Here is a 72,089-nt window from a genome sequence, read left to right on the forward strand (position 1 = left end):
GTGCGCGCTTAAGAGATGAGCTGGCAATTTAAAAATAAGAATTAAACGAAATTTTTGTAAGCCAAGTTTGTGCGCTGGGAAACGCAGCAGTGAAGCGGCCTATGGCCAAGCGTCTAACCGTTTGTTCAATTACAAAATTGATTACCATTGAAAATTGTAAATTAAGTACAGTTTTGAGTTTTCAGCATAATTGCAGTTGATTGGAAGAGCAAGAGGAAGAAGCAGAAGAAGCTTGCAGTGTCATTAGAAGCAGCACTTTGATTACTGTTTGTTTGCTTGTTTGCCTGTGTATGTGTGTGTGTGTGTGTGTGTGCGTTTGGTACTATAAATGATTAAGTGAAAAAGACAAAGTCAATTGTGTGCGCCCCAAACAGGCAACGCGGCCTCTAGAGAACCAATCAAGCCGAACGTCAGCTTAATTTCATTTAACGTTTCAAGTAGCATTATATACAACAACAACAACAATAGTATTAATAGCAATAACAATAAGAGGCAGCATGCTAAGTTGGACGCTGGCCAAGCTAATGGCAAAATACCAAAAATAAAATAAGCAGCAAGCAATACTTAAAACTTGATTAAGTTACTAATACCCTGTGAAGCGAGCAGCGCCAAGCAATAAAAGTAAATTGTTCAAGTTGTTTGGCTTCAAAACTAAACGAAGAAGAAGAAGAAGAAGAAGCAAGAAGTTTGCTTTGGCTTCACTTTACACTGAACTATGCAATTACTTTATAAGCGGCTATATTTATTATAGCTAAGCAAGCGCTCATTAAAAAGATTATTATTAAATCTTAATTATTGTAATATATTTAATTTGTATATAAGCTAATAATAAAGAATATAAATGAGTCATTTAATTTTTAAATTAATGATAAATACGTTTGCTTTTTTGTGAAGTCAGTTTATGCTTCAATTTTGTCATTTATTCATAGAAAAAATATATATTTTAATAATTTTTCAATTTAGTTTTAGGCATTTAGTGTCGAAATTAATTGTTTTTACTTTTTGAATTTTATTTTATTTATATTTTAATTCATTTATAAGCGGCTAAATTTATTATAGCTAATAATTTTAAATCCTAAGGAATTTATTTGGTTTATTGTAATAAATGCAGTTTATAATCAATAAAAAAAAGATTTTTTGTTGTCTATAATTTAAATTTTTTGTGCTTTGTTTTCTCATTTATTTTACAATTTAATGCATTGTAATTATTTTAAATTTTTAAAAATTTTTTTTTATTAAAAGGCACTTATTTTTATATTAATATGTTTTTCTATAATTTTCCAAAGCATTAATTTTAATTTATTTTTATTTCAACTGTTGATTCGAACTATATTTTGTACTACTTATTCTCCCATTAAATTAATAAATGTGCTAATAATTAATTTATTTTATTTATTTTTATATTAATTTGTATTTAATTATATAATTTTTCATAATATTAGTTTTAATTTATTTCAACTTCTACTTCGAGCTTTTGTGCTATTTATTTTCACATTAAATAAATATATATTAATAATTTATAGAGTATATACCTAAGCACGAATCAATTCGCGAGTCAATCTAAGCGTCAAAAGCACAGGCAAAAATCTAAATTCGTTTTGCATTATTTCGTTTCGTTTCCTTTGCTGTTTAGGTTCTGCTGTTGATTTGGTTTATCATCAATTTTATTGTCACTAGGCATTTACGAGCGATTATTTTAGTTGTTGGTTTTTATGGCCGTTGCTGTTGCTTGTTCTTGTTTGTGTTATTGGCTATAGCCAGTGGTGCCTGTGATTATGTCTGGTCGCCAGCTCTCTAACTAAAAATAGCTCTTGGTGGTATTTAATTTATAGTTAAACCGAAAACGCCAAACCAAATTTGATTTATTGGTCAAAAGGTTATTGACCATTATAGCTGCTTGACTGTAATAGTTGTTGTTAGTGCTTGTCAAACAGTTTGTTGAATCAACACAATTATAGGCATAACATTGACAATTTTCAGCAGTCCCAGACTAAGCATTGTTTGAATTGCTGTTGTTGTTTGTTGTTGCCAATAAATTTGCGAGCGCTAAATGCATTAAAATGTTTTACACAGCCGCAGACAAAGGCTATAAATCAATGCGCTTTGAGCATAGAAAACAATTGTTTTAATTTTAATTTGTTAACACTAAAAGCAAGCAAATAAACAGGCTAAGAGTTTACAGCTGCTGCCTTTGAAATTTAAATAAATTTAATTGCAAGTTATTAAATTGAAATTAAGACATTTAACAATATAAATTAAATTAAATTTATAAAATATTGAAAAGAATTCACAAAAAGAAAGCTAAACGTTTTAATTAAATTTTACTACCAATAAACTAGCTGATTATTATAATATTAAGGCAGCCAATAAACAAAATAAATTAAACTAAATTTATAAAATTTAAAAAAGCTATTATAAAATTCAAAATGAAAGTCAAAGCTAAATTTAATTAAATTAAAGTCACATAAAAAGTGTTAGCAAGACAATTATTAAATAAAATTTGTAGCTGCTGCATAAATTTACTAAAATTAAAAAATTTAAATAAATATTTTTAACTTTTTCAAAGCGCATTACTTGATTTTTGCAGCCACTAATTAAGCTGCAGACTAATCCAAATGTGTTGCTGTTGAAAATGTATAAAAAATTGCTCTATACACTTTGCTTACACTTTGCATACACCCCATTTGCCATACACAAAGTGTAGCACAAAAAAAAAAAGATTATACAACAATTTGAGGAATTGAGCTCTCTTGTCTTTATTGCTGGCTCACAACATAAACTTAATTAAATTGGTAGCATGTGAGCAGTGAGTAGAGTGCAGCTTAATTAGCTGCATAAAAGCAACTCTCATGACACACTTCTGATTTATGCTCTCTCACTCTCAAGCAAAGTGTGTTGTACACACGAACAGCAGCAGCAGCAACTGCAACATGCAGCAGCAGCAGCAGCAGCAGCAATTGTTGTGCATTTATGCTTATGATACGTTGGCACATTTCTTTAGCTGCCAGGCAACGAAAAATTCTGAGAGAGATTGCGCTGCTGCATGAGAATTTAAAGGCCCAAACCGACAAGCACAACAAAAAAAAATAAGTAAGTCGCTTAAAGCAACTTGTAGATACACTTTGATTAAAGTAGCAAACACGCGCAGTATAGATGCGCATAGTACAGATTTTACTAGTGTATTTGTTTATTTGCTGTGTTGTTGGGACGCAAAAAAATTGTTACAAAAATACAAGAAATTGCGCTGGAAATAGTAGAACTGATATAACAAAATTGGTTGCGCTAGCTTTTATAGTTTCTGAGTTCTTGTTGCTCATACAGACGCACATGACTATATCATTTGCTGATCAAGCGCATAAGTCATTACACAACTTGCTGCTACCCTTTGCTCTTTTGCTTAACAAAGTGTATTAAAAAAAACACGCACAGTTGCATGCAAGCAATGAATGTGTTGCTGCTGCTGCTCAAAACGGTAAAATGCGTGCTCGCATGTGGTCTCTGGAGAGTTACAAAGAGTCTCAGACTGGGAAGAACAGTCTCGACTGGGAAGACTCTGAAGATTTGTTGTGTATGTTTAAAGAAATCGAGTCAAACATACACACAAGCGGTAAACTTTTGCTTATTTAACTGTTATTTCTTTATATGCAGACAACAAAAAAAAAAAACAACAATAACTGCAGCCACTTAGAACGTTATAGCTGCTGCTGCTGCCACGCAGGCGCTACAACAACCAACAACTTGCCACAGTTTATTTCATCTTTTTTTTCTTCTTTTCTTTTAACTGTCAATGCTGCCATAGTAGTTTACTGTAACAACAGCAACAACTGCTGGCTTAAGGCGTAGATTGTTAGTCAGATTGCTGACTGACTTGAGCTGCTGCTGCTCACTTGCTCTTTGCCTGTTGCTGTTGCTGTTGAATTGTAACACCGATACAAGTGCATTACATTTCTACATCAACGCTTGTGCTGCTTACAGCAAATTATATCCAAATCAATTTTCGGACAACCAACATGAGTAATATTGTTGTTGTTGCTGAGCATTTAACTTAAGCCGATTTACGATTTATATGGCAGTCAGACAAGACCAACAAACAGGCAGAAGCATACACGCAAAGAAAAGAATATATAATTAAAGCGTAGCTTATAGTACAGTTATGCATTTAAAATATATAAAAAATATTATAAATAAATATATTAAAGTTACAAATGTTATATATTAAAATTGTTAGATTAGTTATTCATTTAAAATATATATATATGTTATATATTAAAATTGTTAGCTGCTGTTTCCGCTAGTTTACTGCTGAATTTAATTTTTAAAAAATAATAATTTTCATTTCATTATCTAATAGATTAGTCATATGAAACGGAATTAATTTATCTGTAATAATTATATATAGTAGTTAATTGTAATAAGACCTTTTGCATAATTCGTCATATTTTTTAAAATCAGATCTGAGGTTTGTAGAACAATTTATTAATTATTGGTAGTATTTAATTTATTTTATTTAATTTTTGTAATGTAAATAAATTGGAAATATTTTTTAAGCAGCTGATTTTAGCTGAATATTCGACATATTTCATTTAACCATATCCAAAGTATACTTTAGAATAATGTTTAAAAATAATGTGAATAAATTTTAAATTTTTTGTAAACTGCTGATTTTTATAGATTTTTATGTGGATTATTATTTTTCAAATTTTTCATTGACTATTAATAAATAATTAATAATATAAATCAATTTTAGACAATTTCTTTAATATAAACATATGAACATTACCATGGATTTATTTAAAAATAAATTGTACAAAATATTTTAAAATATGGTACAAAATATTTTCAAATTGTTTGCTCTTCTACAGAAATATTTTTTCATTTTGACATTTTGTTCAAATAGTTTGTAAATCAATTTAAGACAATTACTTAAATAAAAAATATTTATAAAAATGTACAACTACATTACTCGTGGATTTATTTAAAAATAAGTGATAAAAAATATTTTAAAATATTGTAAAAAATATTTTCAAATTGTTTGCTCTACAACTATTGTCTTGAAATATTTTGTAAGTCAATTTTAGGCAATTTCATTAATATAAAATATTTATAAAAATATTTTATAAATTCTACAAATTATTTCACGCCCTTTGCTTATAATTTCTTATTCTTCTACAGCAATATTTTGCACAGTGTATACCTAAACCTGTGCCGTCTGTATTTGCCCAGTCGTCTTTTGTATCTGAATCGCTTTGTCTGCGCTTAGTCTGCTTGTTGGTGCGGCTCATTAGCATGTGGGTGCTGCCAATGATTATGCTGGCCGCACTCTGTTGGTTCGTCCGTCCGTCTGGCTGGCTGTCTGTCTGTCTGCTTGCCACTGATAATAATGATGACCAAGCTGTTTGTGTCAGAGAGTTGGGGGCTTAGAACTCTGCCGTAGTTACAATAATAATAAAACTTGAAGCTGCTGCGTCAGCAGTTGTCAGAGTCTAAAGTTTCAAACAGCAGCAGCCGCCGCTGCATGCAACTCATAACGGTGCATGCAACGGTATTAAAGAGAGAGAGAGGTGTGTGTGTGTGTGTGTGGGAGTGTATTATCAGACATTAGCACGCATTATCAGATGCGTTGAGTTCGCTCAGAGCCAAGCGCATGCATATTAAATGCACATCCATTATGTTTGGCATGCCTTTTGGGCAAAAATCCAATTATCTGCCACACGCGAGTGGCAACTAACACTGAGGCAAGCAACATTATTGGGCAAGCATTGGGCTGGAGCTGGTCAACATGTTATTATTGACAAATGGAAATGTCAAAATGAAAAATTAACTGAAAATCAACAGCAGCAGCAGCTCACACAAATGACCAAAATGACAATTGAAAATGTCAAAATTCGCGCAGTAGCAACAGCATCAGCAGCAGCTCGAGGTAATGGCCAAAATGCGCATTTTAATGCTAACCGAAATGGCCAACAATATGGGCGTAATGGAGCTCCCAGCAGCAGCAGCAACACACAAAACACCTGACCCAAACTCCCAAAGCCACCCCCCACACACCCCCCTTTAGCTGTATGTGTTAAAAGTTGCGCCAAACAAATTGACAAGCAACAAGCAACAACACCAAAGGCGCAATGTTGTTGTTGTCGTCGTCAGCGACATTTGAATGCAACAACCAACGCCGCCGACGTCGCCGCCTGCCACTGTCAACATTTTGAGTGTTGTTGTTGCTGTTGCTGTTATTTTGACCAAAAACACTTGATAAACGATAAATTAATTGAGTACTATTGCCAAACAATCAGCATTTGTTTATAATATGCAAAACAGTTGCTGCTGTTGTTAGATCTAAGCAGAGCTGATGACACAAACAAATTTTGAAAAATGTTAGATTTATCAATTCAGTAATTTCTGTTATTTTTTAAACAATTTTTTTTTACTTTTTCAGCATATTTTATTTGTTTGATTAAGTAAATTAGCAAGAAATTTATATATAAAAAATACATTTTGTAAAATAACTCCAAAATGAAATTTATATATAAAAATAATTCAGTTATTAATTAAGTAAAATAAATTCCAAAATGAATGAAATTTATATATAAAAATAATTCATTTATTAAGTAAATAAACAATACAATTAAGTAAAATAAATTTTAAATTAAAATTCCAAAAAATGATATTTTTATGATATATTTTTTAAATAAAATAAATAAAAAAAGAAAAAATAGCAATTACATTTTAAATATATTACCAAACATAAACAGTTTATTACTTATTTATTTATTTAATTCCAACTATAGACAGGCAAAGATAAAAATTATATTAAAATATTTAAAAAGTAAATGATAAATTACAAAACATAAACAGATTATTACTCATTTATATTTTTAATGACAACCATAGACAGACCTAGCTAAAAAATATATTAAAATATTTAAAAAGTAAAAGATAAAAAATGCCAAAGTGTATAAAAATGTCTATAATAGGACAATATATTTATTTATTTAATGACGACAGGCAAAGGTACAAAAAATTATAAAGAAAACAAAAATGTATAAATTTCTATAATAGTTTTTCTATCTCCAGATCCACCATTTGTTGCCTTATTAAAGGCTCGTTTATCTCATTTAATTAATAATATTTATTATTATAATATTAATAACATTATCCCTTACTTGATTGCGTTTTGTATTTTCCCAAATTCCAATCAGATTACTTCCAATATACACTTTTAATTTAAATATGTAATTAATAAACTTAATTTGAATTATTTGTAAAACGTTTTGTTTTTTTCACCGACTAACAATATTAATTAAATAATTAAATATGCAGCACTGAACTCTTTCTTCTACTTGGCTCACTGCAATTTATTTTAAAACACAATTTAAAGCGCAAAGCAATTGACATTCATAAATAAACATTTGTTAACTGTACAATTCCCCATAGCGAGCTTTAGCTCAAAAGTTAGCGTATGCACACTTTGTTAGTAGCAACTGCAGCATTTAATTGCATTTTTACTTTTTAATTTAAGAGCAGAGCGTGGCAAAAAAAAAACACACAGAAGGTTGTGCAACTTTAATATGTGTACTTAACTTTTGTGCTGTGTGACGTCAAGGACGTGTGGCTGCCACACGCTGTGGCAAGCGCAGCGCGCACACTTAATTAAAGTACAAATAATTGCAAGTTAATATTTAAAAAAATACGCGTTAAGCTGCTGTTAGATTTATATAGCTGAAACTAGAAAAAGGAAAGCAGCGATAAGCAAATGTGGAAATGATGTGGAAAATTTCCACACTCGGGAGAGCAGTGCAAAGCAAATTAAAACAAGACTAAATAAAAACGTTGATACACAAATATTTGCATAACACTTCATGTTTAGCAAATGGCAAAGCAAAATATAGTGAGAGAGAGAGAGAGAGAGAGAGAGAGAGACAGAGAGAGAGAGCTACAGACACATGTGCACTTAATGTGGCCAAAAGTTGCAACAGCCAAGCTGCTAAATGTTGCTTATTTCCACAAGAGTGTGCATAAGTGTGTGTGTGTGTGTGTGCGTGGGCGTGGTGGGTGGGCAATGTGTGTGTGTGTGTGTGTGGAAAATAAAATCAACAGCATTGCTAAATTGTTTAATTGAATTTACCGCAGCTGCGCTTAAGTTGGCAGTAATTTAGCAAAAGCTATGTTGCATAGAATAGTTGCAGCTAGCTCAGCATGTATCTGTATCTGTATTTGTATCTGTATCTGTATCTATAGCTGTAGCTGTAGCTATATCTGTATCTATGGCAGGCACATGGGCTCAATTGTCATTGCAATACAAATAGCAGTGACTACAGCTTGTTATATATTCACACACACACACACACACACGCATACATAAGCACAGCTTGATGCACAGAGAAAACTAATTTCAGTGTTTGTCTTTGCTTGTCAAATTCATTTGCAATGACAGGACAAAGTTATAGCTGCAGATTTCAAGCAGCAACAAAATTTGTTTTTATATAAAGTTTGCTATTTAATTAAATAGCATATATTTGCAATAATTATGCAATTTGAGCTTTAATAGTTTAATATTAAAGACAGTAAAAAATGTCTTGTATTTTCTTTAATTAAAAAATAATTCTATTGATTATTCAATTGCACAATTTTATAATTGACTTTGCAATTTAGTACAGTAAATATTCTATTATATTCAACCATTACACATTTTACTGTAGCAAGCGCTGCAACAAATGCACTAAAAACGAAAATACAGCAAAGCAAATATAATTCACACAATTTAGAGTAAGCGAAGATTTGAAAAAATTGTAACCAATACGTCTGTTTATTTATATTTAGTCATATAAGCCAATAATTTTAGTATAAACTAAAGTGAAATTGTGAAAATTGAAATCAGACGCTTCAATTTGCAGTTTTGAAACAATTTTAGTGAAAAATTTGTAGCACTAAAATGTTATATTATGATTTAAATCTTATAGTTGATTAAACTATGACTTTTGACTGCTATTTTCTAAGTATATATTTTTGTATAAGCAACTTTTTTGAACAAATAAATTTAGTTCAATATATGAAAGCTTACTATATTATTAAATAATTGAAAATATTCTATCTATTATTTATAAGCAAGTTCTTAACCTTAGTTGAAATATCAAATTATTTAATACATTAGTTTGTATTCTTTATTTTTATAATAATAATAAGTTATTGTAAATATTACTTTTACTCTTTTATTTATAAGCATGATTCTTCACTTTAGTTGATATATCAAATTATTTAATACATCGTCTTATTAAATTATGGCAAATATTATATTTGTTATTTATAAGCAAGCTCTTGACTTTAGTTGCAATATCAAATTATTTTATACATTAGTTTGTATTCTATATTTTTATAATAATAATAAGTTATAGTAAATATTATATTCTTATAAATGCTTGAACTCTCTTATATAAATAAATAACTATATCAAATTATTCAATACCTTGTATTATTAAATTATTGCAAATATTATATTTGTTATTTATAAGCAAGTTTTTGACTTTAGTTGAAGTATAAAATTATTTAATATAGCGTATTTTGTATTGTATATTTTCTTTACTTTTAAATATTTATTTCGCAACTATTTTATATATTTATTAATGGGCTTAGCCCTAAGCCCTTATTATATAAGCAAATTATTTTAAATATTACACTCACCATATTTAGCTATTATATAAATTTGTTTATACGAATATGCTGTAAATAAATAAATAATAAATATTATATGTGTATAAATTCATTTTTATTAACTATGAATTTCTTTTGTATTGCAGCTTTTCTTTATAGCCAAATATTTATTTACTAACTTTAAGCTATTGCTGCATAGGCGTAGCTGCTTTTTTAGAATTTAGCAAATATTTTTTCTACTGTGTAGAGCTAGAGAATGAAAGAAAGAGACACAAACAACTAAGCACAACAAGCAATGCAATGCCATGAAATGAAATGTATCTAAATCTATAAGCTATACCACAAGTCCATCTAATGTATGCATGTGTGCGTTTGCGTGTGTGTGTGTGTTTGCCTGTAACTATGCATTAAATTGAAAATGGCAAAGAAAGTGCTACAGATAGCTATAGAGACAGACAGACAAACAGACAGACAGCCGCACGGACAGACATTAAATTGCTTCGATTGCTGCTCAGGCTGTGGCTCCGGTCGAAGCTTTAGCATTGGTTCTAGATTTCTCCCGGGCACAATTATGCTTTCATTTCTCAATTGGCCAGTTGTGTGGCGTACGTGTTGTGTATTATTTTTGCAACTGCTGTTGCTCAATGGGTCGCTTGTTGTTTGTGTTATTGGCCAACTCTGATGTCAGAGTTCGCTTTTTGAATTTAGCATTTAGCATAGCCAGTGTCGATGGCTAATTAATTTGTCGCAACGCGTTTCAGAATGCCACAAGAGTTCACAAAGGTTGCAGCTTGTTCTGAACAGCATCATTAGTTAGCATTGACAGCAGCAGCAGCAAATTGTGACGCTCTTAAGCCAAGTTAAGAGCGCATGCGCAACCGGCTTAAGCGTCGACGACTCGCTCTTCGCTCTTTTGAGTTGGCGGCGCAACTTCATTATGTTGTTCATCATCTTGACCATTTGTATTGCCGCAGAGCGTGTTGCTGGCTTGTTGTTGCTGCTGTTGGTTTGAAGCGACGACAACTTTTCTTTCTTGTGTTGGCTTCTTGGTTACTTTCTGTCTTTAAAAGTCTTTTGGAAGCGCCAAAAGCACAGTCAGTTCGCTTTGTACGCTGCAAGCGTTTGGTGCGTTTTAAACGGCAGCAGCAATTGTTAAAAAAATATATAAAAAAAATAATAAGGATAGCTAAGTGCACGTTATTAATTAAAAAGCATTAAAATAAAAATTGCATTGTGTAAAAAATAAAATAAATACAATATAAAAAAAACGTTGCAGCGACGCGTGTGGCACGCAGTTATTTGTTTATGGAGTGTGTGTTATATTTTTGAATAACAACAACAAAAAAACAACAACAATTTGTTTATACGCTTGCAGTTGCAAAAGTGTTGCACGTCAACAGGTAAGCCCCAGAGCAAGGATTAACTTTGCTTAAAAACTAAAGCGAGCGAGAGAAACTAGAAAAAAACGCAAAGCCAATGGCCACAGGCGGCAGTTGCTGGTGTCGACAAAAGCGGATTACTATAAAAATATTTACAAGCAAAGCAAATTATGAGTGTGTCTGTGTGTGTGTGTGTGTCCTGCTATAAATTGTTGCAACCAGCAACCAGCAGCTGTGTTGCAATCAACAATGTAAGTTTTTTTTTTTGTGGCACACTGCTAAATAGTTAAAGACACACACACACACACACACGCAGGTGAAAAGAATGAAATGAAAACTTGTCTTTAATTAAAGAAAAGGAGCAGCAACAAGCAAAAGCAAAGCCGCCGCCGCCGCATAAAAAATAAAAACAACAACAACATCAGCAGTGGCAGTGGCAGCAAGTGCTGCAACAGCTAAAACAAGTAACACACACACACACACATGTGTGTGTAAACAAGTTAAAAATGCCACAGCTACATTTGGTCAAGTTTACATGACTTAAGCCAAAGGCATACAAAGAACAGAAGCAGCAGCAGAAGCTAAAAGCAGCAGCAACAACAACGCAAAGTTTTAGCTTTTAGTTCTTCTTGCTGCTTGGGAATGTGATTTTAATGAAGCAGCAACAGAACAGAACAGCGCCTAGGCATAAACTTGCTCAGCTTATTTAGCATAGCTGCCATAATATACTATTAAGTTATATAAAAACGCGTAGAACAAAAGCTTAGAGCAATATTTATGCAAAACAAGCGCAAGCAACTTTTAGATACACTTTGGACTAGCAGCAACGCTCAAAAGAATGTCAAAGTTGTTGTGCAATTTATTTAAGATTTTTAAGATTTTTTTAGTGCATTGAACAAATATTTCAAATATAAAAAGCGTAGAGCAAAAGCTCTGAGCAATATTTATGCAAAACAAGTTCAGGTTGAGCGCTACCAAATTTTATGTACACTTTGACTAGCAATAAGGCTTAAAAAAACTGCAAAGCTTAACTGCAATTTATTTCAGATTTTTTAGATTTTTTAGTGCGCGTAATTTGATTTTCAATTTTTTGAATTTGTATGACAGCAAACAATATGTCAAAATATATGCGAATTGCTACTGCTTAAAAAAGACCTTCATAATTTATTATTAAGTTCATTATAAAAAGTTAAAGTTGAGCGCAAGCAACTTTTATTTTAATCCACTTTGACTAGCAGTTGGCAGCAAAAAATGTCAAGACTTATGCGAAATTTATTTCAGATTTTTAAGATTTTTTAATGCGCGTAATTCGCTATTTTTTGTTATTATATTAATATTTTTATTTCTGAAAATAGAAGAACTAGAAATTTATATAAAAAACGTAGAACAAAAGAGCGCAGCCAACTTTTATATACAGCAACGCTTAAACAAACTCCTAAGCTTATGCGCAATTTATTTTAGATTTTTAAAAATTTTTTAATGCGCGTAATTCGCTATTTTTTGATTTCTGCTGCATGTGCTTGAAATAAATGTTTCAAAAATATAAGCGAATTATTGCTGCAAATAGAAGAACTTATATACAAAATTTGGTAGCTCTAGCTGCTATAGTCGCTGAGTTCTTGCTGCTCATACAGACGCACAAACTGTTTATTTTGCGCTAATCAAGAATATATATATAGCGTGCTGTTTGCCACGCCCACTGCTGCCTTTTGCACAACTTAATGCTACCCTTTGCACATTTTCTAAAGTGTTTAAAAACAAAACACAGTCTATAACTGCGTCTGGGACTTTAGACTAACTGTCTGTCTAGCTGTCTGTCTTTAGCTTTGACTTACACAGCTTAAGCCGACAGCTTGGCTATAGCCGAGAGTCTGAGCTCGCTTTGAGTTACTTTCTAAATAGCATTGGATGCTGCTGCTGCTGCTGTTGCTGCTGCTGCAGTCGTGTTCTTATTGTGGTTGCTGCTGCTGCTGCTGCTGCTGCTGCTGCGGTTAAGTAAATAAGACAGTCAGCAGCAAATTATAGAATGCGTTTGCTCTGCTGCTGCTGCTGCTTTCCAACCCACTTCCTTTCTGGCCGCAAACTAAATGTTATTGTTGCCATTTATACTTTGATTTTGCAGCAGCAGCTAATAATTGCCACACACACACGAACAGCTGTAATTTCAGCTCTTGCCACAAAACGTGCAACTTTTCACAGCTAAGGCTTGGCTGCTGCCGCTGTTGCAAGCAAAATGCCAGAGCGACTTCTTCAGCTGCACTTATGACATAATAACCAGTTACTTTTACTACAGTTAACCATAGGTCAAAGTTAGCAACAAATTGTTGCAAATTGCCCGAAAAAATTTCCAGCCCGCTTGACATTATGCCCATATTAAGTTTTTGTAAACTGTTTGTTTTGATTTTTTGACTGCATAATTCAAAGACATTTGCATTTAATTTTGTAAAGTTGCATAAATATTTTTCTAAACAAATTTGGTAAGCAAATTGTTTGACTATAATAACAATATTTAAAAATTAATATTAGAAATTTTTCATGCATAAAATAAATGTAATTTTTTGTATTAATTTGCATTTGATTTTTAATTTCAAGCAAATAATTTTTGTAGCTTTATATAACATTAGAAATTTTTCGTACATAATTTTTATAGTTTGCATTTGACTTTTGCTAATTAAAAATATTCTTAAAAATTTTTTATGCATAAAAATTAGCAGCAAATTTAATTCTAATTAATTTGTTATGTGGTTTTTACAAATTTCTTTCAGCTGATCGACTTTATGTTAATTTCGCTATTGCTAACTGTTTCTGTTTTGCTTTTAAACAAAAGTTAATAACCTTAAGCAAAAGCATTTTATGCGTTGCTCATAAATAAAACTAAAAACACATTTGCCGTCACGACTTATATTTTATAATAAAGTCGCATGAATATAAATGGAGTGGAGAAGCAAGACAGAGAGGCAAGAGACTCGCTTAGCTGTGGCAAAGTTAAATATTGTGCCACAGCCTCATTGTCGTTGCAAGTGGAGCAACTTTTGCTGCTGCATGCAACCAGCAGCAGCAATTTTCTTATCTGCTGCTGCTTCTTTTTTTGTTAATTAAATGCAATACTATTTATTAGTGTGCTGCAGACACACACACACACACACACAGCGAGACTTAAATTCTGAGCAGATCTGAGATCTTACTGCGCTATAATTGGCGCAAAATTATTTAATTATTATTAAGTGCCGAGCGAGAGCTGCAACAAAAAGTTGCCTACTTGCTTGCCAAAGCGAAACTGAAGCTCGCTCGCTGCTTGTTTTTGTTTTCATTTGCTGGAGCGCAAAAGTTTATACAGAAAACTGTCAACTGGGTTGGTTCCTTCAAACTATTGCCATAATTAGACAAAAATCTAATTTGGCAATTGCCAACAACCAGCAGCAGCAGCAGCAGCAGCAGCAGCAGCTCTCTCGGCATGCGAGTCGACAAAACTACAAATCTGCGAAAAAGCATTGAATAATAATATACTAGAGCTGCTTGAGGCTTTGCTGGTTTACCGACTTTTTTTTTGTGTGTGTATTTGTTTTTTAGCACCCGCTACTTTAGCTGAGCGCATCGTGTAATTAATTTGTGCCGCGCATTGTTGCTGACAGATGAGCGTGGCAGTTGCTGTTGCAGTTACAGTTTGCTGTTTGTTAACTTGATTAATTAAAATGCAGCAGCTTTTAATGGCGCCGCACATTGCATCGCATCATGAGCAGCATATTTGCCATCAGTTTTTTATTTCGTTATGTGCCAGCTTATGCAATCTATCTTAGCTGTTGATGCTGATCAGCAGCAGCAGCAGCAGCAGCAGCGCTGCATACAATACAAACATTTCTGCTTAATTTTAAACCAACTACAAAACCTGTTTCCAAAGAAGTTTCTAGTAAAAGCATTTCTAGGGCGAAAGTGGTCGAAGTGGAAAAAGCCAAAGCAAATTCTTATGCTCTTGGCCGTTTTAATCGAACAAATTTATTTCCTGGAATGACACAACACAAAGGACAAACACAGCAGACTGCTGCTTACTAAGCAGAGATGACAGCATAATTAGTTGCTTTGGTTGCTATGGAATTTTGCAATAAAGCAAAATGTTGTGCCAAGTTGACAAAAGCTTTCAATAAGATTATCTTACATTAGTTTAGTTTGCTAATGAAATCAACGTATAAATTTCTAGCACTTCAACTTGTTAAAAATTATATTCATTTGATTTACTTAGCAGCTGCTGTTGTGTATAAAATATTTTAATAAAATTAGCTTACAGTATTTTTGCTAAGCTGCAAATTTACATTTTTTTAACAATTGTTTAAAATTAAAAAAAAATTTTTGCAATTTTTTCATGCATAAAAATTGTCAACAATTTTATGTTTAATTAATTTGATATAAAATGCAATTTTTACAACTTTAATTTAATATGTTTGCTGTTCAACTTTTGCTAACTGCAAATTAAAATTCCAAGCCTAATGCTTTACTTGTTAAAAATTATATTCAATTGATTTGATCACAACAAGTAGTGAATAAAATATTTTAATAAAATTAGCTTACAGTATTTTACATTTGTTTATGAAATTATGCACCACTTAAACATTGCTAAGCTTAAACATTTAAATGTTTTACTAATGCTTTATTTGTTTAAAACTTTAAAAAAAATATTAGAAAATTTTAAACAAATATATCTTATATTAATTTCCTTTTTCAAATAATTTTATATGCTTGCTGTTCAACTTTTGCTAACTGCAAATAAATATTCCAAGCCTAATTCTTCACTTGTTTAAATTTATATTCCTTGATAAAATTTTAATAAAATTATCTTACAATATTTAAACTTTGCTACAGCTTCAAATTAAACTTTTTACTTATTGTTAAAAATTAAATAAAAATATTCTTCGAATTTTTTCATGCATAAAAATTGTCAACAAATATATTTTAAAATGAAATTTGCACAATTTACCTTCTTTGTTTGCTGTTCAACGCCTAAAACTTCAAATTTCCATTCAATTGATTTGCTTGCTTTAAAAATTTTGTTTGCTATTTTTTAGCAGTATCAGTTCAGTTTTTGCTTTGAGCTGCAACATTTTTTAAATATGCAACTAAAAAGTTGTCTCTTAGCCAAGCTGTAGTGCAATCAAAGCGCTTTCAAACTTTTGCACTGAGTTCTCAACTTGTAGCTGCTGTTGACTAAACACTAAAAAAAAAAATATAATTCTAAAGTCACTGCCGCTGGCAGCAACTAGCCAATGAAAGGAGTGTGTGGCATGCAACACACACACACACACACACACACACACACACACATGTATGAGAGGCAGCATAGGTTAATTTGAAAGCAACCAAGTTTTGTGATGTGCTCAGTGCAGACGACGACGCTCAGCTCAGCTCAGCGAGCTGGCAAAATAAAATAGTGGTAGCATCAACGTCGCTGTCAGACGTTTGACTTGTGGCCATGCAGCAGCAGCAGCAACAGTTGCTGCCAGTTCAACATGCCACATGTCATGGGAACTTTTAGCTGACGCGCAATGCTCAAACTATATATAAAAATATATAAAACAAAAAGCAACTTGTGAAATCATGGGAGTGTAATATATTTTACTTTGTTCATATATTAATAAAGATTTTTCTATAACCTTTTTTGCGTTTGCATGTCAGCTTGCCAAACATATACAACATTGCACTTGCTGCTGCTGTTTTTTTTAATTTAATTTATATATTACATTAGCTCATGACACGCAGCAGCCAAAAAAGTAAACCAGCATTGACTTAAGTTGAGAGTTTGAGTATTTTTTGGGTTGTTCTGTTGCTATTTCTTTGTTTGGCGACTGTGGCGTATGCGTAATTTCATTGCATGCCCAGTTATTTGTGTAATAATTCATGCGCATGTTTGTTAGAATATTGCAAAGTACAGTGGAGCTAAGCTAAGCACAGCTTAAGCTAAGACAAGCGACTAAGCTAAAGTGAGCTACAAATTTTAAAATGAACAACAAAAAAATACAAATTAAAATTAAGCAACAAGGCTAGACAATTTAAATTTAAATAATTAGCACAGCTGTTTAGCCTTTTTCTTGTATTGTAGTCAATTAAAAATTTAATTATTAATTTTGTATAAATAAAATATGAACTTAGTGTTAATTTGACAGAAAAATTAAACATTTTAACAGAATATAAATCTATAATTTAATGAAATCTATAAAAATAGATAAGATAGGCTAAAATTATAAATGAAATATTTATTTAAACAGTTTGACATACAATACAACAGTTAACTAATGCTTTGATTTGTTTTTAAATAATTGGAAGAATTTGACAAGAAATAATAAATACATAATAAATAAAAATAGATAAGATAATAAAATTTTAAAAATAAAATAAATAAAACAGTTAGCTAATGCTTTAATTTTTTTTTTGAAATAATTGGACACATTTGACAATAAATTTAGGCTTACAATAAAATTAGATAAGATAATAAAATATTACAAATAAAATACTTATTTAAATAGTTTGAAATAAAACAGTTAGCTAATGCTTTGATTTTTTTTTTAAGTAATTGGAAAAATTTGACAAGAAATTTAGGCTTACATAACTGTAATGGAAAAATATATACAGTCATATAGCTCGTAGGCTCTAGCAGTGAAAGAGAATTTACTGGTAACTTAGGCTTGAAATATTCCAAGAATTTGACCCCAAAAAAAAGTAAAACATTTGCCTTTGGGGCTATGAACGATGCTTTTAATCAAAGCTAAATGCAGAGGCATAAGCATTCAAGTATTAAAGCCTACGAACAATCGAATTCAAGTGAAAAATACAACAACAATCAATTGCAAAACTAATTGAGTAGCTATCCTTGTTATGCAGGCAACACTGTGGGTCTGTTTCTTTTGTTATTATAAGCTAAAGCTACTGCTGATGCTGTCAGACAATTGTGTAACCCTTTTTAAGCAAAAAAACACACTTTGGGTATTTGGGCGCTTGGTTTGAGCCTTTGGGTCAGTGTCTGGAGCAAATTGTAGGCACATGACTTTGAACTTTTCGACATATTTGGCAGTCAGAGCAGCAGAGCCTGGGTAATAGTTCACAAGGGAACATAAATACTTGATGCTCTAAGTTATGATACTGCCCACCCACCCACTCAGTCAGTCAGTCAGTCAGTCAGTCAGTCAACCTTGCTTGTAATCTGTTAATGGCTTTAAGTGTAATTGTGACCTTGCAACTTGCAGCAAACAATTGCGCGTTGATTATTGCTACAACTAAATTAAATAATTAAGCTGATTTAAGCGCATTAAGCGAGGCTTTTCTGTAGACAAACAATTGACAGCTTTTAGTTAACAACAATTGATTTTTAATGATTTTATTATTGCCACTGCTGCGTATAACAATTGAAATGAAAATATATGAAGCGCATGTTATTTTATTTTTCAATACATAAATAATAGCGCAGTAGCAACAATAATATATATTTTTTGCAATTTTCTTTATCACATTTTATGCAATCACTTTCACATGCCATCAAAGGGCTGGCCGGACAATATATAAAAATTTGAAAAACTTTTATTGATAAATTCAATTAATAATTGTAATTGATTTGCGCATTGTTACAGCTGCTTGTGTGTGTGTAATAAAAAATATATTAATGCCACTTTTTTTGTGCATTAATTAACAATTTCATTGAACAGTTCAAATGTTTGGCGCTTGCATGCCACAGATAACAGATAAAATAAAATGCTCGCGGCCTTACACTCTGTGTGTGTGTGTGTGTGTGTGTGTGTGTGCGTGTGTTTGTGTGTACTGTGCGCTTAATTTCCTGACACACTGTGCATGTGCGAGAGCCTCAATCAACACTTGTGGCTGCGTTAAGCGCTGCTGAGTGCTGTCCGGTAATCCATTAGCAAACATTGCAAATTATGATTTATTGCACTTTGGCTTTAAGGCAAAAGCAACATAAAAATTCATGAGCGCCACACACACAAAGTCTCTGTACCGCTTCCCCAAGTATGCAGCAGCGGCGGCACTCCAAGTGCAGACAGCGAGCCACGCAGGCAGCCCAGCGAGCTAGCAGTTAGCTCTGACCCACAAAACAATAATAAAAGTAACAAAACACACAAGAGCTTAAGCAGCAGTTGCAAGTAGTCAACTTATATATACACTTGGGTAAAATAATTCCAATAAACATAAAGACAAAGGAGTCTAAGAATTACTCATAGCAATTGCTTAAGATTTTATGCAATCAAGTCGAAGCTGTTATGCTAATTAATGCTCTGGGATGATTGATTAAAACATAAAATTACATTTTAATGTGATTTTTTGTGAAATGATAAAATATATATAATATATATGTAAAAACAAAAAAAAAATACAAGGAAAAGCAACTCAGTAATATAAATAAATAGTTAAAAAGAATTTTCGATCGTTAGATTTTAGATTTAGACAATTTGCTATAAATTTAATGTTGTAATACAAGACAGTAAGGAATTCGGAGAGTAATAGAAATATAAATAGACAAATTGAGTTCTCGATTAAGAAAAACGAAGTAAACTAAATGGAATTTTGTCTTAGAATTTCAATTTTTGGTTTAGTCAATTAGGTAAGTTTACACAATTTGCAATAAATTGGACAATAATGTTTGATAAAGAAAAATTTACCCTAAAAAATTACAGATACTATTTTCTAAAATTTTAATTTGATAAATTCCTAATTTATTAAATATTTTACGTAAAGAATTATTTTTTAATATTTGAGTGTTTGGTTCAAGTCAATTAAACTAATTTTCACCATTTGCCATAAATTTAACATTAATGTTTAATAAAGATTTTCAATAATTTTAATTTGATAAATTTCTATAAAATTCTTTGCGTAAGTTTGGCAACATTTTCTTGATCCTCAATGCCTTAAAAAACAACATTAAAGCTTCAATTACTTTAACTAACTCAAAGTGAAAATAAACAAATTTTAGTTTATTTTAGAATTTTAATTTCTGGTTTAGGCAATTACGCAAATTTACACAAGTTGCTATAAATTTAACATTAATGTTTAATAAAGTAAAATTTACACAAAGAATATTTTCTAAAATTTGAAAATGATAAATTCCTAAAATACTAAAAATTCTTTGCGGCTACATTTATCGATTCTCATTAAAACTTAATACTCAAATACTTCAACTAACTCAAAAAGGAGAACAAATAAATGTTTGTTTTTAAAATTCGTTATGACTCACATTCATTGGCATACCCCTTATCTATATTGCTGAAGTGTATGAAAAGAAAATTAGCTAGCTAGCCAAACGGCAACTACAAAACTTTTGCACATAGAAAATAAAAACGAGAAGCATAAGTATATAAATAATAAAAGCGTAAAACTCTTAAGTAGCTGGGCGAAAATGTAAAACTCGTGTAAAACGCAATGCAATGGGGGGCGCTGGCTACTTATTTATGGTGAAAAGTTTGAGCGTTGCGGCACATTAGCTTAAAAATTAAGTATAGACCGATGTTATGGCTTATTGATGTGTCTTAAGCAACCCAAAAAACCAAAGCCAAGCTGAGGGTCGAAGTTAAGTCTTGATGGCTCAATTATACGCATGAGTAATATGCATAAAGCTATAGCCATATGTACAAATATATATTTGACTGTTGTCATTATTTTACGCCTAATGAGCAGCAAATTGGGTCAAGTTTTATTCGCTGGGCAGGCAACATGCAGCAAGCAGCAAGCAGCAAGCAAAGCTGCAACATTTTTGTGCGCTCATTGGCTTATTTACAGTTGTGGGCTTTAACCAAATGCCACTTTAGTTAATAACTTTGACCGCAATAACCCAAAAAGAAAAATAACACCAAGTGCCATTAGCATATATGCTTAGCAGCAGAACCGAAAAAAATCAAAAAAAAAATAACAAGTAGGCGCATTTAAAGTTGAGCGCAACTAAACTTAGATACACTTTGTTAGAAATTTTATATATATCGCTGTCTAAAGTGAATTCTTTAGTCAAAATAAATAAAAAATTGTAAAAAAAAATTGTTTAAAAAAATTAAAAAAAATTTAAAAACAAAATTAAATAAAATACGTTATGCGCACAGCTTAAAAGCAGCTATATGCCAAATATCATAACTCTAGCTCTTATAGTCTCTTAGTTTTCGTTGCTCATACAGTCGAAAGGACAGACAAGCATTAATATCAAGTATATACACACTTTATGGTGTGTGCCAGCTCTGTTGCTGCCTGTTACATACATTTGCAGCACTACATGCATACCCTTTTACATTTTTTACAAAGTGTATCACAAAGAATCTCGAACTAAAACCAGTTCGTTGCGCATTGACAAAAGAAAATACGTAGAAGCGGCATTTATATGGGTCAGACAAAAGTTAAGCATTGATAGCTAGACACAGATACTTTTATTAGCACAACTTTTCGCATGTACTTAACACTTTACAATGCGCATAAATCTGCGAAATGTTCTTTAATGAATTTCACACACACACACAGCGTTCGATAGAGAGAGAGGCATACAGACTTGGGAACAAGCAGCGACTAATTAATGCCAAAAACAAAGGTGTGCGCCAACAAGAGAATGCAGCACACGCAGCTCTGCTGCTGCTCTGCTCTGTGGCATGACTCGACACTAAATGTTTTTTGCAGCAAAAGGTGCGAAAGCTGAGCGAAAGGCGCATAATCAACTATAATGACAAAATTACTATATTTAGTATGCCAAATATCGGTCAAAGTGTCAGTAGGTTGTGCCAAAGCCAAAGCTATTGCCATCATTAGCACACACACACACTAACACACACATAAATAAATAGACATTTTATTTTATAGTCGCTGGGGCTCTCACTTTAGTGACAATAACATGATATTGCAATTTTTGGCATTAACTACTTTTCAACACGAAAAATAGTCTAAGCTGCTACTCCAACTAGCCAACGCTACTGTGCGTGTGTGCGTGTCTGTCTGTGTGTGCAAACAAAAACATGTAAAGCTTCAAAGCACGATTTATGACTGCGTGTTATTTATTCTTGTTAGCTACGCTACATGGTTTTGTTGTCGAGCAAAAAAGAGTAAGCACTCGATATAGAATTTCTTGCTATTTAATAAAGACAATTTAGAAAGCAGACACTATGCTAAGCTCTGGAAATAGATGTTAGAATTAATAATTAACAACTTTTTCATTGAATAATTGAAATGCAAGCAATATTATGCTTTCAAATTTTGCTGTGTATTTTTATTATTTTAATGCGCGCATAATTTGTTTAATTAATATTGATTAAAACTTTAAAGTGCATAAAATTAATGTTAAAATTATTTCTATAGTTTTAATCTAAATAAATTACAGACTTTTGTTAGTCTTTTCAATTCTAATTGATAAAAAATTTGATGCTAAAAAAATTATGTTAAAATTATATCGACAGTTTTAATGAATGCTGAATTTTTTTAATCTAAATAAATTAAAGACTTGTTTGTCTTTTCAATTCAAATTGATAAAGAATTGTATTTTAATATTTGTTTAATTAATATTGATAAAAACTTTTAAGAGCGAAAAATTATTTTTTATATATTTTTATAATTTTACGCATAATTCTTTTAATTTAAATAAATTAAAAACTTTCAATGCAATTAAAATTGATTAAAAATTGTAAAGGCAACGAAGTCTATTCTAATGTTAACATAATTTGCATAAATTCTTAAGTTCATAATTCGAAATGAATAAAAAATTGATAAATATACTTTTGTTAGTTTTTTAATTCCAGTTGAATAAAAATTGTATATCCAAAATAAAGTCCATTTGAATATTAACATAATTTTCATTTATTCTGAAGTTCATAATTAGAATTGAATAAAAAGTTAAAAACTTTATGCAATAAATTTACATATGTTAGTTCTTTTCAATTCAAATTGTTTAAAAATTGTATATGCAATAAATATTATTGAATATTAACATAATTTTCATATATTTATTTATTTAAAAAGCGCCATAAAATATTAAAAATATTTCCTCGCTAGTCAGCATTCACTGTAGCTGTCGCTGTTATGTTCTGAGAGTCTTCACAAAAATTTCGCCATGACCAAATTAATTTTCCGCGTGCCTTTGTTTTATTTATAAACATACACAATTTTTTATTAGCAACTTTCATTTTTGCTTGAATATCAATTAACGTATTGATTGATTGATTATGATCAAAAGCGTAACGTTCTTCAAAAGCGAAATGCACTTGATGTTGTCTGTGCTGAGGCCCACACACACACACACACACATGTGTAGAGAGAGCCATGTCAAGTGATTTGTCTCAATGTTTGTGTTTAAGCGCATTTTGACGCGCTTCGAAGTGGATGCTTAAAGCGTCTCAAGTGTGGCAATTTCAAGTGGCACACAACACAACACAAAAGCAACAAACAACGCCGCCGCCGCCGTCGCAATGTTGCAAGGCAGCCAAGTTGCAATCACAATGCCCACCAACAGCAGCAGCAGCAGCAGCAACAGCAGCAGCTTAAGAGTTTATCAGTTAGCAACAGGCGCGGCGGCGGCTGAGCTAAGAACAAGACGAAAGTAGTGCAGGTAACAACAACAACAAAAACAACAGCAGCAAGTTGATTGGTGTGTGTTTGTTTGTTATTTTGTTTAACGCTATAAAAATTGAAAGCAACACATACTGTTGACCCAGTTTACGTATTTGCGCAGGCTTTGACCATTGGCCAACTAAATATTTTTTGGCCAGAACCGTTTCGCTCTTGTCGATCAAGTTTTTTTTTTGTTCTTGTTGCTTTGGTTGTGTCGTTGGCTGTGCTCGTTTTTTAGCTTAGCATGAAATCAATCTCTTTGGCCCGTCTTGGCCAATTTCAGCATTTCAATTCGTGTATCTGTCTCTCTCTCTTTGACTTTGCTTCGTACCCAGCTGGAATTTTAAATAATACATTTGACGCTTTCATTTTAGCTAAAATGCTCAAGGCGCCGCGTTTTTTTTTTCTTTATTAACAACGCCTACCTTTTATGCTCTTTTGCCTTTTATTGTAATTTTTTTTTTTTGTGCTTTGTTGTCCATTCTTAATGTCATCATTAACTTTTCGCCAGTTCCGCATTGAACTTTGATTTGTTACAAACTGTGCGAGGCCTAAGCGCAAGTCAATTTAGATTTTTGTTGGGAAAGTGTTGCAATTAAAAATTAATTGCCCTGATGAAGTATTTGCTTCTTTTTTTGCTGTTAATTGACACGTGTTTTGCGCTCAATTTGCTTGTACTTAATAATAAATTGCATTTAACGCTTTTTTCATTTTAGAGTTTGGCTTTGAAAATGTGCACAAATTAATGCGTGAACAGGTATGTTATTAACTATTTAATTTATAATTATTTTATGCTTAATTCATATAGAAATTAAGCGTTTAAATCAACTATTTTGCCCTGCAGCTGGCCCAGAGTAGTTGCCAACAGTTTTATTGAAACTTGCCAACTCACATTTTACGCCTTTTTTTTATTGCAAGCTGTCAATGCACATGTATCTATATCTATAGTTCAATGAATATAAAAAGCAAACACATTGACAAAGCTGTTGCCAAAATGTAGAACATGGCAACAAACAAAATCAAAACCATTTTTACTCATTGAGCTTTTAAGCCGCTAAAAAGCTCGTTTCTGACAGCAAGCACATGTCATATATATAGTCTATATATATATTTTGCCTTTTTTTTGCCAACCAACACTTTTTTGCGCGCACTGATTTTTACTTTGATGTGCCAAAATAAATACTATAAGTCTATATATGTTGATTGTCGCGCTGCCAAAAGTTCAGTCATATCAAAAAAATGCATTTTTATATTAAAAATGCGAATAGAGACATTGCAAAATTTTTGGTTGGTTTGCTTAGCAGTTGACAGTCAATCGAAAGTTATAGCGAGCAGCAAATTTATGGAAATTGTAGCAATCAAAAATATTCGCTTAATTTGGAGCAGCAACTTAAGTTGGCAATAAAATCAGTCTTAAATATATATGAACGTATATAGAATTAAAGAAAAATCTCAATAAAAAATATTCTAAGTAATAAATAAATTCTAAATGGTAATGGTAATAAAAAAAATTCTCTTAAAATTCAAGTAAAAGTAGAAACCTAGAGAGATTTAAAGAAAAATCTTAATAAAAAATATTTAAGTAAATTTATATATAAAAAAAAATTAAGTGGTATAATAAAGGGGTAATAAAAAAAATGCTCTTAATATTCAAGTAAAGTTTTATTTATAAAGCAAATGTATAAACGTAGAGAGAATTAGATTAAGACTGCAGAAAAATCTCAAAATAAATATTCTAAGTAATTTTAAAATATAAAAAAATAAATTCTACATTGACTATTAAGTATAAATAAAAAATTCAAGTAAAGTGTTATAAATATATGAACGAGCATAAATGTAGAGAGAATTAGATTGAGATTGCAGAAAAAATCTCAAAAAAATATTCTAAGTAATTTTAAAAAATGAAAAGAAAAATAAATTCTACTTTGACGAATGGTAATAATAAAAAATGCTCTGCAGAAAATCAGAGAAGAATTTTTAAATATAAAAAAATTAATTCTACATTGAAAAAACATTATCTTAATTTTCATATAAAATTTTTTTAAGCATATAATAAAATAGAAAGAATTAGATTAAGAAAAATTCTAAACTAAATTAAAATCTAAATTCAATTAAAGTTTTATAAATAATTATTACATAACTACACTAATTTTGATATTCAAAGTTAGACATAGCTCCCAACTAGTCGGCAAACAATATATAAAGCAATTGTTTGATATTTTTCAGTTGATTTCTAAAGTTCACAAGCCCATTTTGGTTTGTAGCCTGCACATTTGATTAGCATGAGAAATTGTTGGCAGCAGCTTTAGTCAAATCAAACATAACATAACAAAATGTTAATCAAAAATGTTGCAACACTGAGTTACATGCATGTAACGGTAGTTTTTTGCATACAAATATTTTTGCTGCAGTTTTGTGGCTGCTGCTCCAAATCAATGAAATTTTTGCATGCATATTTAAGCATTTGCGGGTGCAAGCGTCAATATTGACGCACACAATGTTGCAACAAAAGTAGATTAAAAAAAAATATACATACGTGTCTAAAATTTAGCAATTTACTAACGAACTGCATAAAATATGAGCGAGTGAGTTATAAATAAAGAAAACTAAGCCTAACTAAGCAAAAGGTTTTTATGTTGGCCGTTGCGGCTAATGAAGCTATTAGTGTTGGCCTTGTTATTGACCAGGCTTACGCCATATTTGGTCATTTCAACAATGGCCCAAACAGGAAATTCACATTTTCCGCCAGCAGGCTACAGTCGGTTGCCAGTTTGTTTTTTTTATGCTTGAAAATGTTTTGAATTGAGAACACACACACACACACAGGCTGTGCCACAACAGTTGGTTGATTTCTGTAGCATTTCCGTTTGTGTTTCATTTTAATTTTCATACTCGAAAAGTGCTTTGACCAGTTTTGTAGTTCGCCTTGCCGTTCAGTACAGAAAATGAAATCAAATGGAATGAAATGAAATGAAATGAAATAAAATAAAATGTTTGGACTATTGGCGGAAGTGCGCCATAAGTTTATTTGCTGCCATTTTTGTTTACGGCGCGCGCCCAAAAGGCTGCTACAGCTTTTCGTAATTCCGCACACTGGGCCCAACTGGCTTTTGGACAAGCTTATTTTCGGCCCTTTATGCGCCATAATGTAACGGAAATTGTTCAACTTTTTAAAGATATAAATATTTAATTCAAATGTGTTGGGCGCCCTCCCCCCACCCCCCCCCCAACCCACTTTGCAGTTCAATTTAGTGTTTGTGAACTTTTCACCCGCACACGAGAGAGTGAGAGCAAAGCAGCTGCTGGGCCAGCCATTAATATTTTTCAACTATTTGCATAAATTAATGTGCGCACAAAATGTTGCCAAAATATGTTTCACCCGTCCCCCACACCCTGCCCCGCCTTACATGACTCGCTGGCTGGCAACTTGCTCTGCTGTATGTGCGTGTGATGATTTTAATAGCGATTTAAAAACGCCTCAATTTCAGTTTAGCAGTTGGCAAAACTAAAACTTTTGCCAGATGAATTCGAAATGCAATTACACTGCAGCAGCAGCAGCAGCAGCCCAAAAGCCTTAAGCGCAGCACATAGCATATAATACTTTCAAAATATATAACTTTGCCCCCCCCAACACAGACACGAACACGCGCTAATATGCAATTAGTTGCTAGTACAGGTAAAATGGACATTATGTCAGCTGCTCTGCCAGCCACGGCCATCAAAAAATTCATAATGCATGTGGCATGTGGCACGGGCTAGTGCTGCAAACTTTTACACACACACACACACAGAGACTTGCCATAAAGCTATTAAGGTTAGGCAAGCTTAGAGAGCGAGGCACTGAAGCTTTAGTTAGTGTGCTTGGCATTTTTAATTGTTAAATATGTAATTTTTGCATTTTAGCAACTAAACTCTTAAGCCACACAATTTTAAACAATTATTTGGACTGGCAGTTTAATCAATTTAAGTTTTTAAAAATGCTGCAAGCATTAAAATATATTTTTAGCTTAACAATTACTTTTTTAATAATGCCACATTATATTTTATTAATTAATTTACTATCGTGTTTTCATTAAATTATATTTCAATGTCACAAATTTGTCTACTAAATATGTCAATTTTTTAATTTATTTTATTAATTTACTTTAATTGCATTGATATTCATTTTCTATTTTCACAATTATTTTTTTTAATAAAGTCACATTTTATTTTATTTATTAATTTACTTTTGTATTCATTTTCTGCATTTATTTTCATTAAATTGTATAACTATATCACAAAACTTGTATTAAATAAATTCTCAGCACCCAAAAGCTTTGCAATTATTTTTTCTGGCAGCTTAATCAATTTAAGTTTTTAATAATGCTGCAATTTATTTTATTAATTTACTTTAACTGCATAAGTATGTATAATATTATATTTCCAGTTGAAAAATTAATTTTTTAACAATGTGACATTTTATTATATTAATTAATTTACTTGCTTGTTTGCATTGCTGCATTTATGTGCATTAAATTATACTTCCACATCACAAAATGTGCTACTTCTTCAATTAAATATGTAAATCAAAGCAAAACGCTAAGAAATTCTCAGCCCCAAAAAACTTTGCAATTATTTTTACCGGCAGTATTTAACTTTTATCAATTTACTTTAATTGCATTAGCATGCATTATATTTCTAGATCAACAATAATTATTATAATAATTAAATTGTTTATTTTATTAAATTGCTGTATTTATTTTCATTAAATTATATTGCTATATCACAAATTTGCTACTACTTCTACTTAAATATGCAAATTCTCAGCACCTAAATTTTGAAATTATTTTTTTCTGGCAGCATAAACAATTTAAGTTTTTAAAAATGCTACAATTTAGTTTTATTAATTTACTTCAATTGCATTAATATGCATTATTATACTTCTAGTTTAAAAATAATTTTTTTAATAATCCCACATTTTTTTCTATTTATAAATTTACTTGCTTATTTGCTTTGCTGCTTTGATATGCATTAAATTATATTTCTCTAACACAAAATTTGCTACTACTTCTACTTAAATAAGTAAATCAAAGCAAATTGCTGTTAAGTACTCAACCCCCAAAAACTTTGGTGTGCAATTAAGCAAACATAAGCACAAATTATATTTAACAGCAACTAAGTACATAAGATTTGTCAACTTTAAATTCAATTTACACGCACTAACAGCCGCAGCACATGGCTGCTAATCATAGCACGTGTAAGTGTGTAAGTGTATGTGTGTATGTGTGTGTGTGTGTGCTGGGAAAATGAGTTGACTGGTAATTGAGTTTTTAGTAGCTGTTAGCGGTGCTACGCCAGCTCTTTGCGCCACTTAGTGGGTAAAAGATGCACACACACCATAAACACACACACACACACGCACACATACACAGACATACACATACATGTATAGACTGCAGCAGCGTTGGTTGCATTGTTGCAAAATGAACGACATGCTCACACAGGCGGCTTACTCATCTAGCGCTACATATATGTGGTTACACTCACACAAGCAGACACACAAAAATCACGCATACGTACGTATGTGTGTTGCTGCTGCTGCTGCTGCTGCTGCATGCGGCAAGTTAAAGTTTCACAGCGGCGCAAGCCAAATCAAATTTGCACCAAAAACCAAAGGTAAACTTTGAACGCTAGTGGCGGACATTTGCCAGGCATATATACCCACGCATATATCTATGCATATATACACATACACATATGCTAACTGTTAGTTACAGTTGTGTGCGCGCATAAAGTGATTTTGAAAAAAATGCTAAACTATTTACTTTTGATTACGAATTCAAGCAAAGAAATATTTTGAAGTCGAATAAAATAAGCAGCTATAGAATTTTAAGTAATTAAATAAGCAATAATAATTATAAAATTATTTTTATGCACTAATCAAATGTATAACGCTTGAATAATAAATAATTCCATACTATGAAAATAAGAATAAATTTAAATAAATTATTATTATAAACTTTCTAAAAAACTATAAGTGTTCAAGCAATTAATTAAAAATGATATAAATCTAGTGCATAATTAAATAAGTTATATGTAAATTGTATGAGTGTCATAATGGATAAGAAAAAAAGACTCACGTTCGATTAGCAGAAGATCAAGATCAGCAGAAGAAACAAAAACCATGAAGTCCCACCGAGAAGACTGTAGGAAAGAGAAAAGAAAGAATTATTCTAGAACAAAATAATAATCTAGATATAGATCTAGAATTAACACAATGGGTCTATTAATTTCATTTAATAAAACAATCAAATGAAACACTCATAATCAATAATTCAATAATAATAAAGAGAGTATAACTATTAGTAAATTATTTTTATGAATTTTAAACAGACTAAAATAATTGTTAAAGTCTTAATAAGTTCTTTTATCAATGCTTCCAATGGATAATTCATTAATATGAAATTAGAATGTGAATTTATATTATTTTATTTGTATGCACATTTTAAAAAATGCTTTGAGAATTAATTACCAGCGAATTACTTTGATTGTCTTTATATGAAAATATATATATTTTGTTAAATGTTTTTATGCATATTTTTAAAAGATTTTAAATTGCATTAGGATTTAATTAGCAGCGTGTTTCTTAATATAAATAAATTTCTTTTATGCATTTTAAATTAAATTTTTTAACATATAATTTTTGAAATATGTTCACACTGTTCCCATTTTTTTGACCATCACTGTACGTGTGAATATGGTGGGTGTATGCAAACTGTACGGCGAATTCTCACGTCGCTTATTTGGTAATTTACGCGAGTGCGAAAATGCATTGCGTGTTTGCCTAACGGCAGCGGCAGCAGCGACGTTGCAACTTCCCATGTGTTAGTTGCCTGCCAAAGTTCATAAACTTATGCACACACACACACACACACACATACGTTAGCATAGAAGCGAACTTAATTAAGTTATCAAGACATTTAGAAAAACTTGAAGCCAAAAACTGTGACCGAAAAATGCAACTGCAACTGCAACTGCAACTTGGGTTTGAGGCAAGCAATAAATTCGCATAATAAATGGGCAACGTTTAACTATGTCAACAACAGCGAGAGCGACGCAGAGCAGAGCAGCGCAGCGCAGCAGTGGCAGCAACATAAGTGTGCCAACAAATTTGGCATGCAAGCCACAAAAAAAAAAACTAAATATATATATATATATATATATACAAAAGTCGCTTTACCTGCTTGCATAAAATGTTAAGCAGTCCGCCACAGGCTAAAGGACACTGCCAGGCTATTGTTGTTGCTGTTGCTGCTGCTTGAACCGTCAGCAGCAGCTTTGAAAATAACAAAAATTATGCTAAATAGCGTAAAGCAGCTTTTCCACTGAAACTGCAACTGCAACTCAACTAGCAGCACAGGCCACTAAATTATGAGACAGTTGGCAGGCAGCACAGGCGTGTGGGGCGTGGCTGCTGCTGCTGCTTTTGCTAAGCGACAATGTCAATGCGGGTCACCAGCAGCAGCAGCAGCAACTAACGTTGATGACTTGCATAAAAGCTTCCACCAAGCTAAGCTACGTGCCAAATGTCACAATATGCTGCACATAATACGCTATGTATGGAAAAATTAACGGTAACTTGAAACAAAACACGCTTACTTAACTAACTTGCAATAGCAGATTTCACTAGAATTTGAAATGAATAAAATTTATAGCTTATAAAAAGATTTTGCTGCTTTTAAATTTGTTAACATTTTTTTGAATATTTTTATTACCAATTTAAGCCAAATAAAATTCCAATTAAATGTTATAAGCTCTTAATTAATTATGCTTATTATCTTTTCATCATAAGCTACTAAAAATTCATTTGATTGATTGATGATTAATTTTAATTGATTTGAAACAATTGCTGCAAAAATTGAAAGCAAAAGCTTTGCTTTATTATTGTTCTTCGCAATTTTTCTAAATAAAAGCATTTTATTTAATGATTCAAATACAATATTCAATACAAATTTCACACGTAGCTTCAATGCTGTGAACACAATTGTTCGAAATTAGGTGATTTCATTGCTAAGGTTGAGGGCAGACTAAGTCACATGGTCAGTCAAAAGAATCGCCCACCCATAAATCATACGATGGTCGTTCTCTAAGCAACAAATCGTACGACGTTCGCTCTCTAAGCGACAAATCGTATGATGGTCGCTCTCTAAGCGACAAATTGTTCGATGGTCGCTCTCTAAGCGACAAATCGTACAATGGGCGCTCTCTAAGCGACAAATCGTACAATGGGCGCTCTCTAAGCGACAAATCGTACGATCGGCGCTCTCTAAGCGACAAATCGTACGATGATCGCTCTCTTAGGAAAAATTGAGCGATGCTCGAAGCAGCGAAGCGATCGAGGTCATACGAGCGAAATAGACGGAGCAGCGCTGCTTTCGCTAAATAACAGATATAGCCCATGCTGTTGCTTACGTTCTCTGAGCGACTGGCGCTCTCAGCTTCGAGACTGTGATCAATGATGAGTAAGGCATGGCAGGTAGCCCAGCCAGCAAGCGAGGTCAGTCCTGTTTGAACTGCTGGCAACTAAACAAGCAGTAAACGAGTTGCTAGAATAATAATTAAAGCAACTACAAAGCTTAAACAATTACTAAGCTGCACGCAGATTTGTTTAAAATAGTCAAGCAATGTTTGTCTTAATCTTTATTAGAGCTTATATAGTTTTTATATTAACTATAATGTAAATCAGCTGCATGAATGCAATTTTAATCAATTTCAAATGTTATTAACTCTTAAGCTAAGCCCCACTTAGCTTTTCAACTGCTTGTGCATTAAAGCCACAATGCAAAATCAAAATCAAGCCGCAAATTAAAAGACAACACATGAGAACATTTCTTTATAACTAAACGTAGTTAGTTTTTTATGTCATCAAACGCAAGAAATTGATAAACTGTGTGTGGGAGCAGCAGCAACGACTCCTTGGGGCATTTGTGCGCAACAACAACAACGATAACAACAACAACAAAGAAGTGCGCACGGCAATTGTGACAGCCAAATAGAATCTTATCTGCGTGGCACGCGTTTAAGCGCTCCCCAGTTGGCCAGCAGGCAATAGCAGTTGGTGCTAAGCATTGTTAGCGCCAAAAAAAAAAAGAAGAAAAGTGAAAAAAAAGCCAAGATACATTTGGTCGGTTGGTCGGTCGGTCGGTCGGTCCGTCGTTCGTTCATTCGTTTGGCTGGTTACACATGAAAAATGTTCGCACATACAACATTTTTCGCCTTTGGCTCAAAAGCTGCTGACTGTTCACACGCTCGCTTGGTTGGCCAACTGGTTCGAGCTACGGCAGCAGCAGCTACGGCTTTGGCATTAAGCGTACGGCAGTGTATATATGTGTGTGTGTGTGTGTGTGTGTGTGTTGTGCCTTGTTGTTACGCTCCTTTGCATTGGGTTTGTTTGCTGTCTTGATGGCAAATGTGTGAAAGTATGTGTTGCCAAATACACTGCAAGAAAAATCTAGACTGCAAAGCATATAAAGCAGTTATGGCAAATAAGAGTTAAAAAAACAGCTGCTTTTAATTAAAAACTATTTTAAATCTAATTAATTTGGTTTGATTTAAATAAAAAAAAATTATAAGCTAAGAATTAACACTAAATTTTTATTATAAAAATCATACATAAGAATTGTTTGTCAAAATATTTTTTAAACAAGTCTGTGAACTTCAACCGAATTTTTATTTTAAAGCTTATGCCTGCTTTAAAGTGAAGATAAATCAAAGTTTTGCACACTTTTTTGCAGTGTATAGCGAGTTAACCCTTAGCCAGGGCTCAGGCTTAGCTCAGCCCGCACCTGTGTCCCGCATTTTGCAGCTGCAGCTTTCACTTTATCTCTTGCCCTGTTAGCTGTCTGTCCAGCTGTCTCTCTCACTATCTATCTATCTCTACGTCTGTCCCACTGTCTCTCTGTCTGTCTGTCTAGCTGCATGTGTATGTGTTTAATAGACGCCACCTGGAACATGCCTCTTGCCCACACTGCTGCTGCTGCTCCTTGCCTGAGTAAATGTAGCATATTTTTTAACAGTCAAGTGTTGATGTTGCTGCTGCTGCTGCTGCTTGTTGTTGAATTTTAAAATGCAATTTAATTTAGATTTGAGCCATAATGTTAGTTGCTCAACGAAGCGCTATGACTTTATGATAAGCTTAATTAACATGACTAATGCGCTAGAGTGAGAGTCCAGCTGAGTCATGGCGCAGTTGCAAAAGCAAAAAAAAAAAAGGCAAACTAAATGTTAACTAATGAGCTAGCGGCTAATCAGGCGCTCAGCCTACACTTGCTAGTGGCGGCAACTAAAACTAATTTAGCGCACACAGCCACACACACACACACTCATAGATATTACGTATACGTATGCAGTTGACTGATAAAGCTGAAGAGAAATTGTGCCAGTCATAACTCAAAGCAGCGACGCGCCACGCGTGTCTGCATTATGGCCATCATTCAAAAAGGACACTGCCTCCTGCTGCTAAGTATAATCATAAAAGTGCGGCCTAATCCTTTCACACACACACACACACATAGAGCGCTCATGGCCACTAACTCTAACCAAAGAAACGCATTTAAGCATGAAAGGATGCCCAGGCATTTGTTGTAAAAGGATTTTGCGCACCTTTCAAGGTCCCAAAGCTTCACGTTTTTTTTTATACATTTTGTTGGCTATATAAAGAGGCTAGGAATGAATGCCAAGTCCTGTATATGCTGATTGAAGTGAATGAATGAATGCATATATGCCAGTGCCAAGGACTGTGAGCCAAAAGGGTCAGCCGTTACTAATCAGCCACAAGCCTGGGCTAGGCGTCAGTCCTAGACAAGTTTTTTGCTCTCTCTCTCTCTCTTGTCTCGTTTGGCTCTTCACTCGCTTTTTTGTGCCTCACTTGTTTTGATTATAAATTGAAAAATTTGCCTGTTGTGCAAATTTCGAGGAAAATCAAAGTGTTTGCTTGGAATTTGCCTTTATAGTTTTTTTTTTGTCACTTTTTTTTTATGGCATTTCCATATGTCGTAACCCCGGAACAGGCTGGCGAGGCGGTCAAGCGCAAAGGCCGCTTGCCCAAGTGGAAGGATATGCTTGTTAGTAACCAAATTTTAGCAACAATAGCCTCAACACACACAATAGCAGGGCTGGCAACTTTTTGACACTTTTAAGTTCACACACACACACACACGCAAACATTTCTTTTATGCGCTCAGGTTGTAGCTAAGAGTGTAAGGACTTAAGTAATCGATACGCACCTGCTTTTATTGTTGAATGTAAATTGGCAAAATTTCAGCACACATTTTTGATTAATACCCCCAAAAAAACGCACTTAACAAATACACAAGCACTTACAGCATGACCACAAGCAGCTGTGAACCATTTGATTAATGCACTTAAAAAAACACACTCACACATATTTTAGTAGCTGCATTATTGAAGCACATTATCACTACAGCTGTTAACCACATTATTTAATAAATGCACTGCAAAAAAAGTACAAAAAATAAACACAAAATGATAAAAGGACTTTCACAAAACACGTGCTTACAATATGATCTGACTGCCAGGGCTAGCGACAAAACGAGCAAGCTATCGATAACATCGCAGCTTAATTTACTTATCGTCTCAGCAATGATTGTGATTTGAGCTAAAAGCTTATTCATAATAATTTATTACGCTTTATTTAATGCTTAGCACTTATTAAGCACATTAATTAATAAGTTCACTGCAAAAAGAGAACAACAAAATGAGCACCAAATGATAATGCGACTTTGACATTCACAACGCACGTGCTTGCAATAACATTTGACTGCTAGCAATAAAACGAGCAAGCTATCGATACATCGCAGCTTATTTTACTTATCGTGCTACCAACGATCGCTATTTAAGCCAATAGCTTATGCGTCAAAATTTATTAACATTTTAGAAATATTTAGCATGCACTAGCAAGTTAAATAGCCAAATTTAAATAGCCGTTGCTTTATTTAGTTGCTGCTTCTTACTTTGCTGGGTCTTACAACACTGCTTTAAGTCAAAGCGCAAGCGCAGCCAACTTCGCGTAAACTTGTTTTATTTTCAAACGCTTAACGTCATAATTTTTGCACACAATGAACTATAAATTGCAATCCAACGTGCGTCTGCAGCCTTTGGTGCTATTCCAAATCATTGATGCCTACGAGCGTCGCTCCCAGTGCGCCTCCATGGCAGTGGGCACTTTGCTGGGCAGACGCTGCGGCGATGTAATTGAAATCACCAACAGCTTTACGGTGCAGCACAAGGAGCAGCAAGTGGGCGAGCTGGAGCACTTCAAGCTGGACACACAGTACGCGACGGAAATGCATGAGCTCAATCAGATGAGCTATCCGCAGGAGAAGATCATGGGCTGGTTTAGTACTGGCAAATCGCTGTCGCGCTCCGCAGCAGCGCTGCATGTTTACTATGCGCGCGAATCGGGCGAGGCGCAGCCGTTACATTTGCTGGTGGACACAACGTTGCGTGGCGGACGCCTCAATACGCGTCTCTATTGCGCTGTGACAATGGGCGTGCCAGACGGCACGCGTGGCTTGATGTTTACGCTGCTGCCGCTGCTCAAAATGGACATCGATAGCGACGAGGCTGTGGCTTTGCGTTTTATGCAAAAGCAAGTAATGCATCCGACCAAGCAGCTGGGACGTCTGCTGCCCGAGCTGGTGAGCGTTGTGGACTCGCTGCGCGAAATCGAGCTCAAGCTGGACATGGTGCTGCGCTATATTAACGATGTGCTGGCACGCAAACGTCTGCCGGACAACAATGTGGGACGTGCGCTCTACGATGCGTTGACTTCAGTGCCGCTGCTGGACGCCGAAGCCTTTCGCAGCGTCTTCAATGCCAATGTGCGTGACATGCTGCTCAGCATCACGCTCAGCAGCATGATCAAGACCCAAATGGAGTTGAGTGAAAAGCTAAGCTGCCTGCCAAATCATTAAGCGAGCACAATTTGCAATAAATAATGTTAAAGTAAGCAGCTAATGTTAACTTTGCTGTCTTAACTCTCGATATTGTTAAGTTTTTTTATTCAAAGCATAGCAGGTAAAGTCAAAATTATATAAATTAATGTATTTTTATATACTAAACTTATGTTCTACTATATATAGAAGGCTGCAGTGCAACGATTATACTAAAATTCATCTTATAAGACGCACATTGCTTTTATTAAGGAATAGAAGCTTTTCTCATTTGCAAATCAAAAAGACTCCAAAGACTCTGATATACAAAACACAATAAGTAAAGAGCTATAGCTTCTTAATCAATGTACCGAGCTATGTAAAAATACTTCTAAAAGACGCCCAAGACTTTAATTGAGATATATAAGTCCGATCATCAGTATTTTTCCTGGACCAAACTAGAAGGAATCTCCATTTGGAATTCGAAAAAGTCTTCAGAGCTATTTAAACCTTAACATTACATTCTTTTAATTGTATTTAAACAGTTAATATGCTTAAACAATGAATATACCTGTATGTGCTGGCATGGCCACGCCCTTTAGCTTAACCAGCTGTATACTCTACTTAAAGCATGATAGCCAGCAGCAATTGTTGCTGCTGCTGCTGTTGACAACGTTGCAATTATGTATGTGCATGTATTTTTTTTTTGTTGCACGCTTTGCTCATATTTTTACAATAAATATATTACACAAGTGATAATGGCAGCGATTGCATAAAGGATTAAGTGTCAGGCCGCTGCTCCTACTGCTGCTGCTGCTGCTGACTGTCGCTCGTTGCTCGCTGACATTTGCTGTTTGTCGTTTATATTTAAGCTTTTATCAATGCGCAACCGAAGGACATTTGCTAGCGCCTGATAGCTGTTTGCATTTTTACTTAATTCCTGTGCAGCGATTTATTAATATATATGCACTATATATTGCAGTTGCAGCTGCTGCTGCTGCTGCTGCTTGTAATTAATTAAAATTACAATTTTTACGAGCTTGCAGCTCAAGCTAAATCAATTGTAAATTCAAATGCGCTAGACACACGCGCCATTTTGACAAATGATGGCAATCAAAATGGCGTTGCATGACGCTTGCTGCCTTAATGCGTCATGTTGCAAGCACGCAACGCCGCCGCGCTACGCAAATTTTAGTTTCCAGCTCACGTATACGCCACATTGGCGCACGCCAGCCAACAAGACATTGCAGCAACTTCTGTGCAGCAATTCTTCCTCCACTACGCTTCGCTTCGCCTTTTTATTTATTTTTGCTAATTAATGTCAAAAGCGTTTGAAATAGCTTAGAGGCATGCGTCGCGTAGCAAGTTCCATGCCACGTGTCTAATCCCTAGCAACGCCAACGCTGCATAACTTTGCCTCAGCCAAAAACTTGCTGCAAATCAAAGCGACAATTGTCGGTCTTGACCAACTTGAAGTCGTCGTTCGCTCGCTCGCTGCTTGCCCCACGTGCCGCACAAACAAACTTGCAAAAACTATAAAGCTCAGGCTTTAAGCTTATATAGGATTTATGCGCTACTGCATGTGTGTGTGTGTGTGTGTGTGTGTTTGTGTATGTGTGCGGCTTTTGTGGCCACAGTTTAGGTGTCAGTTGCAGGCGAGAGAAGACTAAGCGCCAAACTGTAGCCAAGTTGGCGCAGCTGCCAAAGTCAACTCAGCAATTGGCAGCAGCGCTGGCACGCCGGGCAACGCCTACTCCATTTGACTCACAAGCAGACTTTGGGGCAGCCATAAAATACTTGCAACATGTGTAGGCTGCGGCTACGGTGCACAGTCGCTAATGGAATTAATTAAAGAATGGCAAGCAAAATAGGATAGATATAAGCAAAATATAATTAGATAGAATGAGTATTTTATAAAATGTAATATTCAATAATAGGCAAAAATACAGAAAATATTTTTAAAAAATAACAACAAAATAATTCTGTAAAAGAATGTAAATTAAATTGCAGAAAAATTAAAAAATAATTAGAATGGCTATTTTAATTTATTCAAGGCATAAAATTATATAACAATAAAATATAATTCGGTACAAAACGAAAATTAAAAAGCAGAAAAAATAAAAAAATATTTAGAATGAGTTTTTTATAAAAATTAATACAAAATAATAGTATAAATTGCAGCAAAAATAAAAAATATTTAGTATGAGCTTTTTATAAAAATTAATACTGCATAATATAATAAATTGCAGGTAAAATAACAAATATGTAGAATGAATGTTATATATAAATTAATACAAATATAGAAAATTATAGGAAAAATATAATAATAATATAAGAAATTATAGGAAAAATATTTAGAATAAGTATTTTATAAAAATGAATGCTAAATTTATTTAGCATATATTTATATGATTGAGTAAAAATAGAGAAATTAAGCACCTTGAGCAATTAAATAAGCATTAAAATAATGCTTTACAACAACAGAAATAATAAATATAAATTACAGTAAAGTAAAATAATATTTAAAGTGCAGAATTTTATTAAATTTTATACTAAAAAATATATGCTTAGGCGTTCAAATGAAATCCAGCAGTTTGGGCAATGTAAAAAGCTGCTTTGCATAAATGTACATGCATGCTGAGTGCTCACTGTAGTTTGTATAAAAACACTACACAGATCTATTATAATAAACATGCTTCACGTGCGCGCTGTTGACGCGCAAAACAATAATAAGGCTTCACTTCATACACACGCAGCCAAAAAAAAAAAAAAAAGGAAAAGAAAGCAAAGCAAATGTATAAAGAGCAGCATAAAATATACTTTTAAGATGATAGCTGTGTGCGTGTGTGCATGTGTGTGTGTGTGTGTGAGATTTGGCAAATAATAGACAGACAGACTGACAGTTTGCCTGAGGTTTGGGGGCTGCGGAGTAGGTAAACGAGCTCAAAAGTTGCAGAAGCAAAAATAAAGATTGGCAGAGATATGCACGTGATTGGAATGTAACTGTGTAAATTAAGTATGCCACACCCCCCAGGCGGGCAGGCAGGCAACAAAGAAAAGCCAGGCAAAGGCAAAAGAAAATCTTTGCAAAAGCAATATATGTCATATATACAAACATATATATGAAAAAAATGGCCAACGAATTGAGTGGCAGTGGTAAAAACGGCAAATGAAATGCACATTAGCAAAAGGCAAAAGCTTAGAGTTTGACTCCCAAAAGGCGCAGCCTAGACCAAAGCTACAGACAAAACGCGCAAAAGCACAAATCGAAATAAATAAATAAAATCAAATGCGCTGTGCCGCACAAAAAGAAACTTTTTGTAAGGTAAAACTGTTGAGCGAAGAGGGAGTGGGAGTGGGAGTGGGAGTTGGGCGTTGGAAGCTGCAAGCAAGCGCTGAAATTACATCTTATGAGCGTCTGGAGGTTTCGCTTTGGGGAAACGTAGACGCCTTGGCGTATACGTAACGTAACGCTAGCGTAACGGAAACGGAAACAAAGCGATAAACTTTTGTTAGTGCAGAGAGCGCAAGAGAAAAGTGCGAAACTGTGAAGCCAACGCAAAAAAAATAAAAGAAAAAACAAAAGCAGCCAAACAGGAAGCAACAGCAGCAGCGTGTAAACGTTGGCTAACACTTGGCTGCGTTTCCTGCACACACACACACACATACTTATATATATATATAAAATCAAAATAGAAATAAAGCTAAGCGCACTGCTCTTGCTGCTCTCACTGCTAATCCCAGTCATTGGCAGCTATAAGCAACTAATGCAATTTGCTTTAATTTCCAACCGCAAACGAAGACTGATTGAGTTTCCAACAAAGCACAAACCCTAAAACAAATCCAATAAAAGTACGCTTGCCTTCCAAAACTCTCTAAAATCAATGACTAACAAGCAAAAACAAACTGAAAAAAATAAACTTTTCCGTCCCTCCCCCGCACCACGCACACACACAAAAAATCTTAATTTTCCACAACAGAAAACGTGACACATTTACTTTTTGCTGGTCAGCGACAACATTGGCAAATTGTCCTTAAACTTTACACTCTACGGATGGCAGGCATGTGTGTGTTAGTGTATGTGTGTGTGCAGTTGCTATTGTAAGCAAATTGCTTTTGTATTTGCCACAAGTTGTGTCTTGCTGCCCATATCAAGTTGAAACTTTGGGTTTGGTTTGCCATTGTTAAAGCATCAATTTAACCAATTAACATTTGCTGCTTGGCATAACAACTAACAACAGAAAGGGTCCCAGGCGCCAGTCAACATAAAATAACTTTCGAAACCACATATAGCCACTTAAGAGCTAAAAGGCGCAGCCAATTCTTAAGAGCAGCATGAAATATTCAAAACTGAGTTTTGCTTGCTAAATTAAAAATAAAATAGCTGCAGTGAATTTATTTAACAAACGTCAACTACAAATATTTATATAAATGTCTATGAATGTTTAAAAAATAATTGATAGTAATACTCAGATCCAACATTTCTGGCAAGCATACGAAAAAGATAAAAAAAAAACTCAAGCATGTAAATTTATTTATTTAATGCACTAGATATATATTACAAAGAAATATTTAATATGAGAAATAAACAAAATATTTAAAATTAAATTATTCAAATATTTGCTCTAAGCTTTAGGAAAAAAACTAAAACATACGATGAGGGATTTTTGTATTATTAATATTTACTATGGACAGGAACAGCAAAAAAATAAGACAAGAATTTATTACTTAGGCACCACATTTGTTGTTGTGAATCAGATCATGCTAGGCATTAGTTATTCATACATAAGTATGATAAAATAAAATTTTTAATGATCGAAGCTGAGGCCTCTGTAGAAGACACAAAGTTTAAACTAACTGCTAACTTTCTTCACCCTTTGCATAAATAAAAACTCAACATTTGCTGCAAGTATTAGAAAAAGGCTAAAACACACAATGAGAAATTTTTGTAAATTTAAAATCGATTAGGGACAGGAACAGCAATAAATAAGACAAGAATAAATAGAAAAAAAAAATTTATTACTCAGGACACACATTTGTTGTTGTGATTAAGCAAAAACTGAATCAGATCCATGCTAAGCATTAATTATTAATTCATAAATATGATAAAATAAAGTTTTTATTTTTATTTTGGTCAAAGCTGAGGCTTTTTTCTCAATAAAGTCTGAACTAACTGCCAACTTTCTTTTCCCTTTGCACACTAGTTTCGTTTAAATTCGTTGTGCTTAAGCAATCCTAGACATATCCTTAACACATCCTTCTGCAGCCATACATCAAATTTGGCAGCTCTAGCTCTAATGCAGCTCTTTATGCAGATAAGCGTAGCAAACGAGCGTCTAGCTAATAAATTGCTGTTGCTTTACTGTTAAAGTTAAGGCCTGGCCAAAATGTTAACTTTAATAACTACTGGCAACTGTTGAAAACCAAAACTGAAGCCAACGACAGCTTGTTCAGGCACTTGAGCCAAAGAGACACAAAAAAAAAAGAAGCAGAAAACTGTCAACCACATGCTAGAAAATGTCATTTTGGCCTAACAAGTGGAATACACACCTTATCCCTTTTTTCTTTGTCATTTGATTTTTTGTATGCCCAAAAGTATTTGCATTTGTCTGTCTGTCTATTTGATTTGTTTAAACAAAATGCTGCTGACTGTAGCAAACCCCCCACCCAAAGAAGCTGCTCAAGTGCTTGTGCTCTAGGTGTGTGTATTTGTGTGTGTGTCGTCCACTTGTCTTGTCACTCAGCATCATTGTCATGCTTTCGGTCTTTGGTCGAGCTTGCGTCAAGCTGTGGCAGTTGCTGTTGAAGTGGCAGGCGAAGCTGCTCAGCATTTCATTTACATTTTCAATGTCTTAAGCGCCGAGAACTCTGCAATTGTGCCTGACACTCGCCATTTACTGTTACAAATCAATTGTCAAGTTATGAACTATCCGTATAAGAAAAACTTAACACGCCCAGTTTAGCTTTTGCTTGTGCCATATCCTTTGGGTAAATACTTGTACACTTTTTACGCTTTATGTTAATTTGTAGCACAGTTTAGTCATAAAAGCAATGCCCACAAAAAGCTGTTAAGGCAGCTCGATATTTATGCGCGTTTCTTTTTCGCATTGAACTGCCAAATGGTTTAGCCCTGACGCTTATAACTTGTTATATACAAACATATAACGGGCCAGAGTACGTGCTGTGGCAAAAGTTTTGGGGTTCATTGCACACACACACAAACATGACACACACACACAAGCACATTGGATAGATTTTATGTTTGCGCTTGTATGCGTGAGGATTTCTGTTAACATTTTGACAGCTAAAGGCTTTAAGTTGTCAGCGCGCGTTCTTTTAGCCATTTTATTAGTGCACACAGTGTTGTTGTTGTTGCTGTTGTCGTTGTTGCTTATTAACATATTGTTGTTTAGGCCCATGTCGCGTCATTGACAATTCATTTTTGTTATCAGCACACATGGCATAAAGGCTTAGTGGGCAAAAAGCTTAAAGCCTAAAGCAAATACAAACAGTGTGAAAAAAAGGCATAAAATTTGAAATTGACAGCAACCAACTAATAAATACGCTTTTGTTATAGAAATATAAATATTCTAAATTGAATAAAATGTTAGCTTAAATATTTATTAGATTAAATAGCTAGTGTTGTGCTACTTCTATTTTTATCCTGCTTTATTTATGAGTATTTAATTTTTATCTTTTTATCCAATTAAATCTGTTGGGATTGGGTAGCCCCAGTGGCCCACATTGATGCCTGTTAAAAGCTGTTAGGCTTAAGGCTCGAGTGTGGGTTAATGGGCTGTATTGAGAAAGGGTTGAATCTGTTTTATCTGCCTTATTTAAGAAAATATTTAATAGCTCTATCCTTTTCTCTTCATGTCTCTTTATTAAATTATTTATATAAAATCCAACTAACACAAATTTTTAAAAATATTGAATTTAGTTTTATCTTGCTTATTTAAAACCTGTCCCTAGATTTGATAATATTTAATAGCTCTTTCCTTTACTCTTAGTGTCTCTATTACATTATTAATATATTAATATATTTATATCTTCTAAATAAATAAAAATATTACTTTTAATATTTATAATATTATATCTAGTTCTAATAATTCTATTCCTTATTTCTTTGTCTTACTTTCTTTAATAAAATTAATTGTAGCATTAATCAATTCTTTTTTAAAATTAATTAATTTCTGCATTTACTGCTATTTTCAATGTGGTTCTGCTCCTATTTTTAGTGCGTCTGCATTTCTTCTCTGTTAATTGATTTACTTTATTTTGGGGCATTTAAAGCAATTGCAAGCGCAGCTTAAGCGCTCAAATTGCAGCAGCTGTGGCAAACACACACACTCACATACGTATACGTATACGTAATAGCGTAAGTGCATACACATATGTGTTACGGCTTAGGTAACTTTGCAAAGACGCTGCAATTGCTTGGCAGCAAAGAGCTTATTAGCAAGACAGAGAGAGCGACGAGCGACGAGCTGCTGTGCTCATGTGTCGGCTCGTTATTATTAGCATAATTACAGGCGCATTAGCGCACTGCGGCGACGATGGCGGCTGCTCAGGTGTCTTTGCTAGCGTCAATTTGCTCTCAACAGCAGCGAAATTTTAAAGCAAAATGTTGTGCACAACTTTATGTTAATTGCTGCTGCTGCTGCCGTGCAAAGCATTTTCATTAACATTGCATTAATTAGTTTCAATTTTTTTCTCTTTTCTTTTGCAGCCTTGTTGACGCAACGCCAGACGCCACTTGCCACTTGCCACTTGTGCCACATTGAACAGCAGCGCAAAAGGTCAGAGCAACAATTTGCGCTTTAAGTTAAATAAAAACAACAAGCGCTAGCAACAGCAACGTCTCCTAAGCTTAAAAGTAAACAGCAAACACGCTTTGGCAGCCAACAATGCGTACACAGCGCAGTTTAAGGCTTTGCCTTTACCTGGCGCTAACGCTGCTCTGTAGCGCCGAACAGCAGCAGCAGCAGCCCAGCTCCAACTATCTGACCACAGCGAGCCAAAGCAATGAGCCAGCCTTGCAGCCCGCTATTGTATACGAGGCAGCCATGCCCAAGCAGCAACCACCACCACAACAACAGCAAGTATATGAGGAGAGCACCACAGCAGCAGCAGCAGCAGCAGCTGGGGCATCAAAGAAAGTCATCGGTTCCAGGTGAGTGCACAGTGCGATTTTAAAAACTTGAAGCTGCTGCACAGCAGCAGCAGCAGCAAAATCAGTTAGCCAAGCACTTTGGCAGCATTGTTTGCTTGGTTTTGTTGTCGCTGTTGTTAGGCAAAAAGTCTTTTGTTTGCAAAGCTTTATTGCAATTTTTTTATAGCTGTGCTCACTAATTGAAATAGAATTTTTCCCTTTTGTTGTTGTTGTTATTATTGCTGTGGGGTTGGTCAAGCAAGCAAAATGCTTTAGTATTTTAATTAATTTGCTCAACAAGCTCAACACCCAACCCAGCTTAAAAAAAAAACACTTTGATGGCTAACCAACAAAACAACACGTGGCCAGCTTTTCATTTATTTTTTTGACTTTAAGAAATGCCAACGAACGCACAAATTAGCTGCTCATTAACTGCAAATCAATGCTAAGCACTAGCAATTTGAATTTGAGGGCTTAGCTTAGTTTTTAACGCGTCTTAAAGCTGCAGGCAAAGTGTATGGCATACTCGACTGCGTATACTTAATTTCTTTTGCTTGCCCGCCAGGCAGTTTAAGACTCCACGCTCTTGCTTTTAGCATTTGTTATTAATTTTGCGCGTAAACAAATTCACAACCTGCGGCATGTGGCAAGCAGCGCCCAGCTACGTGTTGATAATGATTGCGAGCAGCTGCTGCTGCTGATGCTGATGATGATGTTCATGTTAATACTTTTAAAATAACATTTGCATTAGCATTGCGCCTCTGTTTTTATCCCTTTTTTGCCAACACGCAAACGCGCACACACACACACACAGAGACTTATTTAATGTGTTTTTGTATTTGCTATGCATAAATAATGACAAATATTTAAATGTGCGGTCTTATTTGTTTGGCCTTGCATGTGCGTTGCTACATTTCCACTTAAGTAAATGCTGTATACACTTTATGCACACCAGAAAATATTGCAAAAGGTTGCTGCTTAAGCTGCAGCAGTATGTAACAATTTAGGATAGTTTGGGGCTTCGTTTGCTACGTCATAATTACTATAAAACAATTCTATCAAATGTTGTTAACAATAACAAAAGTCTAAGCAACTCTGCGAGTATACGAGCAAAGTTCGATACACCAATTTATCGATATCTAATCAATATGTGTGCAACTTTAAAAATAGCAGCTAAGCTTTGTTTACTTAAAAAGCATCATTATTAGTTATTATTTAATAAGTTAGACAATGCCTAGCATAACTTTAGTAATGGCAGGCATTAAAATTTAGCAAATTGATAGGCAAGCTGCTGTTTTTTTTTCATAAAATAAAATTACTTGCAATATTTTGTAAATTGCTTGTTAAAAATACTTGTAAATAAATCATAAATCACTGCAATTTGTTGGCTGTAAAGTGATTTGAAGCGCATAAGCGCGTGGCGAATGAGTTTACACAGACAGAGCGACGGACAGAGCGACAGAGATTTTCGCACAAAGAGCGACAGTTGAAGATAATCCTTGCAGCAGCCACAGCAGCAACAGCAACAGCTGCACATGACTAAGCATGTCAAGGGATCACGTGCTTAAATGTTAATGATGTGCTCGCTACCACACACACACACACACGCGCATAGTAGAGACATAAAATTACTGACATGCATAGCAGACATATGTAAATGCAAATAGTTGTATATAGATTATATATACAGTTATGTTAACTAACTGTGCGCGCTAGGCGGAATGCAAAAATGCAGCAACAGCTGGCAAAAAAAAAGTGGGGGGAGTTGGGTGCTGACTAAAGCGTGACTTTTACAATGATTGCATTGAATTTCCATTAGCATGCGCCGCAAAGTATGCAACATGAATTGCATATTTATTAGATTTCTTTCTTTAGGCAACTTTCAAGTTGCACACATTTATTTATCATTAATCAATGTCAACGCTTTTGCTTTTTTATTGCAGTATACACTCCTCCGTTGCGGTGGTGCTCGATGGCAATGAGCCGCAGTTTACAGACGCTGTGGGTCATAAAGTGCCCAAGCCGCAGCCCTCACTGCAGGTGGCCAGTCCCATAGATTTGCTTAATCCCGATCGCTATGAGTTCTACACATTCGATGAGCATGGCGAGCTGATCAAACGTCTAATGACTATGCAGGAAATACAAAGCATTGTAGCCAATGGCGATGGTGAAGGACCTTCGATAATACACAATGCGCCGTTGCCACAGGCAGCGCCGGAGAAAAATGTGCAGGACATTGTGCAAAGCGTGCAGAGTGTGCTCAACAAACAGGTGGCTGCCAACAGCAGCAACATTGAGCTGCTGCCTGTGCTGGATACACCAGATGTTAGCAGCTCCTGGTCGCTAATACTGCCTGCCATATTCGGCAATACAGGCGGCGATATTTTTCCACAGCAGCGACCACAGCAAATTGTTATGACGCCCGAATCGGAGTTGCTGGAGAGCAGCACTACACCACGCGCTACCAAGAAACCCAAGCCCGCCAAACGCAAGCCTGGCAATAAGCGCAAAACCACCAGCAGTCCCAGCACACAAATGACGCCGCAGCAGGTGCAGGAGGAACTCGATCCCATGGAGTCTGTCTATACGGGCATGCAGCAATATCAGCAAGCAGCAGCGCATTTGCATGACTTTGATGTGGCGCAAATCCAGCCCATCTATCAAAAGCTGCCCAGCAGCAGCAGCAGCACCACCGCCAAGCCAGAGACAACCACACGACGCATTCAGCAGCAAGCAGCAGTCAGCAGCAGCGTTAAGAAGCCTGGCAATGTGCAACGCAAGCCAACGCAGCCGCAACGCGTTAAGAAACCCAGCAGCAGCAGCAACAGTCACATCACCAACATAACTGCAACTGGCAACAAGCATAAGCTAAAGAAGAAGCCAACAGCAGCGCCAGCAACAACTACAACAACAACAACAGCTATACCCACAACAGTTAGCACCACAACAACAACAGCAGCACCCGTCATAACTGTCGAACTTGCAACAGCAACAACATCGCCGCCCACAGCTACAACGCATAAGAAACGCAAGCGCAAGCCCACGCGCACACCTGGACAGTCTAGCAGCAGCAGCAGCAGCACTAGCACCACCAGCCAAAAGCCTACAAAGTCCAAGCGCAAGCCCACAGGCAAGCCCAAAGTGCCAGCAACACAGCAGCAGCAGCAGCAACAGCAGAGCACGCAAAAGCCAGCGCGTCCACATAGACCGCATAAGAAGCCCAGGCCCACAAAGCTAACAGCAACAGCAGCGCCAACAACAGCAGCAACAACAACAACAACAACAGCAGCGCCAGCAAGCACAAGCGAGGCAACAACAGCAGCAGCAGTAGAAGTAGCAGCAACAGTTGAAGAATCACATGTTATTGAGCATGATCCACCAACAGCGCATCATACAACAACAACAACAGCAGCACCAGAGCACAGCAGCACTACAACAACTACAGCAACAACAGCTGCGCCTACAACAAGCACAACAACAACAACAACAGCTGCACCAGCAACAACTACAACTACCAAAGCACCCACTAGACGTCCCGCTTTGCATCATACCAAAGTGCACGCTGCCAATAAACATCACCAACAACAACAACAACAGCAGCAGCAACATGGCAAGCCAGTGCATAGCAACATTGCTGAAACAGCTGTGCAACATACTTTGTTGCATACACAAAACTACGGCATGGTCAACACTTTAGCAACAACCACTAGCAGCACCACCACCACCAGCACCACACATGCGCCTGTTTATCCTGTGCCTGCCTATGATACAGAAGCTACAGAGAATCAAGCTAGTTTTGTTGCTGCTGAGGCGCCCGAGTCGCCTTATAAACAAGCAGCGCTGCCTAGTTTAGCGCAGCTGCAGCAGCAATTGCAAGCCAGCAGCACAACGCCAGCAGCAACAGCGCAGCTTACTGTCGATCAGCTGCACTCAATGGATCAAATAGTGCAAAGTCTAACGCAGCAGCTGCTGAGCAGCGATAAGCCCAAGGAGCCAGTTAAATATGATAGCGCGGACAGTCAGGAGCAAATGGAAACGCTGGCGGCAAAGAAAAAAATAGCGCTGAGCACAACAACAACAAGCACAACAACAACTGCCAAGACAACAACAACAACAACAACAGCAGCGCCACTGATGAGCACAACAAAGCCGCTGTTAGCCAACTATGGCGGCAGCACTTTGGCTACAATGCTGGATGATGATGAAGACACAAGCGTAAGCAATGAAGCCACCGAATCAACTGACAAGCAAACACAAATGGAAACAACGCTAAGCAGCATGGAATTATCGCCTGAGCAGCCAACGCCAGTGGTGCTTATAACAGCCAGACCGCAATACTTTACAACACACACAGCAACGCCGCCAGCAGCAGCAGCAGCAACAGCAGCAGCCACAACAGCAATGGAGCCCGAGACAACAGAACTGCCAGCACATATGACAACGCCCATGGCTGCCTATGAAGAGGCTGAAACTGAAGCTGATTTGAGTGCTACAAGCAAACCTGATGCAGCTGAAGAAGAAGCACAGCATGTGGTCAAGTTTGAGCCGCTCTATGCTGAGCTTGCCGAGCCTTTGGTTACCGATATAACTGAGCTGCCCACAACTGAGCAGCAGCAGCAGCAGCAGCAAGAAACAACCGAATTGGCGCCACGTTTGCCTGTAAGCGAAAGCAGTACCACTTTAGCGGATGATGATGACGACAGCACTGAGGTGACACCCATGATTGCTAATCTAGTGCAGCAACTGAATCTGGAGGTGCTCAAGCCTACAGATCAAATACTTATGGGCAACTTCCAAGAGCAGGCAGCAACTGTTGCTTCAACGCTTGTGGACGGCAGCAATACGCTTGTGTCCGAAATCTACATGAACTCTAATGAAACCAAGGATGAGCTTGAATTTCTAATGTCCGATGTTATACAACAAATAACGCAAGATGCGCAGCCCGACGACTCGCAGCGTCTGAGCGGCTATGCGCAGCTTAATGCAACATTTTTAATGCCAGCAGCCAAGCCAGCAGCAAGCATGGAGCCGGAGATAAGCGCAACGACAGCAGCAGCGGAAATGACAACGATAATACCAAGCAATGAGGAGCTCATCAAACAGGAAACTGCTTACCTGAGCACACAGACGACAACTGAAGCGACGACGACGGCAGAGTTGGAGAGCACTACAACAGCGCTGCCCGTGCTATCGCTATCACAAATTTATGCACAGCAGCAACAGCAGGACGATGATGAGCAGCAGCTGTTTGAGCTGCAGCAGCTGGAGACTGGCAGCAAACAGGAAGTTAAGCAGCCAGCAGCAGCAGCAGCAACAACAGCAACTGAAACAAGCAGCGAACAGCAGTCGTGGGAGCAGAGCACTGAAACTACGCTGACTAGCGAGGAGACAACAGCTAGCAGCAGCCAGGAGCAGCAGCAGCCCGAGTTGCTGACAAATGCTTACAACGAGCAAATGCAGACAACAGCAGCGCAGGAGCAGCAGCAAACCGAAAAGAGTGCAGAGCAAACACAAAACGTTGAAGATAGCGCCACCAATGCAGCACAGCTGCAGCCACAATATGCAGCAACAGCAGCAGCAGAGGATGCAACAGCGGAGCAGCAGCAGCAGCAAGCGACAACGGACAGCGTTGAGCTGACCAGCGATGTGTCCGAATCCGACATGAGCTACAGCACAGAGCAGCAAACCGAAAAGCTTGAGCTGAGCACCGTGAAAACATTGGCGCTGAATGAGGAAACAGTAGAGGAAATTAGCGACGAGTTAACAGCAACACTTACAGATGAGCAGGCAACAGCAGAGCAGCAAGAGGAAACAACAAGTGCGCAAAAGTTTGAGCTGCATGCAGAGGAGGATGCGTATGTTAAGCTGGGAGAAACAACAGCAAGCGTAGTGCGACCGCAGCAGCAGCAGCAGCCACAGCTAAGCTATGGCCAGCAGCCTATAGAGCAAGCAGATGAGGAGGATGAAGATGATCAAGCAAGCTATGCGCCAAGCAGCAGCAGCACAGCAGCAACTACAACAACAACAACTGCAACACCAACAACCAAACGCTTGCATACGCTTAAGCCAGTTTCTTATTATGTGCAGCCAACGCTTTTCGGCGGCTACAATCAATTAACGCTGGACAGCAACAAGCCGCTCACTTACACAGCCAACAGCAATACACAGCAGCGACCAGTGCAGCGTCCAGCTGCTTTAAGCAATTTAATGGCAGCTGCTACGCAAGCAACGCGTCCACCTGTAAAGCTTGAGCCCAGTCCGCTTAGCTCACAGGGGCTGGAAGCTTCCACACTGCGTTTGGATGAAGATGTGCTGGGCTTTGCGCGTTTGTGCAATGAGCTCGCCTTTAGCTATTGGCGCGCCATTACCTCGGAGAAGATTAGCTCAGCCAGAAGTTTGGTTATCTCACCATTCGCTTTAACTTCAATGCTTTCCATGATGTTTTTGGGCGCACGCGGCAGCACTTCAGGTGAAATGAATGAAGTGCTTAAGCTAGACGATATGGTTAGCTTTAATCCGCATCTTATACTACGCAACATCACCAATGCTGTGGAGCAGGCAAGCGATGCTGATATAGCAACCGCTGCCTTTGTGCGCGAAATCTTTAGCGATCGCAGCAATGGCAAAATATTGCCTTTCTTCAAAGAGAAAACGCAGCAGTTCTATGGCGGCCATGTGGAGGAGGTTAACTTCCATGTGGTCAACGATATTGTTAGACGACGCACAAATCTTTTGGTCAAACGTCACACCATGGGCAAAGTGCTGGAATATTTGCGCACCAATAGCGTTTGGGTCAATGGCCCGCTGGCTACAGTCTCCGCTAATCTTTATCAAACCGACTGCAGTCGCGGCAGCACCAATGAGCGCGATGGCGAAATGTTCTTCCAGGTGAATCCTACAGTGCGTCAGCGTCGTCTGGTGCCCATACCCGCTGTGCTCTATCGCGCTGGCTTTACTGCTGGCTATGAGCCGCAGCTGGATGCCACAATTGTTGCCTTTGGACGCATACAAGATACAGTTAGCACTATTTATGTAATGCCAGGACATCAGAGCTCGGTGGCGCCTACAGACAATCTGGATAGACTGGAGCGTCAGCTAATGGAGCAAGCGTTTGGTCAGTCGCAGCTTTGGAGCAAGCTGCTTACCGCTCTAATGGAGCGTCCTGGCATGGAAGTGCAGCTGCCACGCTTTTCACATCGCTCCTTTGTTAATGCCACTTTAGGCTTGCAGAAATTGGGACTCAAGGGACTCTTCCAGTCCGACTTTGCTGATCTGCGTGGTCTCACCGGCGCTGGCAATCGCGATATTTATCTTTCCGACATGATTCAAATCAATACGTTTAGCACTTGCGGCGAGTCCAAAATATCCGATCATCATCATGTTGAAATGTATCCTGCGCCGCCGCTGCGCAAGCGCAACAAGGATGTCGAGGCGCACGATGAGGATGAATATGATTCGTCTGAGGCAATTGTTGACTTTGGCTCGCTGGTGCAGGAGTCTTCGCTTGGACGTGGCTTCTACGATGATTTGCTGGATCCCAAGTACTTGGAGCTGCCGCTGCCTTTGCGTCCGCGTCAGGCGCGCGTGCCCGATGCGCCGCGACTGCGCTTCGACAAGCCTTTCCTCTACTTTGTGCGCCACAATCCCACGGGCATGCTGCTCTTCATGGGTCGCTTCAATCCGCGCCTGTTGCCCTAAGCAGTTGACTACTTAGCAAAAAAGTTAGCCCAAATAGCAAACTACATTTTTTTAACCAACTTGAACAAACTGCCTGCAATTAAGTTAAACTTATTTTTAATGCTACCACTTGCTCTGCCTTAATCCCGCATCGTTAGCTTCCCACGATGCGAGATTGATGTGCAGCATAATATCATAAAAAAAATATCACATGTTAACATTTGTGTTTTAATATATTCACATTATATTTTTTTGAAAGCAGTTTGTACATTCTAACGAAAAAATTATTTTGTTTCTTCTGTTCTGGTTACGCATTTTATTTGCATTATGCGCTTTTTGTTTGGCAAAATGCAATCGGACAATGCAAACACAACAAATTAATCCAAAACACAAAAAAAAATATATAAAAAATGTTCAAAAATATGACGAAAAACATTTTAAATTTAGTGAAATAAACATTAATAAATACAAAAAGTTATGTATGCTATGTTGTAAGCTTAAATAAAATATACAAATAAATAAATAGTTACAAAAAAGTCACAGAAATATTTTTAATTAATTGCGTGTGAGCGCTGCAATGTATGCAGCAAATTTTTGTGTTTTCAATATAAAAAGCGCAGTTGGCATTCATATTTAATTTGGTTAGAAACTATGGCAATTCAACTTGTCTAACTGATAATGATTAGCAGTCATTTCTCTATTGTCATTCTCTGTAGCATTTAAAATTTCTTTGAAAAGGTTTCGCGCAGAAAATAACTTACAATAACGCAATAAATCATTTTATCTAAATTTAAATGCAGTTTTACATGCATTCATTAAAATAGTCTAAATATTAACAAGCTTAAGCTGTAAGCAAAATGTAAGTACAGTCAAACTAGCTTAACTTTGATAGCCCAAAACAATTTTGGGCAGCGATCAAATTTCGCTTATCGACCATTTAAAAATAAAAGTATTTAAATTGCAAGATTTTGCGTAGTAAGAATTCGATTAACGAACGTTTTGTATAAAAGCAAATCTACTGGAACGAATTAGCAAAGGGTCGAGCGTATTTGGTTCTGGTTTGTTAACTGCAAGCAAAGACTATAGAAATTGTTTATTGTATAGACTGCTGTTTATAGAGACTTTGCTGCTACTAACATAACTATATAAAAAGTTATTATATACTTATAATAAATAAGCTGCGTTTGCTTTCAATCAAACTTAAGTTATGCAGCATTAGATATTTTAATTTTAAATAGCTTTGAAATTTACTTATTTTTTGTTAGCAAATATTTTGCTGCAAAGCCACTAGACCTGCCAATTAAAGTTGCTAAGCTTTGCCACATAGTACAGCAGCTTGTTGGTAAGAGTATTTATGACACAAAAACAGCAAACACACATATTTTAATTAATATTTAACAAGGATTATACAAAAGCATGCTGCTGCTGCTGCTGCTCCAGCTCCAGCTACTGTATAATAAAAGGCAGCATGTTTTGTTCTTACCGCTGCCTGCCCCGCCTGCTTGCCATTCTATACATTTTGTAGTTGTTGTTGTCTTTTTTTTGTTGGTTTACATGTTGGCTGTTAGCAATAGTTACAGTGTGTGGGCAGTATGTGTGTGTAACTTTGTCAAACTTTTGTGTGCAGCGACTTGGCAGCAACTCTCCAGTTATCAGTGCTGCTGCTGCTGCTGTTGCTGTTGCTGCGGTTACGTTGGCAACTTCAATGTCGACAGTTGCTCAGTTGTATGTTGCTGGTTGCTGTTTTTGTGTGTACAAAATGCAATGCTATGCGGCTTTTTTCTAGCCCACAAGCATGCATATGCTTGTCGCTCTGTACGTGTGTGTGTATGTTTGAAATCAGTGAAACAAGTAGCGTGCTTTTCACAATTGCCAGCCAGCCAGCAAACAGAAAAATGCTTAAAAAATACACAACGGCTCTATAAAAACGCAACAGCGAGTGTCATTCTAACGACAAAACTGAGAACATAAAGCAGGCGTGGGCTGCTCACTTACACACACACATACATATGCATATATTATGCTACTGTCTGCTGCAGCATAGAAAGCAGCAACAACAAGCAGCGGCAGATAAAAATGCAACACGCTTAAACTTTTGCGTTGCTATTTGGCAGTTTTGAGTTTGTTGCAATTGCTAAAATGGCAAAGCTTAAAGCCTAAGCAGCTGTTTATAAACTATAGTATTTTTATTAAAATTTTTAATAATTATTGCAATCAATTAAAAAACACAAACTTTATTAGTATTGCATTAATTACTAATATGTTGATTGCGCTTGCAAATAATAAATAAATTTAATTGGCATTCAAATTATAAAAAAGTTGGAATTTAATTAGATTTTCTTTTTTACATTTAGCTTGTTACTTTTTTTTTGACATTTGTTAATTTAAATTTAAAATCTATTAATAATTACTTAAATGCAATTTTACAAATAAAAATTTATTTAAGGTAGTCGGTTTTATTTTATTCTCATTAATTGTTTAAAAATTAATAAGCTTACTATTTAAAATAAATTTCGTTGCATTTTTTTACATTTAGCTTGTTACTTTGTTTGGAGTTTGTTAACTTGACACTTAAAAAATTATTTAAAATCAATTGATAATAGCTTCAATGCAATTTTACAAAAAAAAAATCTTTAAAAGTAATTGAAGTTCTATTTTTTACAATAATTACCTAAACATTAATAAGCTTACTATTTAAAGAAATATTTAAAATAAATTCAATTATATTTTTTTTCATTTGGCCTGTTAGTTTCATTGATGTGTTAATTTGACACTTAGTAAAAAGTATTTTAGATCAATTGCAAATATATTCAATTCAATTATACAAAAGAAAATCTTTTTGAAATTTTGTATTCAAATTTTGAACTCTGTAGTTGCTTTTAGTAAGTTTTATTAGTCAGCTTGATATTTAAAATAAATTAAAAGCAGCAGCTCTACAAAATTTAAGCTTGTCTAAACTCCTAAGCCACATTGTTTAATAAAATGTAAAGCACACTTATGAGCGCTTAATAAAATATAGCTGCCAAACTAATTGTTCTAAAACTCAAAGCAAGCATTACTTAAATATAATGAAGAGCAACATTTGCTCAACTCAAATATGCTTAAGATTTATTAGTTCAACAATTTAATTGCAGCAGCTGGAGCTGCAGCTTTGTCTGCATACAAAGCGTATATTAAAGTCGTGGCTGCATGCAAACTTTGCTTTGTCTGCCATTATATTGTATATACTGTATTCATTTTTTGTCAGCTCTTGTGAAATTGCGTACATTTGGTCGTCGTCGTTGTCGTTGTCGCTTAGTGCGCCAGCACTTTATTATGCGCACTAATTTGTCATGCAGTCGCGACGCTTTATGCACTAAATAATCCTAAAGTGCAACTAATTTGCAAAAATTTGTATTGCTGTCTGTTGTGGGTTGTTGCTTGGCAAGTTCCGTTTGCTACACGCTGCTTCTCTATAAATTTTTTTTATCCTTTCAAACTGTTTTTCGTTGTTGTTAGTAGTAGAGTTGCCATGGCAAAGTCGCAATTTATTTCCGCACGTGTTGCGCCAACAAGCAAAAGAAAAAAAAAATAAGAGAAAAAAGAATGAAGCAAAGCAAAGGCAAAGGCAAGGCAGACAAATCTGTCATTGTGCGCCATGCTTGTAACTATTATTATTATTATTATTGTATTGTATTATAAGAAAAGAATTTTATTCATGTTTTCTTTTTGCTTTTTTGTTGCTGCCACTGCTGCTGCTGGAACAATGCGACAGCTGTACAATGTCCGTTGGCTGCGCTCACCCTCGCTTCTTGCCTTGGCTCGCTGCTGGCCGCTTTCACATCCGTTCATTGTAATTGTTGTTCAACGAACTTTTCCTTTTTCCGCTGCTGCTGCTGCTGCTGCTAGTCGCTACAGCTACTTGCAAGGTTTCATTTTCGGCTGCTGGCCCTTGCCGCTTTATCTTAACACCGCTTTTGTATAAAATTGTCGTCTTTTGCTTTACTTAGCACCTGCCCAAATTACGCAAGTGTCACTTAACAACATTTGTTGTCGTTGTTTTTGTTTTTGTTTTGGTTTTTGTTTTTTTTTTTGCGTCGCTGCTTCAACCCTTTCAAGTATATGTATATTTTTATTGTTATTGTGGCTGTTGGCGCTTGCTTTTCGCTGTTTGTTATTGTGGTCTCATTTGATTATTGCGCCCACGTGTCGTATGCGCAATATGGCATGTTTTATTATCAACAACTTTAATGAGCGCTAATGAGCTACCTGTTTGCTTTTTTTTTTTTGCTCTCCAACTAATTTCAATGTGTGTGAAAAAACGTGTAAAACTTTTGCCGGTTTGAACTTTTAACGCAAACCATAAAAATAACAAAAATTATAAACTAAAAGTAAAAAAAATATACTAGTATATAAAAAAATATAGCAGTTGTGTGCTTAATGAACTAGTTACCACAGCCACCAGCTTGCTGAGGTTACAACTGCTAATTAATTTACATTAGCAAATTGCAAGCATGTAATTGACTTTTATTGGCGTTTACACTGTGCGTCACCAGCACGATAACAACAACAACAGCAACAGCATTAACCAACACAAATAAGCTTAATGTATTAGCTACTGTATATGTATATTTGTATATAAAGTTATGCGCTAATCACACAATGGAGACACATTTCGTTGGGTCGCTTTTGTCAACGTGGCTTAATTAGTAAGCCAGCTGTATAACTATATAGCCAAACTAACTGTACTACTACTATATATATGAGTATATATATACAACAAAACTAGCTGCTGCTGCTGCTGTACGTGTGTGTGTGTATCGAAATTCTAGCAATGCAATTGGGTCAAATGCATTGCTGATTGCAAGGCGTGCACTATGGTAAGTTTCAAGTTAAATTGCCAAGAAAATTAAACGAAAGCTATAAAAAATAAATTGTATTAAATTGTGTAAGCTGCAAGAATTTATTGCAAGCTAATATTAAGTAATAAAAGTAATGGGAAATTACAGCATTGAAATTAAAAGCAGTACAAAATTGCCAAGACTAAAAAATTAAATTAAATTGTATAAGATACAACATTTTATTATTAACTTAAATTAATTAAAAGCAGTAATGGTTCAATAAAAATTTATTAATATAAAAAGTACCCAAGAAAATCTTTGAAAGCTAAACAAAAGAAGAAAATTAGAATAAATTGTTTTAAAATAAAATTAGACAAAAATATGCTAAATGGAATTTTTTGCAGGTAGTTTAAAGCACTAAAAATAATTAAATGACATGAAAAAAATTATTACAAGCATTCTTATGCTCATATTATTTATATTTTAGCATAAAAATAATTTTATCAAAATGTTACATACATTTTTTTATTTATGTTATGATGATAATGACATGAATGAAAATTATTATAAGCATGCTTATGTCCATATTATTTTTATTTTATCATAAAAATGATTTTATCAAAATGTTACATAAATTTATTAATGTTAACTTGCTGCCGCTTTGTTACTTTTGCTTTTTAGCTTCAAATATTAATGCCAGCATTTGCTTTGTATTGTGCTTATCACAATTTGTAGTTATTAATATAAACTCTTTACAGCAGTTTGCAAAATATTTCTGTTTTATATATTTATTTTTCGTAACAAAAACTGTGCCATTGTTGCTGGGGACTTTCGTGGAACTGTTGCGTGAAAGCAACGCAATTTTTATGCCAAGTAGTTTAGAGACTTTGGTAGCAGCAGCAGCGCTGGTGTCTGCAACAACTGGGGAACGATAATTTGCAAAAAGCAAAAGTAAAAGGCAAAGGCAACACTCTAAGGATTAATTTAAGCGCGAAGTGCAAAAAGTGAAAACGTTGCGTTTCGTTCTTGGCAAAAGGCAAGTTGTGCATATTTATGTTTTATATATGTATATGAACATTTGAAAGAATTATGTATTTGGCTTTTGGGAGCAAGGCAAATGAGCGCAGCAGCCGCAGCTGCGCTTAAATCTGTGCCGACTGCAGCGGAGCGTCCAGTTGACGTGGCTATAAATATATTGGACCAGCGGCCAAATGGCGACAATAGCTGCTGCTGCTGCTGGCCACAGGCAAAGCGCCAGACACAAGTTTACAAGCTGTCAGACCTCCTGGGAGGCCAGTGCAAACACACACACACACATATACAAGTGTATGTGTGTGTAAACAGTTTTAGACAACAAGTCGAGCTCCGCATGGCGCCGCCACTATGTGCCCAACACTATTGCGCTCTCTTTCGCTCTTGGGCTTGCCAAACGATAAAACAGCAAAACTAAACAAAAACAACTGTAACAAGCACCAAGCACACACACACACACACACATACGCAACAAAAATGGTTGCTAAACAAGTTTTTGTTATCTATGCTAGCTGCGTTTTTGTATCGAGTGTATATAAATGTTTATGCCAGGCTATAGCCCAGTTAGAAAGCAAAAGAAAATATATGCTAAAGCATATTGGCACTAGAACATTAACATAAATATAAAAAAAAAAACAGATGTTTAATGGAATTTAATCTAGAGACAGCAAATGAGCAATAGAAGTTCAAAAAATTGAAGTTAAAAAAAAAGTGAATGAGAAAAATTGCTACTTACAGCTTATCTATTAATAGCATTAATTTATGAATGAATTTCTAGTTTTATAACTTATTTCATAGTTTATATATTATTTACTAAGCATGCATAATATATAAATACAATTTTAAATTCAGAAAATAGCTAGTCTATGTTTTAAATAAAAATTAGCTCTCAATTTTTATTATAAGCGTTGACATGCAAATATTTAAAACTTATCACTTATATATTTAGTAAGCATGCATCAAATTTCAATTCTTATTTAAAATTCAGCAAAATTAATGATAAAAATTAGAAGAATTTTCTATCTATTTTAATAGCATTAATTTATGAATGAATTTCTAGTCATATCACCTCTTTCTCAATTTACTAAGCATGCAAATTATTTAAATACTTATTTAAAATTCAGCAAATAGCTAGTCTATGTTTCAAATAAAAATTAGATTTAAATTTTTACTATGCAAATATTTAAAACTCAAGCTCAACTGCACTTTGTGCAATATTTAGACATATAGAAAACTTTACTTTGACAAATTCTCGAATTTAATTGCTTTGAAAATAGAGTAAGTTTAGCTTTGGTATTGCTGGAAATTATTTGATAATTGTTTAAAATATATCATATTAATTTTTACTAATTTAGTGAGTCGAAATAATATGCAATTGCTTTTCTAGGGAATTAAAACTTTGGCAACTTTTTGTAGCATGCCATGCAAATAAGTTTTTTTTGCACTACATATGTATGCAGTCTCTTATATAAGTGTATGTATGTGTGTGTGCGTTTGTGTGTGTTCATGTTTTGTGCTCTACCACAATTTCTGATTTAATTTTTGTTTTTTAAATTGTAGACCTGCTACTTTTTGTATGTCGTGTGTACTTTATATACATTTTTGGGTGTGTGTGTGTATTTTCAATGCTTGCATTCAAAATTAGTCGCTTGTAGTTGCTGCGGTTGTTAGACTCTTGTTACGCATTCTCGTTGTTGTTGCTGTGGCAAACTTGTTTATTAAATTTAACCCGTAACGTTGACAATTTTAATTCGGAATTTAAAAGCCAAATTTAATTAGTTGATTTACGTTAATCTTGCAGCTTATTGCTGCAATTATGTTGAGTACGCTTTATCGAGCAGCCATCAGTTCATGCTTAAACAATTAAAATACAAATTCAAATTCTATCAAAGTTATGTTCAATGGCTGGCTAAAGCATTTAACCTAAATTTGTTGGCAGTCCGTCGGTATGGCCATTTGATTAGTGTTCTATATAATTGTTTGATTGGCTTAGAAGGGCGTAAATTTAAAGTGGTTGCATTTCCTTGTTTGAAATGGTTGAGAGACTTTCTTTGAATTCAAATTAAATTTAGCAACTTTTGTTAATAGAAATTAGCTACTAAAGACATAGATATCATAGATGAATATATATATATATATATTTTACTAACAAGAGTATGCTTACTATCTTAAAGTCTGTTATACTTATACTTACTATAGCGTAAGGTATAAATTTGTTATTAACGTCGCATACTTAAACTATATCGCTCATTTACTAAAAGTGTCACATAAGATGATACAGAAATATTCATTATAACAATAATCTTTGTTATGTATAAATTTAATCATCCTGCAACTACAGGCCAAAAATTATTATTATAGGTTGTCCCTGCACCCCAATGCACTTGCACAACGAAGACTTAAAAGGCAACACCCCCAACACTTGTCAACGAGGTTTATAACCTAGTAATTTTCATATTCTATAATAGTACTATTTTATTATTAGTATTATTATAGTATTATAGTATAGTAGCCACATAGGTAACAGCAAACTAATTTAATATCAAAATACACATCTGAATAAATTGGTAAGAAAAAAAAATCCTTTCTTTAATACCCAGAGCATGAGCAGAGTTTGACTTTGAACGACTTTCCTTAAAAACAGGCGGCACTTGATATATATATATGATATTTATGACATATTTAAATAAATGTTTAAGTTCATTTAACCAGCTCTACCCTGGTTACTCATATATGCAACATGGCGTATACGTGTTAATAAAACAAAGCTTAAGAGCTCAAAATAAAAATAAGTAAATATATAAAACTAAATAAAAAATAAAATAAATATAAATAAATAACACTTAAAAAGCAATTATAATGCTGAGCGCTGTAAGCCAATAAAAAGTTTATCATACTTAATTATTAGACGAGTTTGTTTTCTATAGATGGCAAATGAATAACTGCTGCATTACAGAGTCTTAAACAGTCGCTTGCAACCGTCATTAAGCAACATATAATTACTTAATCTAATGGCTGCAAAATAACTCGCATTATGACCCAACTCTGCATGCAGTGCCACTATATACAGTATATATCTGATTAAGCGCACATTAAGCGCATGCATTAAGTAATTACAAGTAGTAATTTTTTTTCTGTACTAAGTACAAATGTAACTACATAAATTGCAAACAAGTTGTGGCACATAAAATAAATATGTATTTAATCACACGCACTTACACACACACACACTAATAAACAATAGAGCCAGCAACTTGGCAGCAAACACATATAAATATAAACTAAACTACAAGTTATATGTGTGGCGAAAAACGCAGCAGCACACTTGTATGTGTGTGTGTGTGTGTGTGTGGTTTTATATGTATGTGTGTAATAACTCGCGCTGTTTTCATGCCAAATAAAGCTTTCATAAATAATGAAAAGTGGCGCGGCACCAAAGCTACAACTGAGCAGCCAACAATAACAATAACAACAACGAGTACAACAACAACAAGTAAAACAACAATAGCATAAGCAACACCCAAACCCAGCATGTTGCACAAATTAGTAACCAAGGATTACCGGCAATTATTTTTATTGTATGCATTTGCCGCACATTATTTTGATTGCTTCGTTTGCTTGCGGCGCCACGCCCCCCCGCCAACAACAAGCAGAGCGGAGTATTTTAGCTGGTTTTATGCGTAGGCTGTAGCAAGCACCTCAAAGCTACTGCGGGGTCAACTGTACACACACACACACACACACATGTATAACACAATAGCCATTGCTTGTGCAAACAAATGCGCATGATTGCATTTGGTATGAGTTTGGCTTTATTTATATTTATGAATTCATCATATTCATGTACGGTAGTTATGCATACCGCACACACACACGCACACGCACACGCATACACTTCACACTCACACACTTGTAATTGCTGTTACTGCAATCTATAGGCGCACATATATAACAAATATATACGATAGGCTTGCATTTTCAAGCTGCCTGGCAAGGCAAGTGGCATTTATTAAATGTTGTAAATTTATACTGCACACACACACACACACACATACAAAACAATTGTATGAAATCAAATATTTGCTTTGGCTCAAAGTGTATTTAATTAAAAATCTGCTATAAACTATTGTTACCAATGTAAAAAATTTGTTTGAACTTGCCGCAATAGCAAAATTTGGCAATTGCACAATTGCATTCCACATATGCGTGTGTGTGTGTCTGTGTGCGTGTATTGCAAGCAAATGGAATAGCACTCAAATTAGGTCTTGTGGCTTATCAGAGTCTTTTGCTCAGAGTCATTATTGAGTCTACTTCGAACGCAATAAACAGTTGAGTAGTTGAGCTCAGCGTCATGAACTGCAATGGACACTGGCCTAGTTATTAAAGCCTGTAGCAAATGAATTTAAGCTACAGTACAGGCTTGGTCTAATACATTTTTCAAATAAATTTTATTTGGTAGTTATTACTTTATCAATAGTTTTTATATATATTAAACTAAATCTGACAACAACACACAGCTCAAGAATTTATTAAAAAGGCATATGGGACATGATTCAAAGCCAAGTAGCTGCAGCTCTAGGATTATTTAAGAGCTCAATAGACACATAAAATATTGCCAGCGTATATCACTTGGCTAAATTAATTGCAATTAGTGCTGCAGTCAAGCCCATTATGCACTAAATTAAAGAATTTGTTTATTTAGCCAAAGGTAAAGCTTTCAAAATTTACTACTCAACTGAGCCAACAACAGCTTCTTAGCTTATCATGTTGTTTAGAATGTCAAGCGAACAACAAAAATTGTGCTGCAGCCTCAAGCTTTAGTCTCCAAAGCGACCTTCATCCAACTCTGAGGCTAAATAAACAACAAAATTTCTTACACACTTGATAGTGTTTTATAAGCCAAGCACATATTGCATTTTTGGTACAAGGCAACTTGCTAAATTTATCAATGTCAAGCTGCAAATACTTTATCAAACTCGTATAAAAGAAAAAAAAAAAAAGTTGTAGTTTAATTTAAAAATGCATAAATTATGCATTAGCATGAAAAGTTTTGCAATTAAAAAATATATTTTTTAAATTTGTTACATTTTCTTGGAAGTAAAAACTTTGTTAATAACAGCAAATTCGCTTTAATTACAGCCAATTAAAAATATATAGCTGCGCAGCTTATAGTAAAATTATGGCCATACTTTGCGTTTTTTTAGCTCGTCCTTGTGGCAGGACTTATGTACGCATTAATTGCATTTCCACACATGCACACTTGGTATGTCCGAAATGAAAATCCAACTGGGCGAAAACTAATTTGTAAAACTAGCCCCGGCAAAAAGTTTTCTGTAACTGGCGCCTTTGACATGTGCCTAAAATACATTAACTAAGTCCTTTAGCCGCAAGGCTCAATGCCCGCTTGTTATCTGCACACACACACATGCACACTTAAGCACACACCCACATATGTGATTACACATAGAGCAAAGGCAGATTAAAAAAGTTTCAAATTTAAACCAAGCGGCGTATTAATTTATTTAAGACCCTTAAATTATATCCTTTGATGTAAAGCATACATTCCTTTGCTTGCCAAGCGGGCACATATGTGTGTGTGTGTTTCTGTGTGTGTGTGTGTATTTTTTTTGTTGTTGCTTAGAGCGCAGCGCGCACTTCAAGCCTTGCAACTACTTTTTGGCGTATGTAATTACATTTTTTCCACATAAGAAAATAAACAAAAAATACAAAACGACTGAAAATAAAGTATACGCCGCCTAGCACAAGCGTAAAAATTACACATGCAAGCAGTTTGCTGGCCTTTTTATAGACCAAAAAAAAAGAGAGCAGCAGAAAAAATTGGTGGGCGTCTGCGCCAAGCTAAACGCATTACAAATGCTCTAACAAAACAAAATAAATATTGCTAATATAAAAATATGCATAAAACTTAAGCTAAGCAGCATTATTTATATGCTAAATAATTTTTTTATATTAATAATTGCTTAATCTTGTGCTGCATTTAGTCGCTAACTGCGCAGTGTATTTGAAATTGAAACCAAGTCTTGGCGCTGTCCGAAGTCAGAAGAGCAAAGCCTGCAAGCCACAGCTGTAACAAACACATATGTGTGCGCTGCATGCATGTATGCGTATGTGTGTGTGTGTGTATGGCAGCGCAGCGTAGCGGAAATAATGAAATTATTAACACTTGAGCAACTTCCGGCGTAAAAAACAAAAGCGCTGCCAACGTCAACGGCAGCGTCAACTTCAACGTCGACTGACAAACAAAAAGCGGCAGCTGCAAGACAAAAAATACAAAAAAAAAAATTATGCTAGCGATATACATTAAATGAGCGAAGAAGGCATGTAAACGGCCGCAGAGTGCTGGCGAACAAAAAAAAAAAAAAAACAAGGAGAAAAGCAGCGTGTTAAGCTTCAAGGAAGCGTGGACAGCGGAGCAAGCGCTGGGGTTAAGAACGCTGCAGCAATCATAATTGCAGTGCAAACTTGGCTACGGCTTGCCACAAACGCAAGAACGTCTCAGTCTGTGTGTGTGTGTGTAGCATATAAAAAACGCTACGCCAAGCAACAGACTGTAAATTTTTGAACAAGTCATAATAGAGCTGTTGGCATATTTGCTATAAAAAAAAAAGCAAATGCTCTGCTCTGCTCTGCGCTGTGCCGTAAGCGTATATAAAGTATACGTCTAGTTGCACAGACAATATAGTAAACTAAAGCAACTTAGTAATTAAAAGACACTCGCGCCAAACACAAAACTGATTGTGCATTTAAGTTGCTCACTTGCACTAACATTTAGTCAGTTAAGCATAAGACGCAGCTGAATTTGCTCGCTTCAAAACTTTAAATTTGTTGTGTGCTTTGTGCTCTTTAAGGTAACGAGCAACGCTAGTATTAGCTAAACAATAAATGAATGCGACATAAGCTTAATAAAAATATATATAAACATATATGCACATATTAAATCAGCTTAAAACAACATTTGCCTTTTTGAATACGTGATAAGCAAGCGAATTAGAATGTTATTAATTTGAATATTTTTTACGTATAAACGTATAATGATAAAAAGAAAATAATTTATTGCCAAATAATTCTAAAACCATTTGCTGGAATTACTAAAAAAAAAAATTAGGTAATATTAAATGTTTGTTATAAGCATTGAAATGTCAACAAAAATTGAGAGCAAATAAAAATTCATTAATTATTGTTCTTGTTTTAATTTTATTGCTAACAGCTTGAAAAAAATTAAATAAATAAAAATGCAATAATTTTTGTTCCTATACTAATTTTAATAGCTAAATTTGCAAAAAGTTTCAAAAAAATTGTACAAGATTTAATATGCAGCATTTAAAACGCGAGCTGTTAGTTTTTCGATAATAGTAATAGTTAATATAAATATATAAAAATAATAAGACAATAATATAGAACCAAAATTTCTATAAAAACTTGTCTACATTTCTTGTACTCATTTTTTTAGCTAAATTTTGCAAACAGTTTCAATAAAAACTACAAGATTTAATATGCAGCATTTAGATGCGAGCTGTTAGTTTTTGATATTAATAATAGTAAATATAAATATATAAATATAATAAGACGATAAAATATATATAGGACCAAAATTTCTATCAAAATTTGTCTACATTTCTTGTACTCATTTTTTAACTAAATATTGCGAGCTAAAAACTTGCAAATAGTTAAAAAAAAAAAACTACAAGATTTAATATGCAGCATTTAAATGCGATATTAATAGCAGTAAATATAAATTATTATTTATTTATGTATTTATAACATAATAACTAAAGGAGCTGAGTAGAAGCTGCTAAAGCCAGCGACTGTATATATAAATAAAGTAAATATTGTCGGAGGCTTAATATATTTATGTATATAAATATATTGAATCAAAATTTGTCTACCCATGCGCCATACGTTGTGGCCACCTAGTCATACCTTCCAACAACTAACAGGCCTAGAAAGTGTATTAGAAATAAATTCAGCGTCTGCTTTGCTGTACGTCTAACTCAATATATGTGATTATATTTGCAGCATATGCCTTTTATACAATTTTTTTGCCAACTGCTTTTGTCTCACACACACACGCATAGTATTTATATTTTTTCTTGTTGCATATAGTATGTTATGTGTTATGTATGCTGAGCAGCGAGAGCTTAAAATAAAAGGCAAGACGGAAGAGAGACGCAGAGCGGGGCTTCGGCTTCGGTTTCGCTTGAAAGGCATGCCGAAATGTTAAGCCAAACGTGTAGAGTTTATGCTGCTTTAGTCAAAGACAAATTTCGCCATTTGCTTGCGCACACAATGCAGCAGTAAGTTTAGCATTTGAAGGGGGCCTGGGGCGGCGGCGCCCACTTGTCGTATGATGAACTTTAATAGCCAAACAGCGCTCGCGCGCGCTTGTCTGTGCTTAATTTTAAGTAATTTTGCACATTTAGTCTTCATTTGCAAAGGCAAAAAGCCATAAATTAAGCATACGCACTGGTTACACATAAATAACATTAAACAGCATTGGCGCACACACAAAAAATTCTTTCAAGTGCTGACTGTTTGCAGCAAACTTTTCAGCAGCGCGCAGAAACTTTCAAAATTATTTCTGCACACTCATTTTTGCGCGCGGCATTTTATGAGTATTTTCATAGTTTGTCTTTGTTGCTGTTGTTGCTATTTTATTTTAGAGTGCATTTCCCCGTTGGACCAAAGTTTCGACTTCCCGTTTGTGCAGTTTTTATGCAGTCAACATATCCTTAGCTCAGCGCAGCTCAGAGCTCCGAGCTTTAGCAGTTGTTTATCTCTGTACTGCCTTTTTTTGCTGTGTATAGCGACAATTTTTGTAATGAATTTATTACTACAGCCGAGCTGGTTGGTTGGCTGGTTGGTTGGCTGGCAGCAAGAACTTAAATTAACTTGCAATGCATAAGCGTAAACTCATATGCGTCAAAGCGTTAAAAAAAAATGCAGCTAAATGTTTAAATAATTCTATGGCAAAAAGCCATTTGCAGTTGCTAGCCAATTACGCAGCGTATACTTAATATTGTAGGAAGCCATAAGCAAAGCAAATGCGCTTAGCTCTAATGCTTACAAAAGAATAAACAATTGTTGCACGCACCATTTGCTGCATACATATGTATGTGTGTGTGTGTGTGTCAAGCTGGACATGCAGCATAAGCTGCTTTTGTATGTGTGTGCATTGACTTAGCTTTTGCACTTAATTAATTAAACGTAATTGCAAATCAAATAAAATGCCAACCAACTGCGACAATAGCAAATGCCAAGACAATGGCGTAAAATAGCAATTGATATTGTCATTAAACGTTACGCTGCAAAATAATTAACTGCAGTGCCGCACAATTACACACACACACGCACACACGCACACCCCTTACCAATACCAATTCAGTTGTAGTACAAGCAAGCGCGTGTAGACAGTTGGCGCTAAAGGCTTTATGAACTGGCAAGGCAAAGACAGTTGGCTGTAAGCAACTCGCCGCGTTAAGCAGAACAAGCAACAAGCAAGCAAGCAATGCATTTATCAGCAACATGCAACAAACACTTGCCACACGGCACAGTGGGTTAAAAACGAACATATATTGCTCAAGTAGCTTGACAAATTCAAATGCATAGAGTTTCAAAATTGTTAAGATTTGTTTAATAACAGGCAAGCAACGAATCATTGCACAGTGGGCTTAAGTTTGCATATTCTGCTCACTTTTATTCAATGACAGCTGCAGCCTATTACTTGCAGCAATCGCTGTTTGACATCTTCAAATGAATAGAGTTGTGAAAATGCTTAAGATTTGTTTATCCATAAAATGCACCGAATCATTGTACAGTGGGCTAAAGTCTACAATTCTGCTCATCAATTATTTAATGACAGCTTCAGCTACTTGCAGCAATTCATTGCCAAACTCGCTGTGAACGTCACAGCTCAAAGAGTTTGACATATTCAAATGCATAGAGTTTAAATAATCTTTCATTTTGTTTATTAGCAACATTCAACAAACTATTAAACAATGGGTTATAAGCTACTTTATAAACTATACTCCCAATCTATAAGCATATCAAATTTAAAAACAAAAACTTAATGCTTAAATACTTTCAAAATTTAATTGAAAATATTTTTTGTAATCATTTTCTTTTACCGTCGACTGTTCTTAGCTCGCATAAAATAAATAAATAAATATTATGCATATATTTCGATCAACAAATTTGACAGTTAAAATATAGCTATATAATTCTGCTTATGGCTACATTCACTGAGTTTGAACAATCTACAATTTGTTTAAGCATAAACAATAATTTTTTAGCAGAATATTTGCCAACGAATTAGTTTGTCTGCGCATTGTATTCTATTAATAAAGTAATTAAAAATATATTGATAAGCCTCAAGCTTAATTCAATTTGTTGTTAGCTTAATTTTATCAAATATTTGTGCACGCTGCTCCACAGTGCATCAGATTTCTCCAATAACATTTGAAAGTCTTTTGGAAAATATTTGTGTTGCATGCATAACTAACATATGCGTGGATCTAGCAGCATATAGACAAGATCTATGAATAACAAACTGCCAGTTGTAACACTTGCAACAAATGGCGTGTGTGTGTGTGTGTGTGTGCCACAATTGTCTTGTACTTGTAGCAAGCATGAAGAGAGACATATTTAACCACAAGAGCCAAAAGCGTACTTGCCACAGAGTGCCAATGTTGCAAGCTCATGTTGCAGTAGCAGCCATGTACCATTTTGTGTGTGTGCTAAACGATGACAATTGCAATTGCTGTGCGCTGCTTGTAAATTGCAATGCAAACAAGCGACAGCAGCAGTGCCACAGCCAGAGCCACAAGCAGAGGCAGTGGCATGAGTAGACCCAAAAGAGAATAAAGCAGTTGCAGGCAGCAGGCCCCCCAAAGTTGTAGCGCACATAATGAATGTTGCACGCAATGGCTGCTGATTGATTCTAAGCAACTGCAACAGGTAACAGTTAACAGACAAAACCAACTAGTGGCGCGGCTGCTGGTTAAGGGGGTAGTACATAAGTCTGGGGTAGCAGCGCTTAAAACGCAATCAGCAATTTGGCAAATGACAAAGCGACAGCAAACAAAAGCAAAAGTTTAGCTGCAAAAGCCAAAGAGCGAGATAGCGATAGAGCTAGAGAGCGAGCGAGTGCGAGCAATGCAAAATTAATTACCAGCATGCAAATTAATTGCTGTACGTTTTGCTTGCTTGCAGCTTGGCAAGCGCATAAATCTTGCGACCCACACAGACAGTCGCAGTCGCAGCTACAGTCACAACGAACTGTGTAGAACAGCGCTGACGATTGCCCCAAGTGCAAAGCCAAAAGAAAATGTCCACACACACAGATGTTTGAGTGTGTGTATGTGTGTGGCGCTGCAATGACAAACAAATTGCCTAGCTGCTGCTGCTGCTGCTGCAGTGGCAACAACAAAAATCTAGTTGTGGCTCTGCGCTGCGCGCTACTAATGGCCAAATACAGCAATAGTTCAACTGTTGGTAGGGGGTGGGGGCGCGTGTGCATGGCAATAATGCCAGCGCATGCTTAAATGAATTGCTTGCCCGACGCTGGGGCGCATCAAATAGTGGCACACACACACATGCCTCAACATTTTTCAAGCTACTTGTCATTTTGTGCAGGGGGAGCACTAACTACTTAGCCAAAAGGCGTCAGTCGCTTGTGACTGCGCTCAGTGCCGGAATTAGTGCCAGCAGCAATAGCAAAGTCATTGAAGCATATATATTTAATTTTTATTTTTATGCTGTGCACTAAAGATTTATATCTTAACGCAAATTGTAGTAAAAAGCAGTAAGCGAAAATGTTAAGCGCAGCAATTGTTATGTCGACTATTATTTTATTTATTTAATTTCTGCAGAAATTTCACAGCTGAATTAAAAACTTAGATTAGCTTAAAATGCCAGGCAAATGAACATTGATTGAAACTACGTAATGTAATAAACAAAAATGCATTTATTAAGCAATAAAATTGTAATTTTGTAGCATAGGCATAAACAAACTACAGCACTGTTACATTTAAAGTCGCTTACTTAGCTTTTCTTAAGGCTAAACTTCAAATTGCGCATTGGCTGTGATTTTGCACAAAAGTGTTGCCTACATTTGTGCGCCATAATTAGAGCAAATTATTTACAGCTTTACAGTAAACAATAAAAATTAATTGTATTAAAAAAATAAAATTACTACAGCACTGTTACATATAAAACAGTTTAGTTTGCACTTTGCACTTGAGCTGTGCTTATTAACAAAAGTAAAAATTTCCAAAGCCATAACTTTTACTGCTGCTTGTTAGCAACAATTATTTACGACAGCGATAAACATTAATTGTATTTATATATATATGCATTAGGCTTTATCTATGAACAAGTTGATTTAAGTGCTAGCTTAAACGTCTTATGAACTTATAGGCTTTAGTGCAAATATTTACAATTGTTATAATCGAGGCGGCGGCTTGTGAGATTTGTTCAGCGTTATTATAGCCAAGCAGTTGCCACAAAATAATAACAACATTTAACAGCACAAAAACAGTAAACAAACAACATAAGCCGCAGCAAATTTAAATACACATGTCGCTTGCTATTGCAGCTGCGCTTGTTGTACTTTATGGTTGCTGCTGCTGCTGGTGCTGCTGCTGCTGTTGGCTATTTATGTGGCTTTATGCGGCAGTTGTTGTTATTGTTGTTGTTGTTGCTGGTGAGCGGAAATTGTATTGCGGCCAATATGGTAAATTGCCTTGAATCTACCTTAAAACCATATTTCAACACTAGATTACACAAACAGGCAATGCCGTGGTTGAAGCTACAGCAGCAGCAGCTCCAACTACTGTTGTTGTTGTTGCTACACTGCGGTGCACCATTACACCAAAATACTATCATAAAATTTCGCGCAAGCGTGTGTCTCGGCATTTTAACCAAAGCTTTTGGCCCAAAAGCAACAACAGCTAGTACAGTGGGTATATAAAATGCACACACATGCACAACAATAACACACACTAGGTTATGTCTCGCATGTTGTTGTTGTTTTTGTTGCTGCACGCTGCTGTTACGAGCTGCGGTTGCGCTTAAATGTGTCATTAAAGTTACAGCCACGTGTGTGGGGTGCCTGCTAGCTTAGCTACAAAAAAAATTGCCTCAACTGTGGCTTATAAATCAAAATCTGGCTGACAACATGCGATTTTAGTTTCTTTTGCATTCCACATTTTTTCTGTCAAAAAATAAAGCAACACACACACAGACACACACACATACAGTAAGCTGCAAATATGCTGCATAACAAATGCCTCATTAGCATGTTGCCATAGTCTCTAGCCCCTGTCACGCCCCCCTGTTGTGCTTACGCCAAACTGCACTCGACACATGCAAAACGTTCTGAAGCCAAAGTCACAAAAGCGAAAATTGTCTTTTGTTGCTATTGTTGTTTTAAATACGTTTGCTGCTGTTGCTGCTGCTGCTGTTGCTGCTGCTGCTCTTTGCTCTCTACACTGCACTGCTCTGCTATAGATTTTTATTCTTTGCTCCGTTTCATTGTAATTTGTATGCTTTTTTGTCATCAGTGTTGAATTTTTGCATAGAAAATTGAGCTTTTGCCAAACTAACGATGAACTAAAATATGCAAATTTATTTAACATGCTTACACAGACGTTGCAGAAGAAGAAGAGCGAGCGAGCAGCAGCACAAGTCGCCCAACATACCGATTAGTTTAACTTTATATATTTTCTTTTGCTATGCCACTATTTAAATAACTATTAATGCAAGTAAGCAACAAGTTTTTTATTTTATTTTATTTGTTGTTGCATTTATTATGGTGCCAACGCAAACAAACATTTTGCAAAGTAGCCCAAAACTTTTGCACAAAACTTTTATGACA

At 35.3% G+C, this 72,089-nt stretch overlaps 2 protein-coding genes across 2 annotated transcripts; both read left to right on the top strand.

Annotated features, from left to right (window-relative positions):
* The first annotated feature begins 35,547 nt into the window (after positions 1 to 35,547).
* LOC108595499 (eukaryotic translation initiation factor 3 subunit F-2) lies at positions 35,548 to 37,105 on the top strand. The gene is made up of 2 exons (XM_017980751.1): positions 35,548 to 36,659; positions 36,725 to 37,105. The coding sequence occupies exon 1, from the start codon at positions 35,699 to 35,701 to the stop codon at positions 36,554 to 36,556; it is 858 nt and encodes a 285-aa protein (XP_017836240.1). The 5' UTR covers positions 35,548 to 35,698; the 3' UTR covers positions 36,557 to 36,659; positions 36,725 to 37,105.
* Positions 37,106 to 39,645: 2,540 nt separating this feature from the next.
* LOC108594665 (mucin-5AC) lies at positions 39,646 to 52,475 on the top strand. Its single transcript, XM_033293257.1, has 4 exons — positions 39,646 to 39,670; positions 44,639 to 44,687; positions 46,610 to 48,113; positions 48,264 to 52,475. Exons 1-4 carry the CDS (start codon positions 39,646 to 39,648, stop codon positions 52,362 to 52,364), a joined length of 5,679 nt encoding a protein of 1,892 aa, XP_033149148.1. The 3' UTR covers positions 52,365 to 52,475.
* The last annotated feature ends 19,614 nt before the right edge of the window (positions 52,476 to 72,089 follow it).

The sequence above is a fragment of the Drosophila busckii genome, chromosome 2R, assembly GCF_011750605.1.
Source record: "Drosophila busckii strain San Diego stock center, stock number 13000-0081.31 chromosome 2R, ASM1175060v1, whole genome shotgun sequence".
NCBI classification, from domain to species: domain Eukaryota; kingdom Metazoa; phylum Arthropoda; class Insecta; order Diptera; family Drosophilidae; genus Drosophila; species Drosophila busckii.

What these genes read in the sequence shown, in the direction of transcription:
- LOC108595499 (XM_017980751.1), top strand. Translation starts at nt 35,699, where the DNA reads ATGAACTATAAATTGCAATCCAACGTGCGTCTGCAGCCTTTGGTGCTA.
- LOC108594665 (XM_033293257.1), top strand. Translation starts at nt 39,646, where the DNA reads ATGGCCAACGAATTGAGTGGCAGTG. An exon ending in AAGAAAGTCATCGGTTCCAG is followed by an intron (nt 44,688 to 46,609) that starts GTGAGTGCACAG and finishes TTTTTATTGCAG; the next exon opens with TATACACTCCTCCGTTGCGG. An exon ending in GCACTACAACAACTACAGCA is followed by an intron (nt 48,114 to 48,263) that starts ACAACAGCTGCG and finishes CAACAACAACAG; the next exon opens with CAGCAGCAACATGGCAAGCC.